Genomic DNA, 58,613 nt, shown 5'->3' with positions numbered 1-58,613 from the left:
CTCGGCGAGCGGGCCCCGCCCCCAAATCGCCGAGGGGAAAATCCTGGCCTATGCTTCTGCACCTCATTCTCATTTAAGATCCTCTGTAAAACCAATTTCTGTGACAAAGCATTTAGTCACCTGTTCCTAACATTTTCATCTCTGGCTTGACATCCATTTTTACCTAATTATATATTAAAGTTCTATATAAATGCAAGCTGTTCTTGTTGTTCTGAGCATCATCAACTGACCCTTGCTGGAAAGTGTATATTTGTGAATGTCAAACTAAGGTATAATATAATTTTATTTCATGGAAAAATCAAATAGGCACATCCTTAGTCCTCATGTACAAATACATTCCAGGGGCAAAGTTAAAAATGGTGCTATTTATGCATTTAGGGCAAGGTGAAAGACAAATATCTACTATTAATTTCATGCTCCTGCAATAAATGCCAGAAAATTAGGCCAACAGAGAGTTACTAATTATTGCATTAAAAGATGGGAGGACATCAAACTGACAAGTGCACCAATTTCAATGAGAAATCACAGGCAAACAGAAAATTATGCAGTATTGATTTTAATTGTAAAAGCAATATGTAAAATACAATGAAAATGCTTATCTAAAATGACAAGCGTTAAAAAAAAAACTCTTATCACATAACCTAGAAAGAAAAGATGCAGTACTTAAAGCAACATAGGAAGCACTTATCATACTTTAACTATTAATGTAAGAAAAATAAAGAACATAATGAAACTCAGCCATTCAAAATCTATAATTGGCCTTCGCATCTCTGAATTAGATAGGTGAACCAATTGGACAAGATTCCTGCTTCTGGTCACTATCCAATAGCATCTGCTGGAAAATGACACAAGTGGGTATCAGGTGAGGACAGGATGAGGCTTGGTTTATCTGCTCCCCATTATTCCCATCAAGTTCACCAACCAGTTATGAATGAAAAATAGCCAATGCAGTATAATATAAAGCTAATAAAAACTGCTCTGAAGATGATCCATATTAGATTTCAAACATTAACTCTGTATCTCTCTCCATAGGTGCTGCCAGACCTGCTGAGCATTTTCAGCACTTTCTGTTTTTATTTCAGAGTTCCAGCATCCGCAGTTTTTTTTTTGGTTGCTTTTATTTGCTACAATATAAAGCTACAAGGGCCAATGCAATTATATGGAGAGGCAGTGGCATTGTCCCTAACTAGTATTCCAGAGACCCAGGGTAATGCTCTGGGTACCTGAGTTCAAATCCCACCATAGCAGATGGTGAAATTTGAATTCAGTAAAGTCTGATGATGACCATTAAAAAAAAAGCCCATCTGGGTTTTAATGCCCTTCAGGGAAGGACATCTGCTGTCCTTACCCTACATGTGACTCCAGACCCACAGCAATGTGGTTGATGCTTAAATGCCCTCTGAACAAGGGGCAATTAGAGATGGGCAATAAATGTGACACCCACATGAACGAATAAAAAAGGATACCCCAGCAGGAGTTAGCATAGTTTTTAGGGAGGTAGTAGGTAAAATTGAGAAACTGAAAAGGACTTGGGTGGTGTTGTAATTAAGGTTATTCTTCACACCGAAGCATCTGATTGTTCATAGGGCATGCAGATCCCACAGGTATGACTGAATATTCATCCTCTTTCATTGTTGTCATCACTTCATATTCGTTATTTTCAGTTAAGACTACATTCATTGGTGCCTGATACAGAAAGCTTTCATACCTAGCATTGAAAGAAAAAAAATGAATAATTTTTTACAGTCTTAAGAAAAGACAGTTAGACAAATATACAAATAGAAAAGGCAAGTGAAGGCCATCGGGTCCATTAAGTCATCCTCTCCAGTCAATGGTGCAGCATACTATCATTTCAACCCCTAACCATGCTTTTATCTGCAGGAGGCACAAAAAACAGAGGGAAAAACTGTAGCCATTGAGAAAAACTCTGGGGATTTCCTCTCCAAATCTTGACATAGTCAAGCAAGTTCCATAATACCACACTTTCCCATGACATACTCAATCACAGCTAACTAGGCTAACCGTCGTCATGTTACAATTATGAGGTTTATAAGATTATGTTTTGGACTGTGTCTTTAAATTTAGATTAAAATGAAGAGGACCATGTGACTGTTCCACATTCTGCCTGACAACAAGCCTGGCTTAGTCAAGGGACCTGCTGAACAAGGTGTGAAGTTCTTACACAAGGGAACAAAGGGCAAGGGTAGCTGGGCTATCAAGAAATAGACTTGCTGGCTCCAAGCTTTTGGGCAGAAGAGAAGAGAGGGGAAAAGGACAGCAGTTGGTGTAGTCAACAGAGAGAAGAGGCTACAGATTCTTTGTAAGCTACTGAAACCGGATGTGAGAGGGAGGCAGTCTCTAGTTGAAGAGATGCATTCCACACCCATCCAAGGAATCTGGGAGATTGGCCCTGGTATGACTGGACAGGAAGAAGAATCATCGGAACAGGGTTTACTACTGGTAGTAGATTTGGCAAACTCTCCATAAACTGTAGGAAATGCCTGCAGATGGTCACTCAAAGTTACTACTCAGTGAAACAGAGAAATGCGAACCTATCGGAAGCTGGGAGCAACAGTGGACTGTTTGCCATAAGGACCACAATTCCTTGGAGAGTGAGATGTGAGATAAATATCAAAGGGGAATGTTCCTCTCTGTAGTTTAAAGTATAACTTGCCTAGAAAAGTAGTGTTTAGTCAAGTGTTTTGGTCATTTGTTACAGAAAAAGTTTTAAATCTTAAATCTTGCATGTCATGCTTTTCAACTATTAACTGGAAGTTTGAATTTCTTTTAAAACATTATTGGTCTCTACAGGGATCGTAATAATCTTGATGACAGGTCATTGACCTGAAATGTTGACTCTTGTTCCTCCACAGATGCTGCCAGACCTGCTAGCATTTCCAGCATCTTCTGTTTTATTCCAACTATTTTTTGCTGCTGCATCAATGACTTTCCCTCCAACATAAGCTCAGAAGTGAGGATGTTTGTAGATTACTGCACAGCGTTCAGTTCCTATTGTAATTCCTCAGGTAATGAATCAGTCCCTCCTCCGCATGCAGCAAGGCCTAGAAAGCGTGCAGGCTTGGGCTGATGAGTGGCAATATTCGCACCACACAAGTGCCAGGCAATGACCATCTCCAACAAGAGAGAATCTAACCACTTCCCAATACATTCAATGGCACTACCATTGCTGAATCCCCACCAAAATCCTGGTCACCATTGACCAGAAACTTAACTGGACCAGCCACATAAATACTGTGGCTCTAAGAGCAGGTCAGATGCTGGATAATCTGTGGCAAGTAATTCACCTCCTGATTTCTCAGAGCCTGTCCATCATCTAGAAAGCACAAGGCAGGAGCGTGATGGAATACTCTCCAATTGCCCAAATGAGTGCAGCTCCAATAACACTTAAGAAGCTCGACACCATCCAGGGAAAAACAGCCCTCTCAATCAGCACCTCATCCACCACCTTAAACATTCAATTCCTCCACCACTAGCGTACCGCAGCAGCAGTGCATACCATCCAGAAGACACACTGCAGCAACTCACCAAGACTCCTTCAACAACACCTTCCAAATCCATGACCTCCACCACTTAAAAGAACAAAGGTAGTAAGTACATGGGACCACCACAACCTACAAGTTTCCCTCCAAGAAACAAACCATCCTGTCTTAGAACTATACTGTCGATCTTTCAGTCGCAAGGTAAAAGTCCTGGAACTCCCTCCCTAACAGCACTGCGGGTGTATCTACACCACACAGATTGCAGCAGTTCAAGAAAGCTGCTCACTGCCGCCTTCTCAAGGGCAACTGGGAGCGGGTAATAAATACTTATTTTGCCAGCGATGCTCACATCCAATGAAAAAATATAAACAAACCAGCAATTTAGCCCCTTTAACTGAAAATACCAGGGTTGTTTCCTTAATGCTTATTCTCCAGGCCCAAAGCAAAGGCAGAGAACTGTGATACCAGGTCGCTACCCTTTGCATTGCCTCAAGATTTCTGTGGGTTTATAACGGAAGAAGAGTGCCTGCACCTAAAGAGCAATGAGACAACAATGATATTACAATGCTTGCTGCCTCATTTTCCCGGGCATCCACTCAGCATGGGCCCAAACATAGGGCTGCTTACTGATAGGGGCCTTATTCCAGATGCCCAGCTCAGTTACTCCAATCTGAATGCAAACTTATTCAGTGAACTGAAACATAGTTGCTTCATTTAAAAATGAAACAAGGCTAGAATCTGGATTGTGAACCTTTGGTCTGCTCTTTATGAATAGCAACCATCAGGTCCCGAAACAGGTAGCCATTACAGGTGGTGCGGGCTTCATAAGTATGTCACAATAGTTGGCTTTCCTACCCAACGCCCAGGCACAATGCCTGTCAGGTCTAGTAGAGTGGCCTGAATCAGAAAATACAGGTGAGGAGATTATTTTGATTGCACTCCCCTTCACACGTTCAGGCTGGGGAGCGGTAGGGATTGTTGGGGGGTGAGGAAAAGGGAGGAAACAAAGAAAAATAAACTGCACACTGTTCTCTCAAGGATTATAGTTTATGAGAGGAAAATTGCCTTCAGCCCCTCAAGAGTTGTTCAAATTCCTTGTGTAACAGCTCTATAATTATGGTCTTGGCTGTTTGAACCAGAGGTCAATGACTTTGAACAAAAATATAATTTCTCACTGACATCTAGCCTAACTGTTTGCCTTCAAACTTTACCGGTAGAAGCTCTAGTCCTACTATCCCTTTCTATTTCAAAAAGCCAATTTATTCTTCACCTCAAAGAATTCAATCATATTCGCTCCAAATTTGCATTTTTCCAAAATAAATAAACATAAAGCTCTAGGTCTGCTGATAACTAAGAGATCCTCTGCACCAACTCCAAGGCCCATTATCCTCATGAGAGTTCCCACCTTTAAAATACAGAGATGGGGAGAGGGCCCATTCGCACCAGAAGCATGCAAAGAGAAGTGGGGCGGGATTTTCCGCACCCGCCTGCCGCTGGGATCTTCCGGTCCCGCTGCAAGTCAATGGACTTCTGGCTGGGGCGCCGCCTCACCCACGCCGCGTCCGGCCCGTGATGGGGCCGGAAAATCTCGGCTGTGTAGTGGGGCTTGTCTGCTGTATTTGGAGGAGTGAAGAGACAGAGCAAGGAATTCAAAATCCACTGATTTTGGGCCACAAGCATAGACAACACCAAAACAGGCTCCAAACATTAATAAGTAGGTGATTGGCACCTCTACTAATTGTGCACCTTTAACAAGAGAAAAACTACTATTCAAGTCCATCACGCTTGAGGATCCCCAATAACACTAGGGAGGGTGGCTAAGTAGACCCTGTAGATATTATAATGAAATAGGAACCCTTGGTGCTGAATTTGTATTCTATTCTAAAACCACTAGCCGTTTTTCTCCTGTAGTTGCACATTTGATTATTAATCATGTGAGTTCCACTTCCCATTTCAGTCACTGGTGCTTTAAAGCTGCAATGAGTTGTTAAGGTCAGGATAATGGACTCATTTGTCAACTGTCCAGGTGCCACAATAGAAAAGAGGGTTTGTATTGTGGAAGAATGAAAAGGAAATGAGTCAATAGGCCTTGGTAATGCAAACCTCTTGTGGTTTTTGTATGAATCATTATTTAGTTTTCACGGAGGTAGAACCACCGCATAATTCTTTTTTGGCTTCCTCATAAGATCATAAGATAATTAAGGATGAGGGAGATTTTTAATTCATCAACTTAGAGAGATCCTAAAGTCATCTTATTGTAGCATGCAATTGTTTCTTAAATAATTCCAGGAGGGTTCCTTCACTGGTCTATTCCACATGTTGATTACTCTTAGTGTAAGGATGAATTTCCTGATACAAGTCCTACAATCACACTTTGTTAGTTTGAACCCTTGTTTGCTCCTACTGTTTAATTTGAAGTAATATTCCAGAGTCACTTTTTCTATTCCCTTTACAAACTTATACACAACTACAAGGTCACTTCTTTCAAATCTAACTAGGCCGGGATTTTACAGCCCCTCTGCAGTGTGTCTCCCCCCGGCAGATGCGGCAAGCCATTCAAATCTCCATTCAGTTAGGCAGGACCATAATATCCCAGTGGGCGGGAAGGGCCGTAAAACCCTGGCCCTAATCTTTCCTCATGACTCAGACCTCTGACATTAGGGATCAGCCTTGTCACTCTTCTCTGCATTGCCTCCAGCATTTGAGTGACCCTCTTGCTTCTTGGCAAACAGAACCTAAGAAATAGGAGCAGGAGTAGGCCATTTAATTAGCATCACTGATCCTTTCCCGTGCTGTCCCCATATCCCTTGATGTCACTAGTATCTGGAAACCTATCGATCTCTGCCTTGAACATACTCAATGGTTGAGTATTCCACCACCCTCCGGGTAGAGAATTCCAAAAATTCACCACCCTCTGAGTGAAGAAATTCCTTTTCATCTCAGTCTTAAATAGCTTGCCCCTTAATCTGAACTGTACACTTAATTCAAATACAGTCTGACCAGAGACTATAAAATTTAATCATTGCCTTATAAACATTATATTCCACTTTTTAGGCTATATATAGTTCAATGTCCTGTTGGCTTGGTTGTTTAAAATTAAGCCTATAAAAACACCTGGAAGAAGACACTTTCAGCCTCATAGTTAGCTATTTCACATCATTCAAGCAGTAGATGTGTCACTTATTACTCCTTCCTATGTATAACACTTTACATTCATTTGAACTAAATGTCATCTGCCATTATTCTGCACACTTACATATTTTGTCCACCTTATTCTGAAATTTTTAAGCTGCCTCTTCAGATTCCACTGGTCCACCTAGTTTGACATCAGCTGCATTGAGTTCCTGAAACCAGCTCATTCAATGGCAGTGGTAGGATCTGAGTTACCCTTCTAAGTACATGCCCTCATTTTGACAGAAGTCCCTCTCATTGTTCTTTCTGCGCTTCAGTCAGCTGGCAGGTATGCATCCTCACAATGTGACTGTTTTGCAGTGTAGTAGCATATACATGTTTCCCTATACATCCTTCTCAGATACCTGCACCTGTGGCAAAATGCCCTTCAAGCAGCAGAGGGGATAACCTGGAGCAAAGTTGGTCTTAGGATTTAGCTGCCTTGAGGGGAATGTTATCTCAGCTCCATGAAATTCCTGGAGGACACAGCAGCCAGTTACCATGTACAATCCTGTAACTCGGAAAGCACTTAGGAGAAGTACAAGGCTAGCATAAAGGTGCATACAAAACACAGAAGCACTGATTCAAAGAAATAGTACGAATATAAGAATAGTTTCAAGAAAGTATTTGTGTGTCCAACAACAAAAACTTACATTTATATAAAACCTTTAATATAGTTAAGTAGCTCACATGGGTAGCAGCACAAAGAAATCAATGGCAAAACAAAGAAAAAGATTTAGGCGGGTGAGTAAAAATTTGGTCAAGGGGGCAGAGCCTAAGGAGGAATCTCCTGACAGCAATATAATTTATTTTTTATTGCTGGATTTGAAATGCTGTAAGAAATAAACAAGTACAGCTTATGAAGATCACTGCTATGAGTTTTTCACAGGAAAACAAACAAAATCAGGGACTGCAATTCAAGAAAAAAGCAGAATCGCAGGTATTAAAAATGGAATTCGACTTATTCAGTCACCTTAAAGCTGTATGTCCTAAAAGTAGATCTTGAACAATGAAGGTGAATAGGTACCTACCTTGGCGATTCTTTCAAGTGCCCTAAAGAAAAGAACAAAGGTTCAATTAGAATCTAAAGGCAATAGACTGGGCAATAAATATTAAAAGGCATTAAATGTTAAACTCCTTGTAATAACAGACAATAATCACTAAATATGGGACACAAGGATCCAATGAATGAAACAGAATCAGCACATGGAAAGTTAGGAAGAATTTAACAAAGATGGCAGGTTTATTACTTCCAATATCCAGACAACACGACAGAGCATATAAAACAAAGTTATTACAAGGCATTACGCAACATTGATGTCACAACATTTAGGGTACAGGGGCAAATAACACAATACCAGATGGTTACTCCCTAGAAAATCAGGCATGGAGACCTTAGGCCTACTAGGTGCCCATGATAATCAGTGGCAAATGCAAAGGAAATGGAAGGTTGCACACAAAGGACAGAACGTTCCACTCTGGAGGCTAAGTGCAATGGCAGGCGGGATAAGCGGCATTTACCGCTGGCCGGCCTGGCGGGTTTCTGTGCCAGATCGTCCGCTTTTCAGCTTGTTAAATGTGCATGAATGTGAAGCAGGACTGGCTGGGATTTGTCTGCCCTGCTGTGACCTCATTGGATCATCTTTCCATACACCATATTTAAACCACACCCGCACACATCCTTCACAGTCTGCAGTCTAGGACTGGTCGTGGCAAGTGATGGCCCTGAGAAGGAAGAAGCCTACTGCCCTCAAGTTCAGCGATAATGCACTGGGGCACTTCTGGATGCTGCCGAGGAATGTTGGGACATACTTTACCCCTATGATGGGAGAAGGAGGTCCACTAACCTCACCACGCCAGCTTGGATGCAGGTCGCCAGAGTGATCAGCACCAACACTCCTCAGAATAGGACTGCCATCAGGTGCAGGAAAAGTATGAATGATATCATCCACTGCACCATGGTAAGTCAACCTTCTCCTCTCTCTCAACTCTCACCTTCACAAGTCCGCCAGGCATTGGCAGGGTTACAGTCCACAGGGAATTCACACACTGCCGTCACAAGGGACATCAACACTGACTCTCTCACACGTACTTTGACATCTTCATCTCTTCTCGCATCCAGTACAGTTTGTGTCTTCAGTCCTTACACAGGAAAACTCAACACCCAGAGAAGGCAGGCATCCTTATCACATGATGGAACCAAGTGCTTTCTAATGTTGGTGACGATGCAGCCAATCACTCACTCGCTCTTCTCTTTTTGACAAGCACCAGCAAGAAAAGGAAGTGGCCCACCGACAGCCAGCCCATCAGCCCCAGCCCTCGCACTACCTCAGATGAGGACCCAGACGACATACTAGCTGTAGACCTGCCACAGCGTTCACACACACCTCAGTGGAAGCTAGTGGAAGCTGGCTCGGGGTCACAATTTGCTGCAGCACAGATTCGGGTCCACACCAGGTGGAGGCAGGGATATCCAATGTCCTCGGCACTCAGAAGGCTGCTGGAGGCCAGGCTCCCGCAGATTCCAAGTTGAATGATGAACCTCTGGTCTCGGTATTAATACAGATGTTGGAGCTGCAAAGACGGATACAGAAACATTAGGCAGTATTGTCAGATGCCATCACCAGATTGCAACAGGTGTTGGAGAAGTCCATCCGCATTCAATCTGATGTTGTTATGCTGACATGCCAGCGCACCGAAGTCAACAATGGTAGGATAGCGACCGCCATGGAGAGCTTTGTCCAAGACATTGTGCCTGATATGTGCCAGGAGCTGCACTCCATCACTCCAGGCACAGGAGGGAATATCAGTGGCTAAGCAAGAGGGGGACGGGGCACCTTGACCTCAATCTAGGTATCCCTTCTCCTCAAGGAGTCAGGGAGGGGCCATCAGCAATCAATTGGGAGGAGGAGCATCGCTGGACATCCCAGGGCCATCCGCCCAGGTGACTCCAAGAGTATCCAGCCACTCCCAATCCCCTCTGCCTGTGATCCCATCAGCTGCAGCTCCATAGGCTGAGGAGGGTGCACCTGCCCTACAGCAGGAGACCCAAAGCAGGCCAGGGGCTGCTCCCAATCCCCTCTGCCTGTGACCCCATCAGCTGCAGCTACACAGGCTGAGGAGGATGAATCTGGCCCACAAAAGGAGACCCAATTGAGGCCAGGGCTCTCCAGAGGATGCTCACCAAGATCATAGACAACAGGGCATAGCAGTCAGTAGGCTGCCCCTATCTCTGCTGTAGATGTCGTGGATGCACCAATATGTAGTGGTAGTAAGAAAAGCTGAGACATACTAGGAGCACAGACGTAGCACGGGTGACCATAATCTGTAAATTGGTTTCAGAAATGTAAATCGGTTATGATTCACTCCGCTTCTCATGCAGCGTATGCCTCTTCTATCTGATAATATGCTCCGTGGTCAGTCAGGTGTCACAGATGACCCTCCCACCTTCCCATCGTCGGCCTCAGCTCTATGGTGTCTCGAACCATACTGACCATTCTCTGAGCAGTATCAACATGAGTGAAACCTCTGCCTCTAAGAACTTGGTGGTTGGGCAAGGCATCTCTGAGGCATGCTTCAGAGGTTCATATAATGTTGCCTCATAAGTTTAGAATCTGGAACTGCTTCAGTCTCCTGATGCTTCTGTATTGAAGAGTGCTCAATGTGGATCTTGGAGGGTTGAATGGCGAAGCGCATCGGGTCGATGTGTCTTTCATTGGCCTCCATGTACTGCCCGACAGCCTTGAGTATGCCTTAGAAATGAACCAAAACTCAGAGCTCTTACGCGCTCCTGGCTGCCTGCAGTGTTATCTCTTCTCGGCGTGTACATCTAAACATCACCCCATTATTAGTCCTTACCTTCCCACCTCCATGATTTAGAGCTATGGGCCTGCTGACACCAGTTGAGCCTTGTGATTCCTGCTAGATGGTTAAAACTGTGACAAAGGAGTTGTGTGTAAAGGCCCCAGATGCCTGACTTGGACATGGGAAGATGTAGCGCTGGGTCCGAAGGTCTGGCTAGCCTCTCGTGGCAATAACTCTGAACCAGCTCTCAGATGGTCAGTCGACATGGTTATGTGCTACTTACAATGGCATCAGTGTGACTGGTTTCGTGTGCATAGATCAGGCTGTTGGAATGAAAATGTGGAGGCCTCAAAGGGGATCAAAGCAAAGCTCCAATACTTGTTATGTGTTCTCCTTATTATCAAAGATTTAAGTCCTTTAGGCCTAGAGAATGTCACCATTTTCGGGCCTACAAATTCTAAGGCTAGGCTGCATGGGAAATTGGGAGACTCCGAACAGAGGCATGGTCATGAGTGCTTGACAGATATCAGACTATGCTGCTCCTGAGGCTTTCACAGTACACTGAAGGGTGAGCTGGAGTGCAGTCTTGCATCCATTACTGAGAGTTACAGATGACTGCATCTTGAAGATATATCGAACCCTGGGCATTGAGTATGATGATGAGGCCTGAACACTTGCATTGCATGAATGATTGCCTGTGCAGAGATACCGTAGTGCAGATTCAGATTGGACATCAGACATGAAAGCGAGAACCACTGAGTGATGATTGTCCTCCTTGAGCCACCTTGCCAGGTTGCAGGCATACTGCCATGAGTGCAGTGCTGCTCCTGCCTCTTGAAGGCTGCTGGAGGCAGTGGAATGTTGGCTAGATGCTTGAAGAGGCTGCACCATCTCAATGCTTCTCTGAAAACGCGCTATTGCAGTTATCATCCCATAACAGAAAGGGCACTCGCTCCAGAGGGTGCCTTACCTTCCAAGGTTGAGGACATCATGACACAACAGCGTAACTACTCATTCAGAGACTGATGTGCTGCATTGAGATAATGAGGATAACAACGAAGGTGTTAAGGTACACCCAGCATGAAGGCACTGGTGAAAGAAGCTCGTTTGAGCTATTCATCATCATCATCCTGGAATCTAGTGGCTATATGTATCTTACATGCATGCCTGCCTCATCTAGCCCATAATATGTCCTCTTCCTCTGGAACCTCCACTTCCTTGCCTTCATCAACCTCAGCACTCTGAAAGTCTTCATCATCGGCAACGTGCGGCTCTTCCATCTCTCGTTCTGGCCAGATGTCCCCCCTTTCTAGCACCAGGTTGTGTAGCTAGCGTGCAGCAAGCCACAATGATGCAGGAGACCCTCTAGCGAGAGTACTGGAGATTGTCACCTGACCTGCCCAGACATTGAAAACGCATCTTCAAGTTGCCAGTGGTCTGCTCAATCAATGATTGCATTACAGAATGAGCAGCATTGTACCTCCCCTCTGAGGCACTTTGAGGCCGCCGAATGGGCATCATCAACCACACCTTTTGGGGGTAACCTTTGTCACCAAGGAGCCAACCATGGATGCCCTGAGGGCCCTCGAAGATCTGTGGCACCTGCTAGTGACTCAAGATGTGCGAGCTTCCAGGGTTTTTAATGAGTATTCATGACGTTCAAATGAATGCAAATGTGGTTCCCGACATAGCGCAGTGGGCTGCCCAACCTATCATGAAAGTCGGGAATGGAAAATCGCGAGCTATTTTTGCACCAGCGGGAAACTGAAATTTGGCCATTCTCCGCACTTGCCTATCCTGCCCACCATAACGCCTGCCACTGATGGGATTGGAAAATCCCCCCCAAAGTGTGTGTTAGGCTTATTAGACCTGAGTCCCATTGAAACAAAACATTCACATAATACAGCTAGAAGACCTGAGCTGCATTCCAGCCACACAGTATCCACCAAAGAGGTCCCCACTGAAATGTTTAATATATTTAGCATTACAACCTTTTACACGCCCCCCCACCCACCCCCCGTGACCACCCCATGCTCCTTAACCCACACCACTCATTGTGGAATTCCCATGCCATTAAATATACCTTTTACTGGCTGCTGGGGGGTCTGACAATGTCACCCTAGCACTAGTGACTATGAATCCTGGGAGGTATACCAATGCATCACAAAACTATGCAAATAGATTCACTTCATTTTATACAATAAGATGCATGGAAGGCTTATGAAGTGACAGCGGTGTCTTAAGCCAGCCACATTATTAACCATATTAGTCACTGATCGGTTAATTTTGGTCATCCAAGTTGGTCATTCCAGATAAAGAGAACATTATAAATGGTACCAAAGGAGAAAACCAAGTGACTTATTTCAGAGTGGTTTAGGACAAAAGTTTGCACGTGTCATGCAAAGACAAGTGATATGGGCAATCTTCCAAGCAGGGTTCAGAAAATTGCAGGTTGTCTGTCTGCTTCTTCAGGGGAGGAAGGGTGAATTTTGGGCAGGCTGGAGCAGAGGCAAAAGGCAGATTGAGACTATGAGGATTATTTTCTGAGTATGCCATGGCAACAGGGGACCTTAACCCTGTTAAGAAAATTGTAAGCCCAGTACCTTTCCGATAGAAAATCTCAGCCTATACTTTTACCTGTCTTAATCCTTGTCCAGAGCACAATGCAGATAATGATAACAGAAAAAAACAGTATGATCAGAGTAACTGTCAGCGCAAACGCCCAGACTTGAATTTTCATATTGTTGAATCCTAGAAAAGAAAGTCACAGTAATCAGTGCTAATATATTCATATACTGAGAGGTACAAAGAATTTTTGAAGAATCTATGGGACTAGGTTGATAAGGAGCAGGGAACCTCGAAGGATTGTTATGAGCCACGTTTGTACTGCACATGCTCCACAACAAGTGATATATTAAAGATGTTATAGTATTGAAGAAAGGCTTGAATGTGCAAAGGAGGTTCTCCCCGTCTACCATAATTTGAACAGAAGATTTGCAGAAACTTCAGAGCAACAGCATTGACGCCATTTCTCAAAAGTTTCTGCAGACTGTCCAAAGTTAAAGCAATATAAAAATTCAGTCCTGAAATGTTTTTGCCTCTGGTATATGCCTTTTCTGTGTATTAATTTTAAAAAGAGAGGTTCTTTTATGAGAGATATCATCCAGTGGCTTCTGCATTGCATCTGGCTTCTGTGGCTTTGTCTGAATTCAGCAAGCAGGAAGAAGTCAGTCTAGCTGTTGCTTGCAAACAGATAAAACATCTGAGGAGAAACAATGATCGAGTGCTAGAAACACTTAGCATGTATTTCCATCAATCAATGTTGCAGGATAGCCTTTTTAATTCCCAGAGTAGTGTTACACTGGCCTTTCACAAATGTGCTGATATAGCCGCAACTTATTGCACAAATGGTTGTCTTAAACTGACAAATCAACTTTTCAAAAGGCAAATTACATTTCAGAGTGTAAGTTTTGGACATTTCTGATGTTCAGGTTAGTTACAATTTGGACTGAGTTGCAAAAGACAAAGAACTAAGTTGCAAATATTAGAAGAAATTAAGCAGCAAGTAGAATGCTTATTCAATTCCAAATATGCAACAACCATTAGGGACTGGGCTGATCCACTATCACTTGAAAAGTGTGCAAAGAAATACCTTTCCAAAGATCAAGCAACTGGTTTGTCTGATTACCTCTTTCAGGAGCTTATTCAAAACACCTTTGCTATTAATACTGACTTCAACAACTGGCTGCAATTTTCTGCTGCTGAAAAATAAACCTATTTGGTATTTCAGTTCAATAGGGAAACATCAGGTAAAACTGACATTAATCATTCTTAGAAACGGAGCATAGTGGAAATCCTGCGTCATGAGATAAAACTCCGACCCAACTCTCAATCCTGGGACTACTTTTAGAATTTATTTGGCTCCAAGTTATAGAAATCATCACAGAACTACCAAGATAACGATGGACAACTTCAGCAAGCGATAACCCAAGGAAACATGAAAACCTAGTTTCCTCACATCACGCTGTTTCCAATGACAATAAGGATCAGGTATGATCTGAAACATAGCTCCACCTCCTTGTGGGCATCCTTCAATCCTGACCTAGTTGGATGTACATGCAAACAAAAGCCTGTTTAAAGCCACCTTCTGTATGATTGGTTTGCCTGGAGGCTGCACTCAGAGAAAGCGGTCCATGCTCACACCTACATTAAAGATGATAAGTAATTAAACGTGAAGGCAGGAGGAGCCAGTAGCTCTCCTACTAATTCCAAATTAAAAGAACCATTGCCTTCCCATCTTAGCTCCTAGCTCCTAGCCTCCAATCCTCTATTTCCCATCTGCTCCCGATCCATGAAATCCCAACACTGACCCCCACCATCCCTGACCCAGGACCCAAACATCAACAAAAGCCCTGATCTTTGACCCAAGCCATAATTCCCGCTTGCCTGGGAGCTGCTGCAATATCAGCAATGGCCCAAACTTGCAAGTCCGTTTCATCGGCAAGCTCTTGACATTTTACAAGTTCCATTCAAACAAGACCCGAGGTCACAGCTGTCAACACTACACAGCCAGACTCCTAGTCCCATGACTGTTGACTGAACACATAAATTGACTGGCATGATCCTATGATCCTGTAGTCACTGACCATCTGCACAATGATGGGAGTGGAATTCCAATGAAAGCCAAGAAATGATGTGCAAGGGCCCAAAGAACTCAAGGGAAATTATGAAGTTGCTTTTATTTTATTATTTCACAGGATGTGGGCATCGCTGACTGGGCCAGCATTTACTGCCCATCCCTAATAGCCCTCGAGAAGATGATGGTGAGCTTTCCCTCTGATGTCATGCTTCCGGCATGCAAGCACTTTGAGGTCTCCATGGGAAGAGTGGTGGCCACATTTCTGCCAGATTTGCATACGGACCTGCACTCCATCGCTCTAGGCATAGGTGGATTCCATCAGTGGATGGGCGAGAGGGTGGTGGGGCACCTCGACCTCCCTCCAGGTGCCACTTCTGCTCAGAGTCAGGGAGGGGCCATTGGGCACCCAAAGGGTGAAGGAGCGTCTGTTGGACACCCTGGAGCCATCCACCCAGGACACTCCAAGGTCCCCAGCCTTTCCCAATCCCCTCTGCTGTACCCCATCTGCTCCAGCTGCTCAGGCCAAAGAGGGTGCAACTGCCCCACAGCAAGAGGCCCAAAGTAGGCCCAGGGCCTGAGATGCCTGCTGAAGTCATCTCTGACAACAGGGCATAGCAGTCAGCAGGCTGTCTCCACCTCTGCTGCGAATTTCAGGGCTGTACCCAGGCATAGCAGTAGAGTGCGTGAAGTTAAGAAATTATGATTGGACACTGGTGGCATGGGTGTGCATTCACTGAGTATATAATGCACCTTTGTAAAAACAATTTGATTTTACCAACGTCTCAGGTTGTGAATGCCTCTTGAATCTGATTCTATATGCCGTCTTATTTCAAGGGTAACCTAAGCTCCCACTCCTCATTGGTCTGTCTTTGTGTCCCTTAGATTCATATTATGTTTAGCAAAGTCATCTTAGTCACATGTCCCCTTGTGTCATCTAAGGGGGATGTGTCAAGCCAGAGCCTGAAAGTGCATATAGATGAAGAAATGCTCTTAAGTTTTGCAACACACGATTGAATTATGTGTCTTCCTGTGTCTTAGAGAGTGACATCCAATGTTGTGGCATCAGCACTGAGCTGTGTTCCTTGTGAGTGTGAAAGTACATGTCCTGGATGCATTATGTTCATTGCAGCCAAGTCAAACTGTAAATGGCTACTGAAAGTGTCATGTGCTGGTGGCAAAGACTGCACAGTGTGCAGTTGACTCAGGTTGCGCACTGATGTGCTGCCTTTCACCTCAAAGTGCTTGCATGTCGGAAGCATGACATCAGAGAGAACACAGACAGACTCCTCCATCCTTCATTCTAGCCTGGTGACTGCCTCAGACAACTCTGCCCGATGTTCCCCTGCCTGTCTTTGCATCTCCAGCATGTGTGCAATGGCCGAATGCAGAGGCTCATCATCTGACTCGGACTCAGCAGGGGTCTGTTCTCCAGCCGTCCTCCGAGTGTCAGACAGGTGACACATGCGGCATTGGATGCAGACCTTTTCAATGCTGAACCCTTCATTATCTTTGAGGGTTACTGGTCCCAGGCTGAATGATGAGCTTGCTTAAGATGTCGATGGTTGAAAAGGATTTCCTGATCACTTCCATGTTTCTGAGGGACAGGAGAAATGCACAACTGTCACGTTGTGTGGAGCTTACTCCTCTAGAACCTAGTGGCAATCAGCATGCCATGGGCACACCTTCCACGTCATGTCACTGCGATGCTGCGATGGTATCCTCATATGGAACATCTCCATCTTGGCCCTCTTCAGGTTCCAGCCTTTCCAAGTCCTCCTTGTCTGATGAAATCTCTGCCTCTTCCATGTCTCCCTCTGGCAAGCAATCTCCCCTTTGAATCACCAGGTTGTGCAGTGCACAGCAGACCACGATGATGCGGGACACCGTCTGTGGAGAGTACTGCAAAGCCCCACCTGAACGGTCCAAACATCAGAAGCACATCTTCAGGGTGCCAATGCTTTGCTCTATGACGGGCATTGTTACAGAATGTGCCACATTGTATCTCTCCTCCGAGGCACTTTGAGGACATGCATGGGCGTCATAAGCCAAGTCTTCTGCGAGTACCTCTCATCACCCAGCAGCCAACCCTGCAAGCGCCATGGGCCCTCGAAATCTGTGGCACTTGGGCGTGATTCAGGATGTAGAAGTCTCGAGGGCTCCCAGGGAACCTGGCACAAACATGCATGATCTTCTTCTGATGATCATAGACCAGCTGCATGTTGAAGGAGAGGAACTGTTTCCTGTTGATGAAGGTCAGTGGCTGCTGCCAGGGCGTTCTTAAAGTGACATGTGTGCAATCTATGGCAGCCTGCCCTCGTGGGAAATTGCCGCAAATCCCAGAAATCTAGAGGCCTGGTTGGCTTCATCCATTGTGAACTGGATGTAATGATGTGCCTTACTGTAAAGAACATCCGTGACATCCCTTATACATTTATGCGTGGAGGACTGAGAGATGCCGCATAGGTCTGCAACAGATCCCTGGAATGAGTCACTTACGAAAAAATTTGAGTGTGGCAGTCACCTTTACAGCCACAGGCAATGGATGGCCTCCCAGGCCATGTGGCAGCAGATTCTCCCGAAGAATGTGGCAGATATGAGCCACCGCGTCCCTTGACAAACGAAGGTGCTCTCTCACTAATCTCCAAATATGAGAATCACTTTCAGTACATTCTGGGTCAACCAGTCGCCTTCGTGGGATGGGTCTCACCTCCTCAGCCTCTAGGGCTTCCTGGAGCCCCCCCTGCACCATGCACCTCAGGCCAAGGCTCTTCTCTAGGTCCTGCCAGATGGCGACAGGCCCTTCCTCTCTTCTTTATTCTGAACACAGCCATCAAGAAGGCAGCACCGTCTGCAGCCTCCATTCTGCACTCCTCCTTCTTCCTGTGGACAAACACATGAATGCAGCCTACCCTGCAAGGATCAACCTCCCACTCCAAGGCAGAAATCCAATGTGAAGCCCTTGGGCTGCGCTCATTAAATTCGTGCCATTCTCAGTTCCACCCTTGCAGCTGCGGCGCTAACTCAAGGATCATAGGTGCCTAATAATACCCCCCAGCACAAACTTGACAGCACAATCACAAATAGGATTGGAGAGGGTTGAGCACAGCCATGTGATTTCAGATTCATCGAAGGCACTTTGATTTGAATACATCCCTGCCTTGCACATTTTGAATGTTTGGAAGCCTTGTGCTCTGTAAGCTATGTCTATTCCACAATGCAATGTGCAGGGTCTCATGGACATCTTGCATGTGATATATGCCCTGCCGCCATACTCCATCAAATATAACCCCAGGGCCTAGTGTGTTATAGCGTCAAAGCACATCATAATTTAGGGTACCCGATTCATTAACTTTTCAATAAGTCTTCATTATTTTTTTCAGCTGAGCCATGATCTCAATGTTCTCATTTACAAAAAATTAAGGTGCGCCTTGAATAGGCCCATGAGTCCAGCCATCAACTCCTCCCCTGGCAATGTTTTTCTAAGGGTCTTTTTTAACCGCGCAATTCCATCGGGCAGTCAACGTGGTGGTGCTGCACTTGAACGTTCAGACCAGCTTCCAGCCTCCCCCTGTCACCATGGAAGTCTCTCCGAGTCTCCTGGAAACCCACAATGTGCAGGGAGACCTCCCTCCGGTCATTCTCCAGCCTCCCCCTGTAATGCTGGAGCCCACTGTCATCGTTGTGGACACTCATGCCCCCACCCCCCTGAACCCATCACTGTAGCTTGCCCCTATGCCTCATGTGGGCCTCACCCCTCCCCATCTAGGTCTGTGTCGACCATCACATACCAAGATTACCCCCACCAGAGCTTCGAGTGTCCCCTCTTGTATTACATGTTCCCCATCTACAGGATGCAGATGCCTCCCCTGACTATGGCAATACCATCTGCGGCCCCGTACCAAACCAAGCACCAGGACCCCTCTGTGTGACACACTGACCATGTCCTGCACACCATTCCATGCACCACCCCAATTGCACAGACTGGCCTTCTACCTCCCTGGACTGTGACCACAATGGGCATGGCATGCATAGCCCTGTTGCATGGCCCACACAGCCCCAGGACAGACTTTAATTTCTCACCCCAACAATGTGATCCACAGAACCCCTGGACTGGCTTTAATCTCTCATCCCAACAATGAGAAAGAAAACTTTCAGGGGGAGGGCTCACCACCTGTGGCTAATTTAAAACGTTAAACACAGTATCAAACTTAAAGAAAAAGCATATAATTGCACAAAGACAGTTGGTAGGTCAGAAGACTGGAAAGATATAAAGAACAGCAAAGAATGACAAAAAGATTAATTAGGGAAAAATTAGAGTACTAGAGAAAGCTAACTAGTAATATAAAAATGGATAGTAAGAGTTTCTAAAGATATCTAAATAAGAAAAGAGTTAACAAAGTGAGCATTGGTCCTATAGAAGGTTTGTCTGGAGAATTGCTACTGGAAAGTAGGGAGATAGCAGATGAATTAAACAGCTATTTTGCTTCGGTCTTCACTGTAGAGGACACAAGTAACATCCCAGAAATAGCTGTAAATCAGGAAATGGTAGGGAGGAACTTGGGAAAATTGCAATCACCAGAGAAGCGGTATTGAGCAAATTGCTGGGGCTGCAGGTTGACAAATCCCCAGGTCCGGATGGACTTCACCCTAAGGAAGTCACATGTGCTATGGATAAAGGGGAACTGATGGATGTACTGTACTTAGATTTCCAGAAGGCATTTGATAAAGAGCCACATTATTGCGGAATAAAAGCTCATGGTGTAGGGGATAACATATTGGCATGGATAGAAGATTGGCTAGCTAACAGGAAGCAGCGAGTTGGCAGGATGTGACAAGTGGTGTGCCACAGGGGTCAGTACTAGGCCCTCAACTTTTTACAATTTATATAAATGACTTGGATGAAGGGACTGAAGGTATGGGTGCTGAATTTGCTGACAGCACAAAGATGGGTAGGAAAGTAAATTATGAAGAGGGCATAATGAGGCTACAAAGGGACACAGATAGGTTAAGTGAATGGACAAAGATTTGGCAAATGGAATATAATGTGGGCAAATGTGAAATTGACCATTTTGGCAGGAAGAATAAAAAAAAAGCTTATTATCTAATGTCAAAAGATTGCAGAGTTCTGAGATTGAGGGGTCCAGGTGTCCTAGTGCATGAGACTAGTATGCAGGTACAGCAAATAATTAGGAAAGTTAATAGAATGTTACCGTTTATTGCGAGACGAATTGATTACAAAAGTAGGGAGGCTATACTTCAGTTGTACAGGGCACTGGTGTGATCACATCTGGAGTACTATGTACAGTACTGGTCTCTTTATTTAAGGAAAGATGTAAATGCGTTAGAAGCAATTCAGAGAAGGTTTGCTAGGAATGGTGGGTTGTCTTATGAGGAAAGGTTGGACAAGTTAGGCTTGTCTCCACTAGAGTTTAGAAGAATAAGAGACGACTTGATTGAAACCTTTAAGTTCCTGAGGGGTTTGACAGGGTGGATGTGAAGAGGATGCTTCCTCTTGTGAAAGAATTTAGAACTAGCGGTCACTGTTTAAAAATTAGAGGTTACGCATTTAAGACAGAGATGAGGAGAATTTTCTTCTCTCAGAGGGTTATGAGTATTTGGAACTCTCTTCCCCAAAAGGCAGTAGAAGCAGAGTCTTTGAATATTTTTAAGGCAGAGATTCTTGATTAACTAAAGGGTGAAAGATTATAGGGGGTAGGCAGGAATGTGGGGTTGAGGTTACAATCACATCAGCCATGATCTTATTGAATGGCAGAGTAGGCTCCAGAAGCCGAGTGGCCTACTCCTGCTCCTAACTTGTTTGTTCATAGTGTGGTCCACATTGTCCCAGGACTACCTTTAATTTCTGACCCCAACAATGTGGTCCACATAGCCCCAGGACTGGCTTTAATCTCTCACCCTGACCATATGACCTCAGTCCCAGGACTAAACGACTGACTGCCACCTACCCTCCCGGTTCCTTCCAACCACCCCCTCCCCTAGTCATAAGTCTGTGTGCACCCCTTCCTTTTCATACAAAACTACAACCCACCCAACCCCCCTCATGAGTCTACATCTACCCTTTCTATGTTGGGCTCCAGTTCCCCCAGTGCCAGTCATTCGCCTGTCTGGCAGCCCTCCCCTCCCTTGTTCCTCATAATCCCACCTGCTCTGCCACCACCCCCCCACCCCAAATCATTCCTCTGCCTGCCTTCCCCTCACTCCTTCCCTTGGTCATCCAACATCCACATACCCATCCCCATCCTCCTCCCCTCCCCCTGGCATGACTCTCTCTGCCTGTTCCCCCCAACCTTCCCCAGTCTGATCTCTCTGGGTTGAGTGCAGCCCTGCACGCGTCCCCTAACAGTCTCTCCGGGTACAGTGCTGCCCTGCCTGCACCCCACAACAGTTTCTCCAGGTTCAGTGAAGCCCTGCCAACCCGCACCCCCTTGGGTTCTCCTGGGAGGGCAGCTTTGCTAGCGGTCCGGAGTCAAGGCGGTAGCGAGAGATGGCAGGAGTGCACTGAAAGGTAGGCAAAGGCTGCATTTATGTACTTCGAAGTCGCAAGTGAAGTGAATGTGGGCAGGTGTATGCCACTTCTTTCTGGTCGTAAATCAGACCAGTCTAATTACCCACTGATGTGGCACTAAATTAGGAGGGAGAATGTGATTCTGGCGAGGTGTGATTTTAATGAGTATTCATGACATGCTAATGTATGCAAACGGGGTTGCTGACGTGGATCAGCGAGAAAGTCGACCCGTCATTAGGCTGCCATGAGAGTCCTGAGGGGAAAATTCCAACCTATTTTCCCGCCAGCGGATGTCCGACTTTTGGCCTCACACCAATTTTGGGTTCCTGCCTGCTACAATTCTCGCTGCTGGCAGGAGCAGAGAATTTTACCCAAAGACTCTGTGGCCAAGGGAAAAAGGCCTGACTTTAAGCTGAACTTTAGTGCAGTAAACTCCCCTCAGGGCAGCTCTGTAGAAGAAAATTTCTCAATATCATGAGCTTGTGGACACTTTGTTTCAAAACAACTTATCTTTGTTTCAAAACATTTCTGAGAAATTGTGTAGGCTTTCTTACAGCAGAACATTTATTTTTACTGCTTATCATTTTTGTTAGTGTGCTGTACTTATTGAAGGACATGTAGCCAGAAATGCAGATGTAGATTTTGAAAGAAATTTAAGTTGTTTTACAGGATCTCCTGTGCAATACCCACCAAATTTCGCAGCAAACATTTTGGGACTTGGTTATTTTTATTACAGTGGCAGTGTGCTTTAAGTGCTAAGGAATTAAAAACAACAGAGATTTTGCTCTAGACTCTGTAGTAGAAATTGGTATGTGTTAGGCCTGCTTCTCGAGTGTAGCCATTGCTAAATTCATGTGGTTCATTTTATTTTGCATCCACCCAGGCATTAAGCCCCTTGAATATGTAAAAAGCACCTTCCTGTGGAACAAGAAGAAACAGGTGTGCTCTCCCAACTCCACAAAAGTTGCAATATTTTTCCCTCATTTCCATTTCAACACCCGCAGGATTTAACTCAGGGGCACTGTCAGTGAGGCAGGCAGCCTAAAATTGGCAACTGCAAGTAGCTCGCCCCAATTATTCAGATGAGGGGAGAGAACCAGTCTCTATTGATCTTCAGTCCTCCTGCTTTAGGCCAAAACAAACATTCCCCTGCCAGAGAAAATTCCCATTGGTACTGTCAGATCCGACAGTGCTGGAGAATAGATATGTATTGAGGAAATTAGGATTCCCATCCATCAGTTTTAGATTAAATAGTCCAATTTAGGGTTACACAATCTGGTCCTGTGGTGGTCCTATGATTTCTACTCCAGGCATCAAAATTCTGACTTTTAAAATCAACATTAATTTTTTCCACTTCTGCATCTTATTTTTGTCAACTTGCTGTGAGGCCCTGTCCTCAAGCACATTGAATTCAAAATCCTTCTGTGGTCTTGCTAAACCACACCCATGTTATTTTATCTAGCAGTGCATCCCATGTGAACCTTCACTTTTCTACCTTTGATGTATTGTGGAGGTCCCTTCTCCACAATAACATCAGCATCTGTCAGGTCTTCAGGTATTACATCACTGCACTCTGGACTCTCTTTCAAACAAAATCCTGCAGACCCTCACCATCTTCTATCAGGATTAGTCCTAGTGGAACATTGAATCCCCTTGTATAAGCAAGCATACACCTCAGAGATCCATTGCAGCATCACAGGGTGCCTGGGGTGGAGGGTTTTACATGAAATAGTGGCCTCTAATCAACATCTAGATACTTGACCAATTTCTAGACCACCTATTTCTATTCTGCAGCCAAGACAAAGCCACATTCCATCCTTTTCTCATTATCTGAAGGGACTGTTTTCTGCTAATTGGCTACTTGTTAATCTTTGGTCATTAAATGTACAGGCAAATCAGGTCAGAGGATCTCCTGGTGGGCCTTCTCCTAGGTCTGACAAATACAAATCGAGGATGCACAATGTCACCAAGAGTGATTTCTCAGCCTGTTTGTCCAAAGCTCCAGTATACGCCCGGGTGGCCATTGCGCTTGGCAGAGTTTCGTATTATTGTAGTTCATTCCTGCAAAATGCAGATGTAAGCACCTGAAAATGATTTTAGTTTAGGTAGATCAATTGAAACTTATCTACTCTCCCAAGTGTTTGGAAATGATTGGCGATGCAGGGTGTAAGCCAGTATAAACCACTGACTCTACTGGTTCACCTAACAATAGGATTGTCCTGCAAACCTTCTTCATATTTACATATCATCCCTCACTTTCAAAAGCCTCCACAAAATCTAACTTTAGTGCTTGTGTTGGGCCCAATAACGTTCCTCTCAAGTTTCTGATTCCCCTTTTGTAAATCATCATAACTATTTTGTTATATTAAACATGCTCTGCTGACGGTGGAGATATTATAGGAATATAGGAACAGAAGTGGGCCATTTAGCCCCTCGTGTCAGCTCACCCATTCAATGAAATCATGACTAATCTATGACCTAACTTCATATACCAGTGTTTGTCCTATATCCCTTAATATCTTTGATGGATTTATGTTATCCAATCTGAGATTTAAAATTTACAACTGACTTAGCATCAGATGCCTTTTGCAGAAGAAAATGCAAAACTTCTACCACCCTTTATTTGTAGTAGTGTTTCCTAATGGCATTCCTAAAAGGTTATGCACTAATTTTTAGACTATGCCCCCTAGTCCTAGACTCTGACTCAACCAACCTCTCACTATATTCTCTATCTCTTCTCCTTAAAATCTTGAGTTAGTAAGATGGACAGAAAATGAAGATAAAGAGTTAAGATTTTTGATTTTCAGCAGCAGAAAGGAAAGCATCAAAAGTCAAACTCTGATTGCACCCATGATACACTCTTAACCTACCCAATTCAGTTTTAGGCTTGGCAAAATTGTTAACTCTATGTAAAGCTCCTCCTACACATTTCTCTCCCTCGTGAAAGGAAATAATTTTAAATTGAAGGCTCAACTAGTGGGTTATTACTGCCCTCTGCTGCTCATCAGTCACCAGACAGTGATTGTCACTCAGAAGTATATTATATCAATTCCTCAAGCAAAAAGGTGACAAAGAAGGGACCACAATTGATAAGACAGTAAATGGTATAGAGAAATCAATCCAGAAAATTACTTCAAGGAGGGAAAAATATTAATTAAGAGGATAGTTCTTCTTCATGCAAAGAGCAGTCAAGGTTTGAAATTAACTGCTGGATAGGATAGTGAAGGAAAAAACATTGCAATCCGAAAAGAAAGAACTGGGTTCTGTGATGGAAGAAGAATTGGAGGGCTATTTTTCATGTTTAATCTAAAATACACCGAATAGCCTTCCTCATTCTTGTTATCTTGTAAAAGTGCAAGGAGTACATTAGTGTTCCTGTGAGAGACAACATTAACTCCCAAATGTAAGCCAAAACAATGTAAAGTTTCTATCATCTTCAGACTTTGGTTCAGTAATATTACAGTGGTACGAAGATACATAAGATAGAGTGAAATGGCATCTATCAAATGCCTGAAAGCATCAGAGTCTTTCAAAACTATTGCAAATATGAACCCTCATTTGTCATTATTGTTCATCTACCTTAATCTTAAAACATTGTTTGAAGCTGCTTACTTATATAACTTTACATTTTTGCTCAGTTAATCACTGGCCTTTCAATTTATCTATAATCAAACGAAAGGAAGACAGCAGTGTAAAAAAACTGAATCATTGACAGTAATGAAAATGGCCAGTTGTTTCATTTTCACTACAGATCAATTTTAATCCTTGAGGTATTGATTGCTGAATCTGTTGTACTGACAGTGTAGGATTCTTGTCCACTAAGCATAATGTGTTTCAGGTTCACCATCCACCAATTTTAGACCAAACAGTAGGAATCCTTAACTGGTTTTTCAGGCAATTTAGAGATGTAAACTCTAATTAAGTAAAATATTACTGCGCAATATTAACATCCTTAATTTTATACCAAGAATCATGGGATGCAAAAGCATCTGAGTCTCCAGTCACCATTCTGGACTCTCTTTCAAAGGAAATCTTTCTCTGTAGACTCTTGCCTTCATCTGCCATCTTAAAGGTCCTTCACAACACCATTGAGGATCTAGGGTTGGGAGTTAGCCATGCTATTCTCCCTTTTTCAAAAAGAAAAATGCCAGTAACGATGTATTTTGAAAAGCAAAATCATGCTACATAGGTTGACGGAAATAGAATAGCAAACTTACCATCCGTAGGAAGAATCACAGGGGCCACACTGGCCGGGGCACTAGTTGAAGGTAAAGCTGGGGAATATAATAAAAATGTTAGATGCAGGATGTATTTTTATATATGAAAATGGAACTAAGAGTTAATATATGTAAAGATTCATGCAGCAAAGTACAACAAGTATTAAAACACAACTCTAAAATTAATTCTTAACACTTGAGGGTAGAAATTTGGATTGGTGATATTAGTTTACATGCTTGCATGACATTCTGTTACTATTTTAGCAAGAGGCAAACTGTGTGATAATTCTCTCCCTCAGCGAAAGCAAAGAACAGAGGAATGTCACATAAAGACATTCAGCATTCATTCATTAAAGTAACCAGCAGTAATTTTCTGCCTTTAGTATTACTTGGAACCAATATGCTGCAGCAAAATTTATTTAACTATGTAACATACTTGAGTGACACACTTAATACCTCAAAGTGCATCCAGCACTAGTGCTTGCAGTAGATCCTGATGGGGGTGTGTATATAAAATCTGCTCTGAACTTTGAGCTATATTAGACAGCTGACTGATCCTAATGACTGTACCCTGCAACTATTTAGTCTTCTAATTGAGAGTATACCTTAAAAAAGGTACAAACTGAATCTGACAGGATCAAACTGGATTAAACCAGGTCACTTTCAAGTTGAATTTTGCCTTGCACCATTATCACTTTTGTCATTTAATGCCTCCTGCACTTGATCTCATCAGACCTCTCCCTTCTGTTCCTTTCCCATACCCAATCCTTTTCTCTGGCTCTGTATTTGCTTAACAGCTGTTAATCTCTAGCATCCTCTGGCCTCGACAAAACACTGGCGGAGATTTCCACAGGGCTTTGGAGACAGACTGGGAGGTGGGAGGGATGGTAAAATGGCAGCAAAAGGCAACTATAAGAAAGCCTGATGTGTTCCCACTGCCAGGAGATATTCCCAGATGGAACAGCAGAAGCTCGGCCATTGCCAATAAATGGGCCTATTGGTGGGTATTTTACCAGACAACAGGAATTTCATCAGCATTGGAACTTAGCCCACCACATGGAGAGTCCAACAGCTGCATCAAGGCAGCCTCCCACTGGCTTCCTGGCTGGGGGATTGGAGGAGGGGTGGGATTTTGTTTCCTGAGGCGTTAGAACCTAAAGAAGGGGCCCTTGGTGGTAATGACCACCCCACAGCCCTGGCACCACCATTGCAGGGGCTACCCCTCCAATTGCCAAGGCCTTTCTGTATGGCCTTGGAAGAGAAATGAAACATTTTACTTGCCTATAAGGGCACCTCATTATGGAGGTGCCCTCTTTTCCCTTGCAGTGTGATTTCGATCATACTTTATTTGTAGATGTATCGAATCAATATATTAACTATGGCCTTTGTATTTCTGAGTGTTGTTAAATGATCAGGGGAAAAGCCAAAGTGTGTGAAGTCCAAAAAAGTATTACAGAAATGATCATTTCTGTTACTAAGTAGACAGAGGATTAATTTTAACTCCCTGCTTGAGGGAAGTTTGCACTATGCCAATACTAAACAGGATGTAAGAAAATCAAGCTACTAAATTTGTTTTAGTGGTTGCCCAAGCTTTCTTTTCCAAAAGATTTTTTTTTATATTCAGGAGCTCTTATGAAGGATAATTAACCCATTATATTTATGCTTCATATAGTTTAGTATTTTGTTGCACACCTATAATTAACTGTAAATAAGTATAAATTATGTCAGTCTATCTTTGAGTTTAAAACATTCTAATCCAAACTGATTGAACTGTGTGGAATCCAGTAAGCAAGCTCGTACACAGGTAATCATTAATCCACATATTATGCAGTTCAGTAAAGGTGAGATTATTAATTGTAAATAATGCTATGGGAACTGCTGTGAATCTATTGAGAAAGAAAATGATTCTCTAAGCTTAAATTCTAGCATGCAAGATCACATTTTTTTCAGCAATTATTTTGGTCCTTGTGTCTAATCATTGGTTATAGAAAGTGAAATAATCAACAGTTGAAAAAAACTTACCTCTTAGCACTATTAAATTGACATGTGCATTGTTTTTTCTTTGATTTAATCCATACTTAGTTCGCCATTTTACTTCACAAGTATAGGTTCCTCGATCACTATACGCCAGATTTTTCAGAGTAAGTGAAACATCACCAGATCCAGGATCATGCTTAATGGTGATTCTTTCCCGATCGTTGAAACGGGGAACACTAACACCAAATTCATTTCTTCGAATAATAACGGTGTGTGTACTAATGTACCAAATGACTTCTACCTCAACGTACAGGGGAGATGGACGATAGGTACAAGGAATTGTGACTGATTTTCTCAACTGCCCTGTCACCTCCTCAGGAACAGTCAGTGTAAATGAGTCCGCTGTAAAACAGATAAACAGAGGATATTAAATGATAGACTCTGTGATCCACTTAGGGAGAAAGTCTGGAGGAACACACAGCTCGTAGTGCAGTTTTTGCAGCTGCAGATCAGCTGTACAGCAACCAATGAAGCTATTTGGGGCTGGACAAAGAAAAAGACAGTCTCAGTTAGTGATATCAGAGTAGAGTAGCAGAATGGGTACCTAATATATGAGTCTCCATGCAGGGAATGAAACAATTTTTTTTTAAATCACGTCAGTATTTGGTTTAGTATATTATTTTTCTCTATAATATGGGAAAATATTTAACACAAAGTAACCCCAATGCAGTCACCTATATTATATTCTCGAAAGCCAGTTGGTGAAGAAAGTAACTGAAGCCAATCTTTACACACTTTTATAAGCAGGGATGAGTAATTGCAGTTATGACGAGAGATTGGTGAAAAGAAAGCTGAGAGGAGGTTTGCTAGAGGTATTCAAAATCATGAGGAGTCTAGAGAGAGTAGAAAGAGTGCAACTGTTCCCACTTATAAAAGGATTGAGAATGAGTGGACACGGGTTTAAAACAACTGACAAAAGAAGCAAAAGCAATTTGAGAAAAAACATTTTCACGCATTGAGTGATTATGGACTGGAATGCACTGCCCAAGGGTGTGGTGGAGGCCGGTTCAATTGAAACAGTCTAATTCCCTTTTGAATGCTACCTGAAAGGGAAGATGTGCAGGGTTACAGGAGAAGGCAGGAAAATGGCCCTAAGGGATTTGCTCATTTGGGGAGCCAGTGCAGACATGATGGGTTGAATGGCCTCCTTCTGCGCTGTAACAATTCTACAATTTTGTGAAAAATGTATTGCTGTACATTTCTTCCCTATTAATGTTAGATTCTCCATGCTGCTTTCTCTGTTTTTCTGGTGGTTCTGGGGTTGGTGGTAGCCTGAAAATAATGCCATTCACGATGATTTCCTGCCAGAATGAAGGTGGCAATAGGAAGTGTATACCCAGAGTTGGACAAGTGGAAGGGAAATAATACGCAAATGACATAATCACAAATGTCAAAATGATTCCACTTTACTACTTTTTTTCTGCCCAATATGAGGAACAGCAATAAAAAACCCCACCCATGTTACTTGAAGGCGACATAAATGCAAAAATAAATTTAAAGGATTATAACTGGCACTGGGAAAAGGCCTTATTTTAATTTCTAATCCACTTTTGAATTTTTGTGATTTACCCAAACCTGCTACTGCTAGAGTGAGGAACTGTGTCCTCTGCTATGGGGTTTCAATTTTTAGCTTCTCAGCTTTTATCACTGAGGATTTCCTTTGTTCCTTTAGGAATATTTCCTTTTGGAGTTGGACAAAGAGAACAAGGAGTAGGAAGGAATTCAGGCAAGTTAGCCAGCATGGGAGGCAGCTGGCACTCACCCCTACTACCTGCAAACTATAGCACTCCAACTTGCACCTGACCCAGCAATAGCATTTGCTAAGGCTGTAATTCACAAGAAACTCATCAATGAGTTATGTCACATGTAGAGCCTGACCTGCAGGTCATCTGTGCCACTGCACAAATAAAGACTACCAATGCCCTGAATGTTTATGCTGAGGCTAATTCAGGCTGCCCCAGAAGTTATCAGAAATGCTGACCATTCAGTCATGTACAAATGCATCGAGTGAGTTACAGATGCGCTCTTTGTTACAGATAAACCAGGAGCAGTGGTGCTCATCATGAGAACAGAGGAAAAGACTCTGGCCTGCTGTTAGTCTGTCAATGAATCCCTCTCTGGGAATTGCCTCCCTCCTAACCAATTTCCCACCCGCCCACAATCAATAACAGCAGGTGGTTTATCCGTCCAAGGTTAAAATCATCCCTCAAATTGCTCTTTAAATGAAAGTAACCATGGGATGTAACGGACAAACCCAATTCCGTCTTCATCCATATGCAATTTGGCAGATGTACTGGATAGCAAATAGGAACTGAAACAATAGCAGCATTCTGTTCTTGCTAATTTTAAAAGCATATGGTCACATTCAGAGCACAGAGCACAAAATGAACTTGGAACCTTCCTACTTTGTATGCCTAATGCATGTGTTGACGCACTGGGACAACGGGAAGGAAATGTGATGCATCACTATTTTTGCAATCAAAACACTTCTGACCATTTATGCTCAATTATGGAAACATAATCTGCTGCCACAAAAACTAAATCTAATCCAGAAAATAAGAAGGTAAATTTGAAAGAAGCTGGGTATATGGTCATTTATTCAGGAAATTCGACAATCCTCCTCTTATCCCTTATCCTCTGAACTGATTGTAAGGTTGCCTCCACTATCTTTTTTGGAAGTCTTAATTATCCTTTTAGTCAGTACATCACAATTCACATCCCTCTCTCTTTTTTGGATAAATACAATTCTGGAAAATTGTTCACTTAGCTTCCATCTCACTGATATCAAAGTCAGTAATCGATTCTGATTATCTTTGACAAAGTAAGTTATGTTACTCAGTGTCTTCTTAGTGAATGCATCAAGGAAAGGGTGCTGTAGCTTCCCGAATGTACCAAGTGATGAAACTGTTCTGCGTCACATTTAGTAACTCTAATTCTAAACCATTCTGGCATTAACAATTTATATTGGGTTTGTGAAAATCCCAATAATGCAACCTTCTGGTTTTCACATAACCTTCTTACCTCCCTATAAATAAACTGTCCTCTTCCTTGCACTTGTGTGACAATTAATTCAAGCCCCTAATGTTACTTTTACACTTCTTCCATTAAAAACATTTAGCCGGAGTAGTTTGTTAGATAGTTTTCTTTATACTACTTTTCTAGAACTTTAATTTATATAGTGCCTATCAAGCCTCAGGACATTCCAAATTGCTTTAAAGCCAATGAAGTGCATTATTAAGTGTAGTCACTTTTGTAGTGTAGGAATTCCTAGCCTCCAATGCATTTTTAAAATATAGGGCTGCACCATTTCCATTCCTATCCTCTTTTTCCAGAGAATCATAAGATGTTGCATTTTCAGGGAGTACACTTGTTTCTAGTATTCCTGTCATACAATAACCTACTACCACAACAACCTAAAGTTCAGACATCTTATTACAAATCGTTCTAATCTTTGTGCATATGCAGCTTAAAATAGATTTCCTTCTTTTTGGCTTCCATGGTTGCACAGTACTGATTGAGAGATCAGTATTTCTCAGAGTTCCTTTGCTCAAATCTATCACTTGCCGAATATTCACTTTCCGGTACATTTCCAGTTTCCTTCCAACCCTCATTCTGCAGCAAATGAACTTCCAGAAGGCAAAAACCTTGGTGCCATTTAAGAGACCGTTGAATACAGTGACGACGGATGACAATTTTACGTTTGCCTGAGGTGAGATTATAATTTTCAATAGCTGTCTCTAAGCTCCATCGAAGTGTTATGGTGCAAACTGCGTCCCTTATAGCAGTCCTGTTTATCATAAAACCAGCCAATTATTTATGAAAATAAGACTCATTAATTTTTCATAAGTTTACTAGCCATCAGTTTGCATTCTCTATATTTTGGGTAAACATCTCCTTTACCAAATGCAAGAACTTTACCAAAAATATTATTGTACATTATTTAACATTACTTTTGGAAATGATCCTCACATTTATACCTTTGAGTGCTTCAATATATTGCTATATTGTTGACCCCGATGTGGACTCCCAAAGGCAAATCTCATGCTTTCTACATCAGTCCTTCTAACCTCTCACTAATGTATACAGCTCTAGCTCCAGGTAAACACTGAGCATCCTATACTGTCCCCACCACTTAAAACATCCACATTTAGAATGATCAGTCACTTACATTGGCCAAAAGGGGATAAACATTACCTATTTGCATTCAATGTTGTTGCTTAAAGCATCTTAAGCATTCCATTTATTTCGGGCAGAATAGCTTTGCTAACTAACTAGTCTGCACCTCATTAAGGTGCACTGAATGCAAGAATCAAGATATTGTTCAATAAGACAAACTGTCTTCAAATGAAGAGAAAATTCCACAAATAACCAAGAAATACTGCATTGTTATTACTGTCAGTGGAATAAACACACAATGTAAAAATAATAATGGTGCTGACTTCTGTTGTAGTATGCTATCACAAGACCTTCTACCTAACAGGGCATTGCCAAAGTAATCATTCAAGTATGAGCTCTAACAAAATGTCAACGGGTTATTTAGTATTTGGGTCATCACAGCTAAGCCCAATTCCCTTCACACCTAATATTGACTTAAAAGAGTCAGAACGCTGATAGATTTCCCCCTCCCTATCCAAGAAATACCGAGGTCAATCATTGTGTCCCAATGCCTGACTTAGCTAACATTAACTCAATCTGTATAGACTGATAAAAATCTGGCACCTGCTAGACTCTTTAATGCAGCATTACACCACATTGTTTTATCTCAGGAGTCATTACATGATCTGTATTTTCAGATATATATCCTTTCAGACAACTAAAAATATCACCTCCAGGCATATAATATAGCCCATTAGTAGATGGAATTGAAATTTGGTATCACTGAAAATACTGGGTCAAAAGCAATAGTTCACATGGATAAATATTTCACTATCAAACTTTTAGGATTTTTAGGAAGGAGTGAAATAAAGTTAACACTTACTGACATTGAGGAACAAAATCAAAACCAATAATGAACATACTTGCTTCTCCATGTTGCATCTAACTCTATTAAGTCAGTTGTGATTGCAGTAAAGGCTTGACAGTCGAGAAATACTTCCCTTTTTCTCCAAGCTGACCCTTGTGCACCGATACTTTAACATTGTCTATCCTTCATTCTAATTTTGTTACACGTCATTGAGTCAGCGTTATTACTACGGCACAGGAGGCGGCCATGTGATGCATCAAGTCCATGTCGTCTCTTGGTACAGCAATCCAGTCAGTCCCATTCCCCACTGTTTATTGTTTTCATGGGACGTGGGCAGCGCTGGCAAGGCCAGCATTTGTTACCCATCCCCAATTTCCCTTGAACTGAGTGGCTTGCTAGGCCATTTCAGAGGGCAGCAGACAGGTGAGAACACCACCACCTGGAAGTTTTCCTCCAAGCCACTCACCATCCTGACTTGGAAATCTATCGCTGTTCCTTCACTGTCACTGGGTCAAAATCCTTAAACTCCCTCCCTAACAGCACTGTGGTTGTACCTACACCACATGGTCTGCAGCGGTTCAAGAAGGCAGCTCACCACCGCCTTATCAAGGCCAACTAGGGATGGGCAATAAATGCTGGCCTAGCTAGTGCCGCCCACGTCCTATGAATGAATTTTAAAAAGTTAAGAGTCAACCACATTGCTGGGTCTGGAGTCACATGTAGGTCAGACCAGGTAAGGATGGCAGATTTCTTCCCCTAAAGGTACATTAGTGAACCAGATGGGTTTTTACAACAGTCAATGTCTACTTACAACAGTCTATCCCTGTAGCCCTGCAAGTTTATTTCGCTCAAGTGCCCATCTAATTTTCTTTTGAAATCATTGATCAGCTCCCCTTCCACCGTCTTCATAGGCAGCAAGTTCCAGTTTATCTCAGTTGTTATATAATGTTCTGTGATAATAAAACAATAAGGGTCTTCTGCAGTTCACTAGTAGACACAAGCAGAAAGTAAGAAAATGTTGCTTTTTGATGAAAAGTACCAAGTAGCAGAAATACAGGGTTGACTCAGTGATGTGAATACAATTACCATTCAGAGAGCACACTTCACTGATTCAGAGAGCACACCTCACTGAATCCAGCCAATAGCTTGAATACAGGATTTGAGAGTTACCAAAATCAATGCTTATAAACATTCTTCAATTTTCTGGAAGCCGTGAAAAAAATCAATTAAAAGCTCAATCAAATTCTAACAGTCATAAACCAGATGCTAATTTTTCCACCTACTCGTGCGCCCACTCCTGGAATTTGCTGTTCAGACCTTTGGAAATTTCTAACTTAATGGTGTGCCTGTTTCTTACTGCATGTAAAGCTGTTTTTTAAAAGCTGAGTTTTTCCAGCACTTTTTGTTTTTATATCTGCTGATGTTTGCTGCTTTGCATTGCTACAACTATGCTCCTCAATTCTTTTCCTATAACATTACTGAAACTTGTGATTTCATTTGCAGTAAGCATGGATAATTCTTTTGAACATTTTTATGGCATTCTTGGATTTTGGGAAAGAAGAGGAGTTTCTGTCAAGAAGGAAGGCAGTTGCATTGGTGCTCTCTTGCCAGCAGGCATATTAATACATGGACACATCTACAGGGTACATGAAATTGTTTAAAGAGACTGTTGGACACCCCAGTGTTCTGCTGAAGGGTTATGGGGACTCGAAACATCAACTCTTTTCTTCTCCGCCGATGCTGCCAGACCTGCTGAGTTTTTCCAGGTAATTGTGTTTTTGTTTTGGATTTCCAGCATCCGCGGTAGTTTTTTGTTTTTACCCCAGAGAATATGTTGGACATCTTGGGGAGTTAAGGGTTAATAATTGAACTCTCTCGTATCTTGAACCAACAGGCTTTTCAAGGTAAACAGGATCCGTGCGGTGCTTTGAGAAGAAAGGATGGCTCATTTTTTTTAACATCTGAGTATTATCGATGAGAAATGCTTGTACAAGGAAATAAGTGATGGGAACATCAACCATGCATGATTAAAGTGTAACTTTGGTGACTAACATACTGAACATAGCAGTAGGATCCATTAACTATAGTATAGAAAGATGAGCTCTTAATAAAATGACTCATCAAAGGAGTCACAAACAATTAAAAAAGTCAGACAGTCTTGTTTATGAGAGGTATCTTTGAAGTAAACAATGACTACTTATGTAAAGAGACTTTTCAAAGGATTCAGGAACCGATACATCATGAATTCTTACCTATGTCAAGGACATGGGTAAAATAAAGTGTATAAAGGAGTATGGCTTTTAACAAATTCATTGGAGAGCTCAAAGATAGAGAAACTGAAAGCTACTATGCTTCAGTTCTGCCGAAGGGTCATGAAGACTCGAAACGTTGACTGATTTCTTCTCCACCGATGCTGCCAGACCTGCTGAGTTTTTCCAGGTAATTCTGTTTTTGTTTTGGATTTCCAGCATCCGCAGTAGCTTTTAGCTTTTTGTTTTTAACTCTTTCAATACAACTGGGCGAAATTCCTAGACCATATACAAATAAGGTCTGATCCCTAAACAGTGCTCTGCCTTCAAGTTCTTTTACTTATTCGAAGTGTATTGTTGTGAACCATTGAAGGAAAGAGGTTGACAAATTGTTGTTCCTTACCTGTCTTCATGGGGCAGAATCAATCCAGAATTGCAATAAGTGCAGTAGCGGGCAGCAAAAAGGATGTTTTACCCAACGGCCACAATGGTGGCTTTTCATGCCATATCATCCCATTCCCGGCGTGTCCTACCTCATTAATAGTTCATTCCCAGGAAACACACTGGGTTACTAGCAGGGTGGCCTCTGATTTGCCCGCCCCACCATCACCTCAGGCCTTCAGTAATCCGGGCATCATATTTAAAGGCCACCTCTGCACAGGGCTCGCACTCTTCAAGGGGTAGGAAGCTGCTGGGAACTGAAGGCTGCCAAAGACAGGAAACATGCTGCCCCCAAATTGAGTGATGCCTCCCTCGAGTGCCTATTGGATGCGGTGGAGGCCCACTGCGATGTCCTCTACCCCAGCTCTGGGCGAAGACCAGCAAGCAAGGCCACCAATCCAGCATGGGAGGTGGTGGCATCGGTGGTTAGTACCAATGCCCTGCAAAAGAGGACAGCCATCCAGTGCAGGAAGAGGATAAATGCAGAAGAGAATGAATCTGTTCCGCCAGAGTAAGTCACTCTTCTGATCACTCAACTCACATCACACATCCACAGGGATCTCACACCTCAAGGGAAAACACCACCGACTCTCACACACACCCTCACATCTCCATCAGGTTCATGTGCTCTGGAGCTCGCGTTCTCATCCCGTCCATGGCGCCGCTCACCACACAAACATTCCATGCAGCACCATGCATCCTGCTCACACTCTCTTCATGTGTTTTCATGCAGGAGAAACTGGCTGACAACAGCAGCGGGAGGTCCCAAACCGGGGGTGGAGTGGCCCACATTAGGCCCCTCACTCACTTTGAGAAGCGTGCCATCACGCTGACTGTTGAGGACATGGACCGTGCCAGCAGCGACGGTGAGGTTGGCAGCAAACACCCACGTGAGGATCCTGCACATCATCCCTCTCTCAATGCAACTGCAGTCTCTCCTGCTTTTGACTTTTCTGCCTTGCACTAATTATCCCAATTTTGGTTCATAGGAAGCTCTGCCAACCGACCAACACCCTCAGCCACCCAGTCCCTCACCTCCACCCACATCCTCACTTCCTGCCAAGAGGGCACCTCCTCCATTGAAGAGCTGGAAATAAGCAGCCTGGAAGACCCGTCACAGCACTTACCCACACCCTCCACCAGCGTAGAGACACACACCTCAGTGGGACATCCATCTAGAGCAGGCTCAGGTTCAGGCCCAATTTCAGCAATTGTTGGAATCCATTATTAAGGAAGTTGTAATGGGGCATTTGTCAAAATGCAATCCATCAGAGTCAGCATGGTTTTATGAAGAGTAAATCGTGTTTGACTAATTTGCTGGAGTTCTTTGAAGATGTGACAAGCAAAGTGGATAATGGGGATCCTGTAGATGTAGTATAGAAGACCTTTGATAAGGTGCTGCACAAAAGATTAATACACAAGATAAGATCACACGGAGTTAGGGGTAATATATTAGCTTGGATAGAGGATTGGCTAACCAACAGAAAGCAGGGAGTCGGGATAAATGGGTCTTTTTCTGGATGGCAAGCTGTAACTAGTGGGGTGCCACAGGGTTCGGTCCTTGGGCCCCAATTATTTACAATCTATATTAATGAATTAATTGGATTCAAGGATAGAAGGTACAATGGCTAAATTTTCAGAGGACACCAAAATAGGTGGGAAAGTAAGTTGTAATGAAAAAATAAGAAATTTACAAATGGATATGGACAGGTTAGATGAATGGGCCAAAATTTGGCAGATGGAGTTTAACGCGGATAAGTGTGAGGTTATCCATTTTGGTCGGAAGAATAAAAAGGCGACTTATTATTTAAATGGAGAGAAACTTCAGAATGCTTCAGTGCAGAGGGATCTGGGTGTCCTCGTGCATGAATCGCTGAAAGCTAGTATGCAGGTTCAGCAGGTAATAAGGAAGGCAAACGGAATTTTGGCATTTATTGCTAAAGGAATAGAGTATAAAAATAGGGAAGTGTTGTTGCAACTGTACAAGGCATTGGTGAGACCGCACCTGGGGTACTGTGCAGTTTTGATCCCCTTACTTGAGGAAGGATGGAGTTGCATTGGAGGCGATTCAGAGGAGGTTCACTAGATTGATTCCAGAGATGCAGGGCTTGTTTTATGAGGAGAGGTTGAGCAGTTTAGGCCTATACTCGCTAGAGTTCAGAAGGATGAGAGGAGATCTAATTGAGGTATTTAAGATGCTAAAGGGGATAGACAAAGTAAATGTGAAGCGGATGTTTCCCCTTGTGGAGCATTCTAGAATGAGAGGCCATAGTTTTAGGGTAAGGGGTGGTAGATTTAAATCAGAGATGAGGAGGAATTACTTTTCTCAAAGGGTCATGAATCTGTGGAATTCACTACCTCAGAGTGCAGTGGATAACTGAATAAATTTAAGGAAGAGATAGACAGATTTTTAATTAGTAACAGGTTGAAAGGTTATGCGGAGTTGAGGCTGAAATGAGATCAGCCATGATCGTATTGAATGACGGGGCAGGCTCAAGGGGCTGAATTGCCTACTCCTGCTCCTAGTTCTTATGTTCACAATCTGGTGGTCACCGCACGGACAGGTGTCTGCAGCAGGAGGAGGCAGGCTCAGCTGAGCTACCCGGTCCTCGGAGGACTGCTGGGAAAGAGACATCTGTGAGGTTCAAGTCAGATGACGAGCCTCAGGTTGGGCCTTCCAACTCATTGTGGAGAGTCAGCAGAAGGCAGGGAAAATCACACTGAGCTGTTGGAAGCTCTCAACAGAGTGGCACATGAGTCAAAGGTATGCGTCCACCTGCTCTCTGATGAAGTGGTGCCCACATGTGTGTATGTGGAGGACTCCATGGGGACGATGGTGGATGTGATGGAGACCGTGGTCCAGCAGAACAAGGAGATGTGTGCAGACCTATACTCCATCGCAGTAGTCATGGGAGAGTTTCTGCAAAGGCAATGTGAGGGAAATGGGGCACCTTGACATCCCTCCGGGTGCTCCTTCTCCTCAAGGAGTCAGGCTGGTGCCCTCGGGCACCCAAAGGGAGGAGGAGCGGCAGCTGGACATCCCTGGGTCATCCAATGAGGAATCTCAGAGGCCGTCCGCTCCCTCTGAGTCCTCTTTGCCTGTGGCCCCTCAACCTCATCCTCTGTCACCGCAGAGGGAGCAGCTGGCCCACAGGAGGACAGCCAAAGCAAGCCGGGGACCTCAAGGCCTTGGCTCTCCAGAGGACCCACGCCAAAGTCATCAGAAGCAACAAGGCCAACCATTGCATGGACTGTCTCCACCCCTCCTGCAGATGTCAGGACAGCACCTAGAAGAAGTGGTAGGCCTAGAAAGAAAAGTTAAGAATTTCTGTTCACGTGGTTCCACGGATGAACACATTTGGTCACTTTATAATCTGAACATACATTCACTTTCACTGAATAATGTGTAATGGTGTCATTCAGCTTCATTTACAGGCTTCGCAAGTCCTTCCCCTACCGCACCCCCACCACCACACACACCCCCCCACCCCACCCCCAACCACCCCACCCCACCCCCACCACCCCTACAACTAGCAGTTCAGCTGCACGCAGCTGGATCACAAGTGGTCCTGAAGGGAGAAGTCCAGGTATGTGGTAGGGCCTCTCAGAGCCTCGTGCAAGTTTTCTCCCACACATGCGGAGCCTTCCTCCATCATACACATCCCAATGTCCCGAGCATCTTTAATGCTGCCCGCTGGGATTCTCTTTCACTTGTCTATCTGAGCTGACCTGCATCCCCACCCACTGATCGCATTTCCATGCAGCACCTGTGCCCGTCTAACATGAGGCTCCACTCACTTTCAATTTCAGAAGCATGGTTGCTATAAGGTTTGTTTTCAGCTCCCCTCTCCTTTCCCCTCCCCAGTCACCCTTGCTCTTTCTGCCATCACTGTTGACCCTCTTCAGCTTCACCTTCCATCTCCCGAATATTACCTACCAACCCGAACCTTTTTTCTTTTGGGGATGTCCAGATGAATGCGCACATTCCCTATCTTCCTGAGAATCCGACCCCCCACCCACATTGACCTCCCAACCTTCTTCTTCCCACCGCAAGTGTCCGTGTCTGCCTCCAAGTCCCCACCAACCACCCTCACCGCCCCTTCTGCCAATACCGTCACACCCTACCACCTCACTCTGCCCTCTCTAATTCTCACCATTCCCTCCTACCACACCCACACTCAGTTCGCTCCTCAGGAGGCAGTCATCGACTTCACAGAACCCTCCCTTGCACATTCACCTGGACAACACTTACTCCCCCTGAACTCGCTCCTCTGCCCTTACTCCCTCCTCCCCACCCCCCAGGACTCTTTCCTCCCCGCTCCAAATTCCTTCCTCCCCCTGAAGTCCTGCCCCCCCACTGAACTCCTTCCCTTACACCTTTCTCCTGGCTTACACCTATCTCCCCAGTTGCTGCATTTTTCCCTGTTACGCCCTGCTCCCCTGTACTCCCTCCCCCTCAAAGCTCAGCCCCCCAACACCTTTGTCCCCTTACCCCAACCTTACGCCTCGCCCCAGTACACCTTCCTCTCTGTGAGCAATGCCCTAACGGTAAGTCCCGACTTCTGCACCTCATACTTGTCAAGATGTGTTCTGGGCCGGCATATTTTCCCATTGACACGAGCGGTAAATTTGACATGGAGGGATGATTCCAGTGAGGAGGGCTTATAAATATATGCAGATGCATTAAAATGACATTACCAACGTACGGCAGCAGGAAATGCGGCCCGTCATTGACAGGTGGAGCAGATGATCGTCAACTTGTTACTTGACGGCATGAAACCAATTTTTCTCCTTCTTGCCATATTGTCCGCTCATGCCCACCATGACGCCCAATACCAACGGGGGCAGGAAATTCTGGCCATGGTCTGTAATCCATGAGTGAAGTCATTAGCCCATTTCCTCAAATGTCAATCCAGTCAAGTTCTACCATAGGGCAGTTCTTCCCTTGGTTATGGAGGTGATCACAGCATTAAATTTCTATGTTACCAACTCCTTCAAAGCCACCATTGGAGAAATATTCCAGAACAGTCAGTCCTTTATGCATCAAAAAGATGTCAACTTTTGTTTGCCAAGGGGAACACTTGCCCCAGCATGGAAAGGAGGTAATAGCATTTTTACCAGTTAAAGGGTTTCCCAAGAAATGGCAGAGACTCACTAGTACATGCAAGCGCACAAAAGGACTAAGAATAGACAATTAGGCCCATCAAACCTATCCCACCAAGTGAGTTAATAGTACACATGAGTGTTGTTAAAAATAGACATTTTGTTGAAGCTTTCCATCTTGCACTCATCAGGACAATTGCAAGAAAACCAATGTCGGGGAAGCAGCAACTTTATACAGTATAAGAGAAGGCTGATTGGTTGGCAAGTGGACTCTGATTGGTAGAGACATTGCCATGGGAAATGCACCAGTTAATGGTTACTGACAGTTAACAAAGCATTGTTTGGAACTTTAACCCAGGCAGCCTGGCTCTGATTGGTCAAGGCATTGCCCTGAGGAATTAACCAGTGAATGGCAATCAATTATTTTGTTTCGCTTTTTTTAATTCATCCATGGGACGGGACGTGGGTGTCACTAGCTAGGCCAGCATTTATTATCCATCCCTAATTGCCCTTGTTCAGAGGGCATTTAAGAGTCAACCACACTGCTGTGGGTCTGGAGTCACATGTAGGCCAGACCAGGTAAGGACAGCAGATTTCCTTTCCTAAAGGACATTAATGAACCAGATGAGTTTTTACAACAATCCACAATGGTTTCATGGTCATGTTTCATGGTCATCATTAGACTTATAACTCCAGATTTTTTTTATTGAATTCAAATTCCACCATCTGCCATGGTGGGATTTGAACCCGGGTCTCTGGATTACTAGTCCAGCAACAATACCACTACACCATCGCTGAAACAGGCGCAATGTGTGTACATTTCCTTTCTGTCTGTGAAGAACAGGGCCCTGTGTATTAGTATACATAGCTTCCAGTACATACAAATACGCCACAATGAGGACCCAATTGACATTTTTAAATTGGTTGTCAGCATAATTTTTAGCACACTGAGGATTATTTAGCAAATGCCCAATCGCAGAATCACAGCTAATGTTGGGCATTGTTTTGAGTTTTGGAAGCATGAGCTGGTTGGGTACGGACTTGTCCGTTGCATACAGCAGCTGAGACATGCTGTTTGATACAATCCGCCAGTCTTTGGGACGTACGGGGGGAATTAAAGCAGGCATAGGTCCAACCCCAACCCTGCTGCCAGGAGACAACCTCAAGGTAATGGCCAGGTTTTGGCCTCATTGGGCGGCCCATCCTCTGTCAGAAAGATCCCAGCAGTTTCAATCCTTTACATATGAACATACGAATTAGGAGTAAAAGATTCAGTCCCTCGAGACTACTTTGCCAAGTGGGAACTTAATTGAGCATAATTGGCTACCCACTGCTGCTGTGTGGGCAGCCAGTACCAGACAGGCCCAACCCTGGCAAAATCGCTTGGACGTGGGAATGTGAAAGGGATGCTGCCCCGACGTGAGAATCTGTAATTTTGCTTCCATTCCCATCTCAGCTCTGTGCCTCAGCAATTTCTTCCCAAACATAATGACTCTCTATAAAAATAAATTCTTCTGGTAAGTGATCCAAATCCTTGCCTACAGATTTTACACAAGTATGACCTCCAAATCGACCATAAATGTCCATTTCAAATAACCTGTAATCAAACTATAGCCAATCCATTATTTTAAAAACTTTACTCAGTTACCTTCTAATCTTGAACTTATATCTTATTTGTGGGGGAGGGCTGAACTAATGATCGGATGTGAGATCAAATCCCATTACTGCAGCTGGGGAATTTAAATTCAGTTAATACACCTGGAATAAAAGCTAAGTAACAAAGACCATGAAACTACCAGACTGTCATAAAAAACAATCTGGTTCATTTATGTCCTTTAGGGAAGGAAATTTGACATCCTTACCCAATCTGGACTATATATCACTCGAGGCGCACAATTCACTGCCCTCTGAAATAACACCCAGCTGCTTAGGCATGGATGATAAATGCTGGCTTTGTCAGCAATGCCAATATCCTGTGATTTAATTTTTTAAAAACCACAAGATCTAAGATTCATATCATCCAGGTTGACCTTTTCTGCAACTTCTCCAGAGTCTCAACAGCCTTCACCAAGTGTCTAATGCAGTGCACTGTCTATTCTATCCACCAATGCCACCAGAAACACAGCCTGTACTTCTTTGGAGGTGTAAGAACTGGCTAGTTCCAGGCAATTTCAAGGATGAGGGCTCCGCAGATGCCAATGAATCTGCATCATGCTCCATTGTTATCTATAACAAAAAGGCTTCCCTAATATTGTTGCAGAAAAGAGCTGTAGACCATAGAGTCAAACTTTATTAGGGCTCCTGCTCCTGATTGCTACCACCAAAACTGGACACAATACTTCGGATGCAAACAAACTGGAGCCCAAGTACAATAACTCTTCATTTTACAGTGAATGGTCCTAATAATAACCTAAAACTCTATTTGCGTTCCCTATCACCATGGGAGGTAGCAAGATCACAGTGCCAGTGCCAATATAGTGGCTGCCACACATCCATGGGAATATGCACACAGCCAAAAAGGTCTGTTAGCTTAACATCTGTCATAGGGAAAACATTAGCTATTATTAAAGGTGTTTTAACAGGGCACTTAGATAAATTCCAGGTAATCAGGCAGAGTCAACATGGTTTTGTGAAAGGGAAATCATGTTTAACCAACTTATTGGAGTTCTTTGAAGAAGTAACAGGTGCTGTGGATAAAGAGGAACCAGTGGATGTACTGTACTTAGATGTTCAGAAGAAATTTGATAAGGTGCCTCATCAAAGGTTATTACGGAAAATAAAAGCTCATGGTGTTGGATATTGGCCTGGATAGAAGATTGGCTAGCTAACAGGAAACAAAGTAGGCATAAATTGCTCATTTTCTGGTTGGCAGGATTTGATGAGTGGTGTGCCACAGGGATCAGTGCTGGAGCTCAACTCTTTACAATTTATATTAATGATTTGGATGAAGGAACCAATGGTATGGTTGCTAAATTTGCTGATGACACAAAGATAGGTAGGAAAGTAAGATGTGAAGAGGACATAAGGAGGCTACAATAGGATATAGATAGGTTTATGTGAGTGGGCAAAGCTCTGACAAACAGAGAATAATGTAGGAAAATAAGAGGTTGTCCATTTTGACAGGACAGTTAAAAAAAGAGGCATATTATCTAAACAATGAGGTAAACGATAGGGCGGTTGTGCTTCGGTTATACAGGGCATTGGTGAAACCATATCTGGAGTACTGTGTTCCTTACTTAAGGAAAGATGTAAATGCATTAGAAGCAGTTCAGTGAAGGTTTAACTAGATTAATACCTTGAATGGACAGGCTGTCTTATGAAGAAAGGTTGGACAGGCTAGGCTTATATCCACTGGTGTTCAGAAGAGTAAGAGGTGACTTGATTGAAACATATAAGAACCTGATGGGACTTGACAGGGTGAATGTGGAAAGGATGTTTCCTCTTGTGGGAGAGTCACGAACTCGGGATAATTGTTTTAAAATAAGGGAACATTTAGGATAGAGATGAAGAAAATGTTTTTCTCTCAGAGGATTGAGAGACTTTGGAATTTTCTTCCTCAAAAAGTGGTTCAAGCAGAGTCCTTGAATATCTTTAAGGCAGAGGTAGATAGATTCTTGATAAGCATGTGGATGAAAGGTTATTGGGGGTAGGCAGGAATATGAGGTTAAAAATCAGATCAGCCATGATCTTATTGAATAGCGGAGCAGGTTCAAGGGGCCGAGTGGCCTACTCCTGCTCCTAATTCGTATGTTCGTATGTATGTATATAAGCTTCCAACCCCTTCTATGTCTCTGCTCACCCACTCTTATCTTGCACTATCCTTTCATACAGCAATAGGGAGGATTGGCAGTGAATGAGAAAAATGATGATGCAGAGAAGCAAGAGCAAAAGATCAAAATTCTATGACGATAATTAAGTCAATGAGGATGATGGCAAATGACAAGCGGAATGAAGGTCAAGACCACCCATGAGTTTCTGGACCAATATCCTGCTGAGAATTCTTATGCCATAACTCTGTTAGTCTCACACCCTGTGCATTTGCTTTTTCACTCTATGGTGTTAGCTCAGGTACTTCTACCTGGGAGAACTTGGTATTAGTAAGAATGTGACACCATCTAAGTAATTCTCAGAGCACAAGAAAGTCAAGAGTTGAGTGGGTGAGCATGTGCCAGCTTCCCAGTGGAGATTGAGGAGATAAATGTTCATGGATGTTATGGAATCCAAAACTCATGCACTCACCTGAAAAGAAGGATACTCAAGAACCAACATACCTGGCTCTAGGGTCAGTCTCCCAGGGTGTGGGGCAACTAACAAGTCCGATTCTATGGCCTACTTTCCTCATTTGCAACAATATAATGGAAAAAATTTGATACAGCTATCAACAGATCACCTAACAGCTCCATTGGAATCTGCAATAACCCTCATCCAAGAAATTGTCTGGAACCAGTCAATTCTTACCTCTCCAAAGAAGTACAGGCTACAGTTCTGGTGGTAGTAGTGGATAGAATAGACAGCATGCTGCATCAGGTACACAGAGGATGATCTCTGTAAGTTATTAGGATCTGATAGCTGTCACTGGAATAGCCGTCTCACTGTTCGGAGATGTCACAGATGTATGGCCTAGTGGAATGATGATGGATGGAATAAGCCTACCTGAGGCTGCCTGTACCTACTAAATTATTGCAGCAAAATTCAGTGCTCTGGGCAAGGAGATGAGAAAATTGGAAAAAAAAGGATGGGTCCATTTCTAATACTTGATAACCAGAGAACTGTAAAACATTTACACATTTGTGACATAGCTGTTGGATATTTGCATTGTACCAATCATTTATTTTATATCAAGTTAAATACTCACCATGAAAAATGGTCTGAGTAAGTGCTATAAAACTATTCCAGCTATTGATTCATGTCACTGACAGAAGTTTGAACCTGGTTCCTCTCGTACTGAGCAGGATTGCTATTGCAACAACACATCATCAACATGTTTCACAACTGTGACCAACATACATTATCTCTACTTGAGTGAGGAAGGGTTAAAATTTAATAGCAGTGAGAGGCAATTCAACAGCAATTTCTTTATGAATGTATTGTAACCAAACAGTTGAAGAAAGACAAATTATTGCACAATGTTTTTGTGTCATTGCTATTTTGTGCCAGTGAAAATATTTCTGACTGTACAGCAAATAAATACATTTCTGTTTATTCAATCCCAGTCGCTTCTCTCAATGTATGACATCATATGATGGTGAGTCACATGGACCTTGGAAGTCTCAGGTTCAATCTCCATTTATGCTGGGTTAGCTGATTTCATCAAGTGACAAAGTTAGATTCAGTGTCTTTGGGCTAGAAATGGGGAACAGATTAGGGTTCCTACTCCTGACTGCTATCAACCTACTGGAAATGCACATTGTGAATATTAGGTGAGTCTAGGATTGGATTGAAACTCAACTGTAATGGCTTTAATGTCAGATAGCCTGCTGGTACACATAGTCCGTGCTATTTTAGACTCTGCTGACGTCCTTTATTTCTTTTCCTTGTACTAGGAAATCTAGTTGTGCAACATTACAGCTGATGCAGATCAGATGACAATAAAGCAAATGCGGAAATTGCCTGTTCTGAGATAAAGTGGTTAAAATATATAACCTCTCATTCAAAGGACAGTGCATGAAATGACCCTGGAAATAAACTTTCAAAGGACAGTGCATGAAATGACCCTGGAAATAAACTTTCAAAAATTAACAATCACAATTGGCAAAGGCAAAGCTATGGTAATAAGCCAGTTTAAAATATATGAAGGAAGGCAACTAAAAGAACAAATTAGCAAACCTTTTAAGTAAATAGGGTAATTTCTATCTTTCAATACTGATGCTAGTGGATCAGCTGCCCATTACATACATCTCACTAGACTTTTTTTTTCCATTGACTTCATTCATTTATTCTCAAACATTCGAAGATACCTGCATTGCTCAATCACAACAATGTAACAGGATGATTGACAGGGGACCAGGGCTGTCCGCTATAGCCTTGGCGGCTGAAATCTTTTTGGAGTCCAAGAGTAGAGGCACACTTGAGATCTTGGGGCTGATTTTAACATTTAGCACAAAGTGGAAGGTCAATGGGTAGGGCACACCTGCCAGACACTCATTGTTATGCATTTTGGCAGGAAGAATAGAGCAGTTGAATATTATTTATATGGAGAAAGACTGCAGAAAGCTGTAGCACAGAAGGGTTTGGGAGTACTCGTGCATGAATCCCAAAAAGCTAGCATACAAGTTCAGCAGATAATAGGGAAGGCAAATGGAATGTTGGCCTTTATTTCAAAGGGAATGGGAGTATAAAAATAGAAGTCTTGCTAAAACTATACAAGGCACTAGTTAGACCACACCTAGGATACTGTGAACAGTTTTGGTCACCTTATCTAAGGGGAGATATACTGGCATTGGAGGGAGTCCAGAGAAAGTTCAGTAGGTTGATCCTGGGTATGGAGGGATTTTCTTGAGGAGAGGTTGTGTAGGTTGAGCCTGTACTCATTCGAGTTTAGAAGAATTAGATGCGACCTTATTGAAACATAGGTTTTTAGGGGGCTTGACAGGGTAGATGCTGAAAGGTTGTTTCCCCTTATGCGAGAGTCTAGGACCAGAGGGCATAATCTCAAAGGGGTCGCCCCTTAGACAGAGATGTGGGGGAACTTCTTCTCTCAGAGGGTAGTGAATCTGTGACATTCTTTACCACAGAGGGTTGTAGAGGCTGAGTCGTTCAGTATATTCAAGGCTGAGATAAACAGATTTTAATCAGTAAGAGAATCAAGGGTTATGGGGAAAAGGCAGGAAAGTGGAGTTGAGGATTATCACATCAGCCATGATCTCACTGAATGGTGGAGCAGACTTGACGGGCTGAATGGCCTACTTCTGCTCCTACATCTTATGGTCTTATGTTGGCTGTGCGGCTTAAGTTATTTTGAGGCCCAAGTCTCATTTATGTAGATTTGGCAAGTTACTCACACCAAACTGGCACACCAATGAAATTTGACAGTTGGGGAGGGCATAAAATCATCTGGCTCCCATACAGAGCTGGCTGCCAGTCTAGTCCTAGGGATGATAGTGGGAAGGCAATGCCAGGGGTGTGAAGCACAGGCCACCACAAGGCCAAAACATTTTTATTGAGCCAGGAGAAACATTTCTGCTCCTCCTAGCTCAACAAAAATATAAGATTAAAATAATTTAGGGCTTTTTTTTTTAACTGTCTCTAGAGGTCCCTTCAAGACTGCTGATTAGGCAGATCAATGCTGTTGCAAATGGGCAAAATATTGGCCTACAACTATACTTCAAAAATTGCAATTGGTATCTTATACATGTTATGGACCCCAAATTACATGTTAAAAGTGGCCTCCCATCTAAAGATACCTACCAAGTTGGTAGCCGCTAAGGTAATAAATGACCAAATGCCATTTCCCATTGCCAGTTACAGACTGCTACTTCTCATTTATGCTGGGGTTCGCAAATGTAAACTAACAGACCCTGGCTTTACAGAGTGGGCAGCTGGGAGTTTGGTGAGTGAGGGAGTTTTATTCTAGTTTCGTTTGTATTTAACATGTAACTAAAAATTACTGTTTAAGTTTGAATTTCTCAATCCAGTCTTAAGCAGCGACAAACAAGCTCTCTACTAGAAAGGAGCTGCAGTTAGTTAGTTAGCTAGCTAGCTTAATCTGGTCCTAGCAGAGCTGACTCATCTAAGTCTCAGCTAGTATAAATACAGGGCTCTCAGTGTAACTTGCATAGAATGTGACTTTACAGAGTGAGTGGCTGTGAGTTTGGTGAGTGAGAGAGTTCAGTGAAGAAGGTGCTCCTTTCTTTTTCTACCTTTTTCAGCCTCTAGTATTTGGTTCTTACTTCAGTATAGAGGAAGAAGCTGATTTGTAAGTAACTGGTAAGTTATTCCACTTATAATAAATAGAATGCAAAAGTTAAGGTGTGGCAGGGCAGCTCATCTAAATGTGCAGCCTATGGAATGTGGGAAGTCATGGACACACCATGTGCCCTAGGCAAACGCACCTGCAAGAATTGTCACCAGCTGCAGAAACTTGAGCGCTAGATTTTGGAACTCAGGCGGCAGCTGGAGTCACTGTGAGGCACAGAAGTATTTGGATCCGCGAGGCAGAGAAGTATTTGGATAGCACTTTTAGGAAGGTAGTCACACCGTACATTAGGAGCATGCAGGCAGACAAGGAATGGGTGATCGCCAAGCAGTCTAAGAGAACCAGGCAGGTAGTGCAGAAGTCCCGAGCTGATCCTGCTTATTAACCAGTTTTCCATTTTGGATACTGACGGGTGTAGCAAGAGCCCAGTCAGTGGCACCACGGGTGGTTCAGCTGCACAGGAGGGGAGCAAGAAAATTGGAAGAGCAATAGTGATAGGGGATTATTTAGTTAAAGGAATAGACAGGCATTTCTGCAGCCAAACACACTACTTCAGGATGGTATGTTGCCTCCCTGGTGCCAGGGTCATGGATGTCAGAGTGGCTGCAGGACATTCTTTTGGGGGAGGGTGAACAGCCAACGGTTGTGGTCCACACTGAGTCTGTCTGAAATTGAGACCAATGACATAGGTTTGAAGAGGGTTGAGATCCTGAAAACAGATTTTATTAAGTTAAGAAAGAAATTAAAAAGCAGGACCTCAAAAGCAGTAATCTCAGAATTACTCCCAGAGCTATGTGCTAGTGAGCATAGGGAGGACTGAGCGATGGGAGGATTGGGAGGCAGAGAAGTATTTGGAAAATTGAACACATGGCTGGAGAATAGGTGTAGGAGGGAGGCATCAGGTTTATCAGGCATTGGGACTAGATCTGGTGCAGGTGGGACCTGTACAAGGTGGACGGGTTGCATCTTAGCAGGGCTGGGGCTAACATCCTCTCAGGGGGATTTGCTAGCGCTGTTGGGGAAGATTTAAACTAGATTGGCAGGGGGATCAGAACCTAAGAGGGAACTCAGATTAGAGGGAAGCAAAACTGATAACAAGAAATAGAAAAGTAGTAAGCAAAATTAAAAGGCAGATGAAGCAAAGGCAAGCATCAAATAAGATCAGAGTGCGGAATAATGTTAAAAAGCCAAAGTTAAGGGCAGTATCTGTGTTAAGGGCACTGTAGCATTCACAATAAGGTAGGTAATTTGAAAGCACAAATAGAGGTAAATGGGTATGATTTAATTACTATTAGGGAGACGTGGTCACAGGATGACTGAATATTCAAGGGTGTTCGTCATTAACATGGGAAATACAGTAATAATGGATGATTTCAATTTACATATAGACTGGGTAAACCTAATTAGCACTAATGCTGTGAAGGATGAATTCCTGGAGTGTGTATGAGATGGATTTCTGCAGCAGTAAGAAGGAGAACCAACTAGGGATCCGGCTATTTTAGATTTAGTATTATGTAATGAGAAAGGGCTAATTAATAACCATTCTGTAAAAGAGCCTTTAGGAAACAGTAAGCATAATATGATAGAATTTTACAATGAGTTTGATTCTGAAATTAGGGCCTTAGAATGTGAACAAATTATAAGGTACGAGGGGCAAGTTGGCTATGGTGGATTGGGAAAATACACTAAAAAAATTGACGGTAGATAAGGAGTGGCTAGTATTTAAAGAAGTATTGTATGATCTACAACAAATATACATTCCTCTAAAATACAAAAACCCAACAGGAAAGGTGAATCAACTGTGGCTAACAAATAAGTTAAAGATTGTAGTAGATCAGAGGAAGTAGCTTTTAAGGTTGCCAGAAAAAGTGGTAAGCCCAAGGATTGGGAGCAATTTAGAACCTCACTATTTAAGAAGGGAGAGAGAGGTAAAATTGAGAACTGCAGACCGGTTAGTTTGACATCACTAGTAGAGAAAATGTTAGAATCTATTATAAAGGATGTGATAACTAGACACTTGGAAAATAATGGTATGATCGGGCAGAGTCAATATGATAAATGAAAGGGAAATCATGTCTGACAGACCTGTTGGAGTTTTTTGAGGATGTTACCTGTAGCATAAATAAAGGAGAACCAGCAGGTGTGGTGTATTTGGGCTTTCAGAAGGTTTTTGATAAGGTCTCACACAGGTTAGTAAACAACATTAGAGCACATGGGATTGGAGTAATATACTGGTATGGATTGAGAATTGATTAACAGACAGAAAACATTTCTCAGGATGGCAGGCTGTTACTAGTGGGGTAAAACAAGGATCAGTGCTGGGGCCACAATCTATATAAATGATTTGGATGTGGGGACCAAATCTAATATTTCGAAATTTATTGATAACACAAAACTAGTTGTGAATGTAAGTTGTGAGGAGGATGCAAGGAAGCTTCAAGGGGACTTGGACAGACTAAGTAAATGGACAAGAATATGACAGATGGAATATCATGTGAATAAGTGTGAAGTTGTCCATTTTGGTAGAAAAAACAGGAAGGCAGAGAATCTCTTAAATGGTGAGAGGTTAGGAAATGTTGATGTCCAGAGGAACCTGGATGTCCTTGTTCATGAGTCACTAAAAGCTAGCATGCAATTGCAGCAAGGAATTAGGAAGGCAAATGATATGTTGACCTTCATTGCAAGGGGATGTGAGTACAGGAGTAAAGATGTCTTGCTGCAATTGTATAGAGCCTTGGCGAGACTGCACCTGGAGTATTGTGTACAGTTTTGGTCTCCTTATCTAAAGAAAGGTATGCTTGCCATGGAGGGAGTACAACTGAGGCTCACCAGACTAATCCTTGGGATGACAGGATTGTCTTATGAGGAGCGATTGAGGAAACTGGGCCTGTATTCTCCAGAGTTTCAAAGAATGAGAGGTGATCTCACTTAAATTTACAAAATTCTTACAGGTTGTGACAAGGTAGATGTAGATAGGATGTTTCCTCTGGTCGGCGAGTTCAGATTCAGCAGTCAGTCTCAGAACAAGGGGCAGGCCATTTAGGACTAAGATGAGGAGGAATTTCTTCATTCAGAGAGTAATGAATCTTTGGAATTCTCTACCCCAGAGGGCAGTGGAAGCTCAATCATTGGGCAGGCTGAAGACAGAATTCAATAGATTTCTGATACTAATGACATCAAGACATTTGGGGATAGCACAAGAAAATGACATTGAGGTAGATGATCAACCATGGTCTAATTGAATGGCGGAGCAGGCTCAACAGGCCAAATGGCCTACTCCTGCTCCTAAGTTCCAACTCAAATGAAGGTGGTAGGTGGGTCATTAGACAGATCATTACCAACTTCTAATAAAGATGTACTGTCAATTACATCCACTCATTACAAGCCCACAAGTGCAGAAAGGTGCGATTCTATTACCTACAAGGGTTAAATTACAACAAGAAATTACAAACTAGGTTTGCATTCCTCAGAGCTTAAAAGATAAAGGGGTGATTTGATCGAAGCTTTCCAGATATTACGTAGCAAAACTAGACCTTTCAGGAGTGAAATTAGGAAATACTCTGCACATAAAGATTGGCATTTGTTTGGAACTCACTTCCATGAACAGAATTGATACTAAGTCAATTGTTAATTTTAATTTGGAGGTTAATAAATTTTTGTTAACCAAAGATATTGAGGGATATTGGGCAGAGGCAGGTATGTGGAGCTAGGTTGTGTATCAGTTTTGGTCTCATTATATGGCAGAATAGGTTCAAGGGGCTAAATGGCCTACTCCTGTTCCTATGTTCAGCTTTGCAAGGTTGCTTGTCAAATTTTAAAATACTTCTAGTACTTTATGAATTTGAGTTGTAGAATTTGTGCCGGCCATAGGTGACAACTTGTTCCAGACTTATTCTTTACTTTAGAAAGTGGCAGGTTGAGGAGACAGAAACACAAATCCTCTTTCTGGAACATAACTCCCTGGATGTGAAGGAACATTTGTCTTCTGGTCCTCATCTATTCCAATATTATCTCCACCAGAGCTTAATGGTATAGAGGATCCTTGGTCATTGCAGACTTCCCAGTGTGATCCTCCTTCAGCCAAGAGTTTCCAATGTTCAATTTCAACTCCAGCTCTGTCTCTTTCTTCCCCTTTAGAGACCTGCTGTACTTGTGGCCATTTCCGCTGCTGTACTCTTATCTGCTGCAACCTACCCAGATTCCAATTTCATCCCAACTCTATTGCTGAAGCCCCATTTCCAGTGTTTGTGTTTTCCCTCTCTCATAACACATCATTATTCAAGCACGTGATTAAATATACACCACCTTCCATCAGTGTAGAAACTGGCAAATTTTTACATTTATATCTATCGGCATATATATTACACCACAATTAAAAAAATACACACATGGTACAAAAATATCTACTCTACATAGATTCTAATATACTATTTCAGATTAACTTATTTCAAATCCAATTTCCTTAACTCACAACTGTAATTATACAAAACTTTATAATATCAAATTAAGTATTTTTCAATGACAAAATTTTTAGATTCTCAAATCATGTTTTACATGTATTTTAATTGAAATCTCCATACCCCAATAATTTCCAATATGAGAATTATGTATTATCTTTTACTTTTTTCATGTACCCATAATCAATGTTTCAACAGATCCACAATGCATTATGTATTGAAATGTCTTAAATCTGCACACACTTACTGTGGTATTTCCATCATGTTTCTTCTGCAATCACACTTGCTGCAACATCATATCTGTCTGATAGTTTTCTATTTTACCTACCTCTTAAGCCCTATATTACCAGAACTCTGAAGTAGTTGCTGCTGTTTCCTATTTATCTTTGAGACTTCCCATCACCAGCCTTCATCTGCACAGTGGAGATTAGCATCAGATCTTAGAAAATTATATTTCATTTAAACCTTTTAATGTTGTTTTGTCACCCTTATCACCAGGACCACAAGTGCATTTTTTATTCATTCCTGAGATGTGAGCGTCGATAACCAGGTCAGCATTTATGATCCATCCCTAATTGCTCTTGAAAAGATGGTGTTGAGCTGCCTTCATGAACTGCTGCAGTCCATGTGGTGTAGGCATACCCACAGTGCTGTTAAGGAGGGAGTTCCAGGATCTTGACCCAGCAACAGTGAAGGAACAGCAATATAGTTCCAAATCAGGAAGGTGTGTGACTTGGAGAGGAACTTGCAGTCAGTAATGTTCCCATTCGTCTGCTGCCTTTATCCTACTAGGATGTGGAAAGTGCTGTCAAAGGAGCATTGGTGAGTTACTGCAGCACATCTTGTAGACAGCACACATTGCTGCTACTGTGCACAGGTGGAGGAGTGTGTGAATGTTTAAGGTGGTGGATGGAGTGCCAAATAAATGTTGCTTCGCCCTGGATGGTGCCGAGCTTCTAGTGTTATTGGAGCTGCACTCATCCAGACAAGTGGATAGTATTGTATTACGCCCTGATTCGTGCCTCACAGAAGGTGGACAGGCTTTTGGGAGTCAGTAGGTGAGTTGCTTGTCACAGAATTCCCAGCCTCTAACTCTTTCTTGCAGTCACAATATTTATATGGCTGGTGAAGCTCGTTTCTGGTCAATAGTAAACCCCAGGATGTCAATGGCAGGGGAATTTAATGCCTTTGAATATCAAGGGGATATGGTTAGATTCTCTCTTGTTGGAGATGTTATTGCCTGGCATTTGCGTGACAAGGAAATTATTTGTTACTTAACAGCCCAAGTCTGAACATTGCTCAGATCTTACTGCATATGGATGTGGACTGCTTCAGTGTCTGACAAGTTGCAAATTATACTAAACATTGTGCATTTACCTGTGAACATTTACACTTTTGACTTTACGTTTGTTTGAGGGGGGGGGGGGCGGTGGTGGAGGCAATGGATGATACAGATTAAGATGGTTGGGCTTAGGACACTATTATAAGAAAGTCCTGCAGTGATGTCCTAGCACTGAGATGATTAATTTCCAACAGCCACAAACATCATCCTTTATGCTAGGTATGACTCCAACCAGTTGACATCTTTCCGCCCGCTCCCCCCAGATTCCCATTGACAATATAAAGAACAGCAAAGAATGACTAAAACATTAATAAGGAGGGAGAAATTAGAGTACAAGAGAAATCTAGCTAGAAATTAGAAGAAAAAGAGTAAGTAAAGTGAGTACTGGTCCTCTAGAGAGTGAGAATGGGGAATTAATAATGGAAAATAAGAAAATGGAGGATACATTGAATAGATATTTAGTTTCTATCTTCAGAGGGTACAAGTAACATCCCAGAAATAATTGTGAATCAGGAAGTGAAAGGGAGGGAGGAACTTAAAACAATTACAATCACCAGGGAAAGAGTACTAAGAAAATTATTAAAACTAAAAGCTGACAAGTCCCCAACTCCTGTTGGGCTTCGTTCTAGGGTCTTAAATTAAGTGGCTGCTAAGATAGTAGATGCATTGGCTTTAATTTTCCAAATTCCCAAGATTCTTGAAAGGTCTCAACAGATTGGAAAATAGCGAATGTGACTCCATTCAAGAAAGTCAAGAGACAGAAAGCAAGAAATCTCAAGTCAGTTAGCTTAACATCTGTCATAGGGAAATTGCTGAAATCTATTATTAAGGAGGCTACAAGTCAACATGGTTTTGTGAAAGGGAAATTATGTTTGACTAACTTATTGGAGTTCTTTGAGGAAGTAACAAGCAACATGGATAAAGGGGAACCTGTGGATGTGCTGCACTTACATTTCCAGAAGGCATTTGACAAGGTGCCACACCAAAGGTTACTACACAAACTAAGAGCTCATGGTGTAGGGAGTAACATATTAGCAAGGGTAGAGGATTAGTTAGCTAACAGGAAACAAAGAGTAGGCATAAATGGGTTATTTTTGAATTGGCAAGATGTGACAAGTGGAGTGCCACAGGGATCAGTGCTGGGGCCTCAACTATTTACAATTTATGTCAATGACTTGGATGAAGGGACCAAAGGTATGGTTGCTAAATTTGCTGATAACACAAAGATAGGTAGGAAAGTAAGTTGTGAAGAAGACATAACCTATGCCCCTTTGCAGACTCCTTAAGTGAGTGGGCAAAAATTTGGCAGAGTATAATATGAGAAAACGTGAACTTGTCCAATTTGTTAGGAAGGATAGAAAAGCAGCATATTATTTAAATGAAGAGATTGCAGAACTGAGGTAGAGGGATCGGGATGTCCTGGTACATGGATCACAGAATACAAGTGATACAAGTACAGCAATGATTAGGAAGGCAAATTGAATGTTGTCGTTGGGGGGGAATGTGGAGTTAAGGCCACAACCAGATCAACCACGATCTTATTGAATGGCAGTGCAGGCTCAAGGGGCCAAATGACCTACTCCTGCTCCTAATTCACATGCTCATCTAACTTCAATTTTGCTAGGACTCCTTGATGCCCCAATCAGTTAAATGCTATCCTGAAATCAAGGGCAGTCACTCTCACTTCTGGAATTCAGTTCTTTTGACCATGTTTAGACCAAGGCGGAAGTGACGTCTAGAGCTGATGGCCTTGGCAAAATCCAAACCGGGTATCAGTCTGCAGGTAGTCACTGAATAAGTGCCATTTAATAATTTTTCTCATGATTGAGAATAGACTGATGGGGCAGTAATTGGCCAGATTGGATTTGTCCTGCTTTTTGTGGACAGAATATACCTGGGAAACACCCCAAATTGTCAAGTAGATGCCAGAATTGTAGCTGTCTGGAAACAGCCTGACTAGGAATGCAGCTATTTCTAGAACACAAGTTTTATGGTATCCTCTGCCTTCAGCTGTTTCTTGAGACACACATGGACTGAATCAAATTATCTGAAGACTGGTTTCTGTTATGGTGTGGACCTCAGGAGGAGGCTGAGATAGATCATCTACTCATGGTTCTGGCTGAAGATGATTACAAATGCTTGAGCCTTGCCTTTTACACTAATGGGATGGGCCCCCATCATTTAAGTTGGGGATGTTTGTGGAGCCTCCTCCTCTAGTTAGTTAATGCCTATCACCATTCACAATTAAATGTGGCAGGACTGCACAGCATTAATCTGATTGTGGGATTGCTTAGTTCTGTCTATAGCATGCTGCTTCTACGATTTAGCATGCATATTGTCCTATGTTTTAGCTTCATCGGGTTGGCATGGTGGCATGCCCCTAATTATTTCAGCCTCCCCATACCTGCTCCTTCACCTATCAGCATCCCCTGGCCTACTCCCGCTATCTTTTGCACTTTCACAACCTTCAGCCTCCCCATGGCACATGCATCACTATAAGCCTACACTCAGCTGTTTTCAGTTCCCAACTTGCTCCTTGCCACCTCAGGATCCAAATGTTTTATTTCCAACTCCCATCCCCAAGATATCTGTACCTGAGGTCTTCTTACCATCATGTTTCTTCGAGCTTGGGCCTTGACCACTTTGTTTCTCAGTGACATAGGGCTAAATTAACATCCTAATGTCACGCTTCCAGCCTGCATGTCAATCTGTTGGCAGGCTCCCACCTCCGCACTATTTTCATGGAGGCATATCAGGATGCTTACGGCTAGCCTCCCACCAGCAGTGGGTAGCCAGTGAGGCCAATTTAAGTGCCAATTAGGGGCAGTCCTCACACACCATCTGGATTTTCCAGATGGTGGACTGGTCCTCCTGAGGTGGCTGCAGCCTGTAGTTGACATGGTGGCGGCCTCCCGGCAGCAGGCTAGGGGGACAGGGGCGCATCCTGCAAAGCAGTCCAGCAGGGATCCACTGGGCTGAGCATCACTGCCTGATCGTAGGCCATTAGAAAGGGTTCCTCTCTGAAAACTCTAGCTTGGCAACCCCGGCCACAGTATATTTTATAACATTCAAAAGGCAACTCCATCTTGAGGTGCACTCAAGAACCCCACCAACAGTGGCACGCCCACCTCTCCCAGTGCGGCTGCCAGCCACCTTAAGCTTCAAGTGCTCCCTCTGGCTCTCCTGGCTGTGGAGCCATGAACCTGAAATGTTAACTCCATTTTGCTCCGTAGATGCTGGCTGATCTGCTGAGAATATCCAGCATTCTGTTTTCAACTGATATTCTAATCCCCACTTCAGCCAAACACCTTAACAGTTTTGCATAACCACATGACTTCCTACTTGCTTGCCTCTGTATATTAGGTCTATAATTGTAATTTTGCAAGTCAGCTACCTTCTCTTAGTTGGCTACTTTCTAATAAATCCTCCAGGGACCTGCCCCAGCCACTTTCAATTCCCGAGCCGGATTAAGCCCGGCACTGGGATCGGGATCCTGTTCACTCCATGGTGCTTTAGTATGAAATCAATCACAAAACTTAACTTGATGTCTGCAAAGGTCTCTCTGAAATTTATAAACCAAAATGGGGCCCTGACCCAGTTACATCAGACCTATACTCTGATCTCCCAAGTACAGACAAGAACAGGAATCCACTGGTGAGTCAAACCTCACGTTCTAACGAAAGATCACGGACCTGAAACGTTAACTGTTTTTCTCCACATACAAGCTGACCTGCAGCATTCTGTTTTCATCTGATATCATAATCCCCACTTCTGCCAAACACCTTCATAATTCTGCATGACCACATGCAGACCACATCTTCCGACTAGGCACTTTACAGCCTTCCAGACTTAATATTGAGTTCAACAACTTCAGATCATGAACTCTCTCCTCCATCCCTACCCCCTTTCCGATCCCCCTTTTTCCAATAATTTATAATTTTTTTAAAAAATATTTTTCTTTTCCCACCTATTTTTCAATTTATTTCGATCTATTGTTTTATCTCCACCTTTTAGCCCATTTTGATCCCTTTTCCCCCCCACCATCCCACCCCCACTAGGGCCATCTGCCACTTGCTTGTCCTGCTTGTTACCCTTAATATCCCCATTAGCACATTCCTTAGCTAATATCACCACCATCAACGCCCCTTTGTCCTTTTGTCTATGACATCTTTGGCAATCTCTTCTTTGCCTCCACCTATCACTGGCCCTCTATCCAGCTCTACCTGCCCCACCCCCCTCTACCAGCTTA

At 43.0% G+C, this 58,613-nt stretch overlaps 1 protein-coding gene across 3 annotated transcripts; it reads right to left on the bottom strand.

The window, feature by feature from the left end:
- Positions 1-540: 540 nt before the first annotated feature.
- On the bottom strand, positions 541-33,030 carry LOC144683875 (hepatitis A virus cellular receptor 2 homolog). Of its 3 annotated transcripts, none has more exons than XM_078547409.1 (6): positions 32,913-33,030; positions 27,880-28,236; positions 25,858-25,914; positions 13,113-13,226; positions 7,703-7,724; positions 541-1,708 (listed from the first exon to the last, which is right to left on the bottom strand). In XM_078547409.1, exons 1-6 carry the CDS (start codon positions 32,929-32,931, stop codon positions 1,552-1,554), a joined length of 726 nt encoding a protein of 241 aa, XP_078403535.1. In that variant the 5' UTR covers positions 32,932-33,030; the 3' UTR covers positions 541-1,551. The 3 variants fall into 3 exon arrangements, with proteins under 3 accessions (XP_078403535.1, XP_078403534.1, XP_078403533.1); XM_078547408.1 differs by having other exon boundaries at positions 32,873-33,016; XM_078547407.1 differs by having other exon boundaries at positions 32,877-32,979.
- Positions 33,031-58,613: the final 25,583 nt, after the last annotated feature.

Source organism: Cetorhinus maximus, chromosome 8 (assembly GCF_964194155.1).
Source record: "Cetorhinus maximus chromosome 8, sCetMax3.hap1.1, whole genome shotgun sequence".
Lineage (NCBI taxonomy): Eukaryota > Metazoa > Chordata > Chondrichthyes > Lamniformes > Cetorhinidae > Cetorhinus > Cetorhinus maximus.
The sequence above is the reverse complement of the archived record's forward strand: the minus strand, read 5'-3'. Positions and strand labels throughout refer to the sequence as shown.

What these genes read in the sequence shown, in the direction of transcription:
- LOC144683875 (XM_078547407.1), bottom strand. Translation starts at nt 32,931, where the DNA reads ATGCAACATGGAGAAGCAAGTATGTTCATTATTGGTTTTGATTTTGTT. An exon ending in TTTTGATTTTGTTCCTCAAT is followed by an intron (nt 28,237 to 32,876) that starts GTCAGTAAGTGT and finishes TCTGTTTTACAG; the next exon opens with CGGACTCATTTACACTGACT. An exon ending in CTGGACAAGGATTAAGACAG is followed by an intron (nt 7,725 to 13,112) that starts GTAAAAGTATAG and finishes TCTTTTCTTTAG; the next exon opens with GGCACTTGAAAGAATCGCCA.